We start from the raw sequence: 72,089 nt of genomic DNA, 5'->3' as shown, positions 1-72,089 counted from the left end.
ACAATGACGGGGGATCCGAGACGGCCAATGTTTAACCAGCGAGCGGCCCACTCACACCCCTGCCTGGCCTCATAGCCCCCTGTGCCTTTGTGGGCTCAGGGTTAATCTTTTAAAGGCCGGAGCTGGGGCTCACCCCCTCCTGCCCACTGTCCCTCAAATATACTGCCACACAGTCACTAGAGCTGTACTTTTATGGGACCTTTTGTTTAAGTGCTACGTACTCTGCCTTTAAATCTACAGTGCTTCATTACTCTCTGATCCTTAAATCTTTTTAGGAATCATGAATAACAGATGACTTAGAAAATGAAGCAGATCAAAAACTTACAAGGATGCTTTGTAGTCTTTGGTGCCAGCGCTTGGTAAACATAAATAAAATCATTAATTAATGGCTGCTGAAAATTAAACATGTACAATATAATAGATTATCAAACTTTGCATAATTTAAAGGAAAAATATGTTGTTTATTTGCTGTAAATCATAAAATGACCATGATATGTCATCAGAGATTAAGAAAACAACACTAAAGCCACAATATTTGAAATTTTCATTCCAGGCCTGAACAAGTGGTTTTGTTTGCCTTTTATTAAACATTTATTAGAGGTAAAATTAATGCCGAACAATCACTGAACGAGTAAGTGTCTGTTTATGAGTTGTAAGAAATCATCAATAATCTTTTGGATGGAGTAGATGTTTATAACAGTTAAATTGAGCAATGTGTTAATGGAGTTTGGCAGGCAATAAAGCAAGCAGTCACTGAACTCAAACTCCAGAGTGCATGTTTTCTGAGTAGGGCTTAACTTTACATTGACTGACAATTGACAATTATAAACACCTGATCAACTTTCAATATGGGACTTATTGTTGCTTGTCAGTGATCAAAATATATTATTGCGCTCGTCTTGTGCTCCTTGTCAGTGTCTGTGCAACCTGCAGTCAACCTGACTGAGCTCTGAGTCTGGAGGTGTGGGGGGGGGGGGGGGACTAGCTTCGATCATAGATTATATATTAAATAGAATTTCCACAAATTTAATAAACCCTGTATGACTCCAACTAACTATTTGCACTGCTGTTGTCACTCCTTGAAGTTGTATAAGGACAGAATAACAGCAGCTTCAACAGGTGAAGTGTTATCCGATACCCTTTAGGGCTCTTTTTATGTTCCTTCGCATTTATGTCTCTTTTCCATCCCTTCCCCACTTTCCATTTTCAAGCACATGGGAGAAATGCATCGCTTGCTTCTCCCTTTCATTGCCTCTTCTCTAGATCAAGTATTTACGGGCCCTTGTAAACATGTATTGATATTTAATGCTGCACTCAGCAGGGCAGGGTCTGCTGGGCCAAACTTAGAGGCCTGTGCCTTACTGAGACAGGAGAAGTGAGAGAGAGAATGATATCAATAACAAAGGTGCTGTAAACCTAAACTGGGCTCTCATGCTACTGAGAGGCATTAGGCAGCGGCCCGGTGTGGCATCAGACAAACAGGATTGTATTTCCTTGCTCTGAGGGGAGACATCTGACAGAAATCTCAGGATGTCAGTCTATAATCTATGATAATGTGTCGGTGACGACTGCTGATAAATGATTCTGTGTGTCAGAAAAACTGCTGCTTTACCAATAGTGAGTATAATCCTAACATTTTATTATTTATACATATCCCTTGTAGCATGTGCAACTATTTAGTTGTGGTGCAACTGCATTTATTTTAGTTATGCGTAAATTATAACTTAGTGATAATTTACATGATAATGAGACTAAGTTTGAACTTACACAAAGCTGGGGCAACACGCTGCTGCTTTTTAATTTTTTCTTTGTATTTGTATCGTCCAGTTTCTAAAAAACATCATTTGTGACTGTCTTGGTTATTGTTTTTAAGATGTTTTTCTAATGCACTTAACTTCACCTTATGCAAAGCGGTTTGAACTACCTCTCTGTCTGAAAGGTGCTATACAAATAAATTTGCCTTAAGTTCTAGTCCTTATTTCTGATTGGCTGATGCATTTACTGTATAACACATCTGTGATTGCATACTATTTTATATCAATGCAAAACCTAGACATTACCCTGGTCGGCTTAACAAATACGCACAAATAAAATTAATTAAAAAAGAGTAATGATGACAATTAAACTACTGTATCACTGCATAGCTGTTCTAAAATGAGCCACAAAGTGCTTTACAGAGCACAAGCAAATAAATAAATAACACCCAAACAACAGTGTAATTAAAGTTTGAGCGATTGAACAAATAAAAAATGCTAATAGAATAAGTAGCACAAAAAATACAAAACTCCAAGATGAAATGGCCATTAACAGAACCCCTTTCTAATGTGATTCTAATAGGGGACAGTGGGGACCAAATATACAGTCCTCTTTCTGAGAAAAAATAAATCTCAGAGTTGAGAAAGCTTCACCAGTGGGATCTAATCAGAACAGGTGGACATTTTTCAAATTCATCCGTCTTTCATTTTATTGCTAAGTGCCCCCTGGACAGTGTTTTCATACTGAGTTGCAGTGGAAGGACAGACACACAAAGAGGGAATACTGCACTGAAAACACAACAACTTTTAAAGATACTGATTTGATTAATTTAAAATGCATTATTGTTCAGAATCAGGACTGTGATATTGTCCTCATCAGATCATTTTCTTATGTTTGACAGGGGTCTGCTCATAGAACAATTACAGCAGCCAATAACTCTTTCAATGTACATGTGGGCATGTGAGTATTGTTTTAAGACAGACTTAAATGCACCTCAACCGGTCCTTTAAAGAGGAAGTCCACCAACTTTACATACCTAAATCTGTTTACAGGCCTTACTGCATATGTGAGTTGTATAAGGTTGCATAAAGCCTCCGGCTCCAGAGAGAGAGAGCTCAGTGCCAGTCAGATCTAAAAGTATGAAAGTTAAAAATATCTGGTGGGGTTAAATGGAAATGAGCCAACCAGACTTCTGCAGCCTGCTCCTCATCTCTGCTTGAGGTTAACAGCTGGAAGCTACTTTAGTTGCTACAACAGAGGTGTAATCTGTCACTCAATACAATACAGTAAGTTCTTTATTTAATTTATTGAGCACATTGTGAATCAACCTGTTGTAAATGTGTGGTATAATTCATTTCATTTATTCATGACTGATTAAAACTTAAATATTCACTGAATATTTTAGTTTCCTCTGGACTTGCACTTTTTATTGTTTAATGAAGCAGTGTTCCTTTTTCATGACAGACATTTTGGCAAGAAATTCCAGGTGTAAAGAATAACAGCAATAATTTGGGTTCAAGGCTCTGATATTGTGCATGGTAAGTCAGTCACATGAAGGGATATACTGCCATAAATGTCATGTGAGTGATTATTGGTGTGATTAATTACAGCTGCTTTGCCTGTCAAGTGAAAATGTCTTCCATGAAAAAGGTCTACAGACTCATTGAAAGTGACTCTTAGCTTATTTAAAATCCCTGTTGAACAAAGCCCGGCATGTCTTATATCTTATATCGAGGACGCTGTCCCCCTTCTTCACCCCTCTAGTTAAACAACAGGAGGTCCATAAACTACAGGGTCACGGCCTGGTTTTTGTGAGCAGAGCAGAGCAGAACAACACGGCCACTCTAACTGTGAGCTTCATATTGTGTGTTTGAGAGTCACTCTGTGTGCATGTGTGTGTTTTTCCTCCATCCGTCACTCCTACGGGACACAGTTACAGATCTGCTGTAGGCCCCGCGCCTATGTTTCAGTCACGTTGGACACTGGATGATAATGTGCCACAGGAGCAGATCTCCTCATCAGTATTCAGATCCAGCCATATGTGAATTAAGGTTTAATGTGCGTCCATAATCGTCCACCTGAGCCCTCTGGGTGACTCGTGGAGTGAATGCGTGCATCTGCGTGAGTGTGTGTGTGTGCGTGTGCATCTGTGTGTGTGTGACATGGATGAAAAGAAAGGGATAGGGGGCAAAAGACAGCAAAAGAGCAAGGCAGAAACAGTAAGATCAAAAGATGAAAATGACTGACTGAAGGGATGTAGTAGCATTTTAAGTGGATGATGATGAGATTCAGTTTTTGTTCTTAAAGGGATAGTTCTGATTATTTCATGTGGGGTTGTATGAGGTACTTATCGATAGGCGGTGATGGAGGTCATCAGAGGGAAGCTACTTTGCTGCCAGACAACTTTTCCCGATGGGAAACCACCGTTATATAAGCCAAACATCTCTCTCTCCAAACCAATCAAATTCCATAGGCAAAATTATTATTTTTCCGTACAGAACGTGAAAATTGCTGTTCTAGTTCTGCCTCTATCTATTAGTTTGTTTGTGTTATTTTGACATTTCAGTGTCTTAAAGAGATAGTTTGAATGCACCAAAGTCACACAATAACACAAACAAACTAACAGATTGGTGCAGCAGTAGCACAACTTCTGCATCCTGCAAGGTAAAATTACTGATTTCACCTATGGAGTTTGGTTGGTTTGGAGAGAGCAATATTTGCCTAATATAACAACACTTTCCTGTCAGAAAAGGTTGCCTGACATTAAGTGTCATATAGTGTACACTCAAATTGCTATTGATTTTTTATGCTGACCTTTTTTAAAATGGATAAAATACCCTTTTTAGCTGGAGGCATCTACTGTAGCTACTACACTGACTAAATAAACTTGATAAAAACCTCACACAGCCCCATATTAAATAATCTGAACTATCCCTTTAAACAGCAGCCTAATGATGTAGGAGAAAGCACCAGATACAAAAATGATAGAAAATGGAGCAGTAAAGCACCATAACCTCTACTTCCACAGCTTATAATGTCCAGACATGACGTGTGCCCATTGAGCTAAATTGCAGTTATTCATTTCACTACATCAAGCTAAGAGCCAAAGAAGTCAATTGTGTGTCACTAACTAGTCTGATGCCTTCAAAAGCCCGTTATTTCAAAAACAGACACGCTTGATTGAATAGGCCAAACACATGTGGGTGCACACACGCTCACACCGACCATTGATCAGCTCGTCAATCACCAGTCAATGAGGATAGCCAGTGGCCACCAACACTCTGGTTATTGTGCGCGGTGACCCCGGGGTCAGCGGTAAGTAGCTGAGGACTGAGCCCCACACAAAAGGACAGCATCATGTACTATCCACATACAGTGGCGTTGCCGCTGGCACCCTTCTGAATAGACACATGGCAGGCCTGTCCACAGATGGGACAGGGACAAGGGAGGGTGTGTGTGTGTGTGTGTGTGCGTGTGTGTGTGTGTGTGTGTTGCCGTGGTGAAGGAGCACATGCGGAGGTAACAGACTGAAACAATGGTGCTGATGAAAGGCCGGAGTCGTGCCTGGGCTTCAGGGAGGCAGATTATTGGGTGAGCAGGTCCCCTGTTTTATCAGACTGGATAACACAGAGACGAGGGGGAGGCAGGAGACGGAGGGGGGGCGCAGAGCGGCAGAAGTCTGCAGACCGCCGACACAAAGACACCCCCACGCACCAGTGAGCGGCCAACTGTTCAAAAGTGTGACCAGCACAATGCTGAACAGATACACTTTGTGTGTGTGTGTTGTGTAAAAGTGTGTGCATCTGTATAGGCTTGAAGGCGCTCGCGTGTGTGTGTGTGTGTGTGTGTGTGTGTGTGTGTGTGTGTGTGTGTGTGTGTGTGTAGGTGTGTGTGTGTGTGTTTTGATTGATTAGGATTTGCAAAGTCACAGTTTTAATCCTTTTCCTAACTACTCGCACTCTTACAGTTGTCCTTATACATGCATAATTAAATCAATACCATCAAACAGGCTGGCATCAATTTAAAGGGTCAGTTCACCCAAAAGACCTAAAAAACAACATATTTTCTTACGTACGTCTTGTGGTATCTATCATGCAGATGGGTTCGGTTTCATTTGCTCAGATATTCACACCAGTATAATAGAGGTCAATGGAATCTGTTCTCTTTGGTCTAGAAAGCTATATTAAAAAAAGTTTAGCAGCCATGAATCTTTTCAGAAACTGTGCCCTTATTAATGTGTATAGTTCACAGACCTATCTTTGAAATGTTTTTATTGTAAATAACACAAATATAATTGAAAATAGTCCCACTGAAAACTGCTGACAGCATGTCCTGAGTAATGCAGAACACTGTACCCTCCTGAACACTATGTTGCAGGGGCACCACTGCTGCATTCACGGTTTTATGCTGTTCATTGATTTAAAGAAATATAAAACAAGCCCAGGTGTTTTTAGCCCATAGCAGAATGATAATGAGTGCAGCAAGACCATTCTCCAATGCTGACACAGCACTGTGGACCAGTGTGGCTATGCAAGACAAAAATTAAGCATCTGAAATCTCACTATTGAAAAAAACTACTAAGTGTCCATTATAAAGGAAGCAGAGAATCTGTGAAAAAGGGAGTGATTTTGGACACAGCACCCAGACATTTCCTTAATTTAGAGCTTGCTCTTCAAGTGAGCCTTATGCTTAAAGGCAAAGTAGGATTTGTCAGGTTTTTTTTTTTAATGCACCAGAAAGATAGCTGATTATGAAGTCTCATTCCTAGGATGTCAAATGCTGATGTTTTGAGCTGGAAAAGCATCCAGAGCACAGCAAAATAATGAAAAAAAAATAAGAAGGTACAGGCAGAGAGCAGGGACATTGCAGCGCACTTCTTAACATTATATTACAGAATAGAAGAAAGGAGAATCAGCAGTCTGACTCAGTAATGACAGTTTTACATCTGGATCAGATTTGCTAGCAATAGCCATCAGAAGCTGCTGGTCATACCAGACCAAGTAAGGATCAGTAAAACTCCTGAGTGCAATGGATTCAGTAGGGTGCATTTTATTGCTTGGAAATTAAACTTTTCATTTCTAAGAATGAATAATGTGTTATTTCTTGTTTGAAAAATCACATAGTGTCCCTTCAAGATGTGAATCTTCCTCATTTAGCAGTGACAGGAGGCTGCCATCATTTGGGTCCTGGCCACCTGAAGGCCAACATCTGGACCCGGACCCTGCGCCTCCTGATGATGGTCTGCTCAGCAATCGGTTCTGCTCTTTCCCCTTTCACTCCCCCCCCCCTCTCACATGTCTTTCCTCCCTCGGCGTCCCCCTGGGGTAATTGTGGGGTAATTTATGAAGTTCTAGCAGCATGGAGCAAGCCAGTGTATGGGGCGGCCTGCTGACCGAGCCCCATTCAGCTCCAGAGGAGAGGGCCTGGACTTCTTTTATCCTCCCCATAATCAGCATCTCTCTCTGGACCCTGGATCCCCCTCCCTGACTGCCCTCGCCCCACAGCCCTCCACAGCATGCGACCCTCCGCGGCCGCTTAAAGATGAAGGGGAAAGTTATTGGACTCTTTAGTGACTCATAAACATCCTAGGGGATTTTCATAGCGCCTTTGTGTCTTTTTGTTGCGGCCGAGATAATGCAATTGTTTCAGGTGGTGTAAATGAATAAATCACCGAGCAGTTTGTCCCAGCAGTGAGAGATAACAAAGGGCAACACTCCGCATTCTCTGAAACACTTGTCGGCCCCGTTCAGACACTTTGTGAAACAATTTTATATCTTTCTCCCCAGACGATGGCACTCAGAGGGAAAACGTTTAGATCTGTAGATGAAGCAAACCAATTCCATGTATCTGCTCCCGCTGATCGCTCTTCCTGCTCTGATCTTGATCTCAGAGCCTTGATATCCAAGCGACATTGAGAAAAATGGTGGTAAACAAAGGCTGCTGCTGTGCATCCTCTATGGGATCTGCTCCCGACCACATGCCCAGATTAAAGCCCAGTATGTGTGTACAGAAGATCTCACCACTGATCCTGTTAAACAATGACCAGCAGAGAGAGAAGGAAGCCTTATGGTACACAGCGCAGGTTTGCTCTTCAGCTTAGCGCTTTATTGAGCTATGATGGGCCCTAATCTAGCCTGATCCTCTGTTGCTACAAGCATATGCCTGTGATAATGCCCTCATTTTCTGGTCACCTGAACACTTTCATAGGAGTGCACCCGGCAAGGCAGCGGAGAGGCGGTCTCTAAAGCCTCAAAAAAGTCTGCCACAGAGCTCTTGAATTGGATGAAGGGTCCTGAAAGGTGGCATCCAGAGAAGAAAGTCAAACACTCTAATGCAGAGTTAAAAATTGAAGGATTATGTGGAAACATGGAGGGTGGCTACGCTTTCATTTGTAAAATACAAAGCCGAGAGATCCCTCTGTCTCTCTGTGTGGCCCGTTGCCTCTGTAAACACATGAATAAGAATAAGAATGAGCAGGAGAATGGGATTTATCTGGCTCATGCATATAATAATGGAGTAAGAGAAGGACTGATTACACTCCCTTCATTCAGCTAGAGTCCCTAACACTGATCCATGTTCTTAGTGATCGTGCTTTTACTAATACACCAGAGGAGCAACATTTTTTTGCATTTCATGCATTTGAGGAGAATTATCGATTATTATTATTTTGTGCCATTAAGCATTTCCTTCCCAACCTCACAACTGATTGGAACCTAAATGGATGGGACAATAAAGAGACGATTCCTTGGTGTAATGACAGATGAAAATGATGTAAAAGACGAAAGAGATGTAACAGGACCAAATATGTAACAAAATGAAAAAGATGAAAAATTACATAAATTTGTAATAAAACCAAAAAAATACAAAAAAGACTCAACAAGACAAAATAGATGTAAAAAGGCCAAATATGAGATAACAAGACAAAGAAGATGTAACAAGTTCAAAAATTCCGTAACAATACAAAAAAATGACATAACAAGACGAAATATGACGTAATAAGATGAAAAAAACAAACAAAATGAAACCTGAAAGAGAGGGAGACTCGACATCAAAGAGAAAGTGAGGTTCAGCTAACTTTGCACAGAAACAGCCAGTACAAATGTCCTATCTGTACTTCTACTTGAATAATGTGGCGTGTACTTTTTGCCACCTCAGCAAGCAGCAGTTATGAAATAACAAGTGCTGCTTGCTGTTTCTTATCCCCATTCAGTCAATATGAGTGTCAGTCTCACTAATCTAACATCATGTACAGTTAATGAGTAGCCTTGGCACATTTTCTCTTCATTTATAGATAATTTATTGAGATCATTAAAGAAACATTATCGATCATTTTCTTCTCTTTGGAGACTGTAGTGCACAGTGAAAGACATGGCACAGAACCAGCTATTAAAAGGTCTGAAAGACTGGAAAAGAATGAAATCCGGATCTTGTGCCCAAAATGGTTAATTAGGACCTGGCCCAATTAGCAGAGGATCGTCCAGCAGCAGCCATGTTGGCTCTGAGCCTAACGATGGGAAAATCCATATGCTCCAAATAAATGGCCCATGTTGGCGCTCAAGGTTCCCCAATTATAATATCACTGAATGTTGGCTGAGCCAAAGCACCCCACGGGGCCCCCTGATGGAGCTGCAGTGGGGGGTCCAGAGGGCCCTCTTGATTCCCAACCCTAACTTTCTGTGGGTCTGTGTAAGTCAGTGTTTGAGAAGGCTTGCTTACTTTGACAACGCACACAAGGCAAAGTGCAGACCACTGTTATTGTGAGTCAATTCAAGTCCATCAAAATTAAAGTCAGGATGAAATGAAATATGTTCTTTTAATCATTTTAGATCACAAGTGATTGATTGGAAAATTTTAAATACAAAATGAGTTTGCTGTCTTATATTTAAAAGTATGTATTATAGTCAGTCATGTTTCTCCTCTGAATCAGTTAAGAGTGGTGACATTTTGGGAATATTTTGTAAGAAGTGGATGTTGATAATGTTGTATGGTTTCTATGGTGACCTTCAGTCACATGGCTCAAGTCAAGTCATCTCTTTTTATATAGTGCCAAATCATAACAGGGCACTTCAACATAAAGCAGGTCTAGACTGAACTCTCTATAATAGCATTTCCAGAGACCAAATAGTTCCTGCCACAAGCAAGCATTTGGTGACAGTAGCAAGGAAAAACTCCACCTCTGATCAATGAATGATACGACCCTGATGAAGGCAAAATGGATAAAAATGTTGAATAAATGAAGATGAAGAAGAAGAAGAGTGACGCGTTTTAATTTTGAGTGATTAAAGCACCAAAATGCAAACACATACTAATGAATTGTAAACTTGAAGTCATCAAGTTTGCTGAAAAGACAATGAGTTTTTAGAACAATCACAAAGCTGCACAAAGACGCCCACGACTGGAGGAGAGCGTCTGCAGCTATTGAGCAAATATGAACCTGCTGTGCACCAGAAGTAAATGGTTTCTTCCACGAGCTGACAGATGATGAAAACACAACACATTTCAGCCATGACGTCTCTAAAATGTTTCTCCGATTTGAACTGAATAAACCCCCGTTTAATCGATGTGCAGTTATTATGCTGCAGGCGAGAATCAATGCTGCATCTGAGCATCACTGTTTTTGCAAATCTCTTTTGCTTCCCCGGATGGTGTAACACATGAGCATGGTATTATTATATTTTCCAGCTACTAGCCCTCCAGCACCGCCTCACTGGAGGCTTTGCTTTGGCAGAAGGCAGCAGGAAATTCCTGAGCCGAGCGGTAAAAAGCAACCACAGAGAGAAATGCTGAAAAGTCAGTGTGATCCAACCACCAGATTAGATCAACAGATACATGCTGGACATTAAGCCCAGCAGAACTGTGTGGAACATTACAGTTTGCATTTCATATCAAGAGGGAAAAAAAAGAGTAAAAAATGCTTTAATAAAGTGTGAAACAAACCTGAGAAAGTGCTAGTAGCTTTACGGTTGAATTAGGGGAAGACAATGCCTTGCCCACTCTTTAGTATCATTTTAACTACCTCCTCCCCGGTTGAAGGACCCCCTTCCAGTGATAGTGATGTGATTTCACAGACTGTTTGGGGAGCTGAGTCAAATTTATCTGACCCCTTTTGTCTCAAGCTCCTGGTTGAATTGTACCTAGTCTGCCATTAACGCCGCTCTTTAACATGTTTAAGCACCTCATATGGTGCTTCATACCTCTCTCCATGGATACCATATGTAAATAAGGCCTTGAAGGCATCATATATCTGGTGTTATGGAGCAGGGCAATAACAATGTGGTCCGTTTCACTCTTGAGCAGATCTGTGCCTCACTCTCACTTTTATTTCACTTTGAATGTCTGTATATGATGAGCAGAGTCCTGTATTAGTGCACCTCGAGGGATCAGACATTTCTAATGATTTCTTATAAGGTTGGTCACATTAAACTTGTCAGCATCATGGTAATCTAAACAAAATACTTCTTTCTTAAAAATACATTTTTACTTTTGATCCCTTTTTATGTTCTTAAATGTGCTGTACAACATTAGCACAGGCATTATACAACATGAGCCCACAATATTAACAACAGAAACACTTTCAAATGTTTTAGTCTCTTAAATATGTCATTTATAACTTATCAAAAGGCATCATAACCTGCAGCTCAGCGTCTTTTCCTCTAAATTTTGTCAGTGGTTAATCTTGAATCTCCTCAGCTATGGCTATAGCTATGGAGATATATGCTATGGATTAAATTTATGTTACTCAGTGTCAACATTCATGCCAATTTATGTAGCCTTGCATATAAATATACAAACGTAGCGATGTTGATTTAAATGATAAATTTAGGAAGCAAAAAAGTGGCACCAGTGTACAGTTAACAAACACATTTGAACCACCACTATGAACCTCTTAGGACTTTTTATATGTTATAGAGGAGATGTTTATCTTTTATCTTAGTTTCCGTTGTAATTTTGTTTATTCTGAAAGGCCTGGACTGAAAAAAGACATTTTTGGTAGGATCAAATTTTCGCTTCCCTTCCCTTCATACAATCCCCTCAAGACTTTATTTCTGTCCTGTAGAACATACCGAGAACACAAGATCTCATGGGTTTGTTTTTGTTGCAGTTGTTGCAGTGAGGTTGACCCACACTGGACTACATGCACCACTATTTTTAATGGGAGGTTGAGCATAGTTAACTCCTGGATCTACAGCTTAACACAACATGTGAACATACCCTTGTTTTGGTTAATGTGGTGGGGGTTCATCAGGGTTGGGGGAGTTAAATGTGGGTGTGGGAAGGTGAAGTGGGGGCTGCAGGAAGGAGGTGTGTGTGTGTGGGGGGGTGAGAGTGTGTCCCTCCTACAATTGGCTGTGGCTCTAAGTGTCTCATTATGCGGCTTATTGTTCCTTTGTTGTGCCGGTCATATAAATACACCCCAGTGGGCCCAGACGGTGACAGTTTGGACAGACTTGCTCCTGAGGACACACTGATCATCAGATTGAGACTGTGTTGACACTGCAGGGAACAACTAGGAAGCCTCTGTAGACTTTAAACTCAAGCTCCTAGCACTTAGAGGAGGTGTTTTTGGAACATTTAAAAAAACCCTTTTACTTCACTTTCTTCTATTTCAACCAAGATGGATTCTGACGCTGGCTCCACCTGCAGCCGCTCCTCATCCCCAGACCTAGTGGTGGACGACTCTGCTGGGAGCTTCTTCTCCAACAAGATGTTCCAGACGTACTGCAGAGACACCGGAGCAGACAGCGAGGCCGGACAGGGTAGGACAGAACGCAGCAGTGGTGGAGGTAAGACCAAGGCCAGGTCTGAGCTCAGCAAGGATGAGATGCAAGACCTAAGACTGAAAGTCAACAGTCGGGAGAGGAAGAGGATGCACGATCTGAACCAGGCGATGGACGGCCTGAGAGAGGTCATGCCCTACGCTCACGGCCCTTCAGTCCGCAAGCTGTCCAAGATCTCCACCCTGCTGTTGGCTCGCAACTACATCCTCATGCTGTCCAGCTCACTGGAAGAGATGAAGAAGCTGGTGGGGGACGTTTATGGAGGCAGCGCTGCCGTCCAGAGCCGCAATGCCGCTCATGCTGCCATCACCCCTGCAACCCCTGCGGCCCACCTCCCTCTGCACCCTCTGGCCCAGTCTCTGCACTCTCTGGTGGGCAGCACACCATCGGCTCTGCAGCATCACTCCACTTCTACAGCTGCAGCCCCGGCTCCATCCCCGCACTCACCTCCGTCTGCCAGCTTTCTGGGTTTCCATCCCTCTGCGGTCCAGGGCCTTCTGAAGGAGCCGCTCCACCTGACCGGCTCCTACAGGCACTTCCCTGGCATGCCCTGCCCCTGCTCACTCTGCCAACCTCTGCCCGCCACCACCTCCACGTTACACAGCCTGTCAATGACCAAGTGAGCTGGACTCTCTTAAAACTGTTTGGATCAATAAACTGAGCAGCTCACAAAAGATTGTTGAATGAACTGCTGAAGTGATGGCTGGTGCCACAACTTGTAGATAATGTATATATTATATTCTCTGCCGTGCAAACTGCTGCTATTTTGTAACATTTGTCTCAACTGCATCGTTTATACAGAAATATTCTAAATGCACTAGGGATTTTATCGGCAAATACTGTAATTTATCTGATATCTGTGCAGATGAAACATTGTCAGAAATGGAACTGTTGTGTTTAATTGTGCAGGATTTCTATTTTCTTAAATTAAAACTTTGCTATAAAATGAACACTTGTTTGCTTTCTTTTTCTCGTGACTGTCATCTTTCAATTCATACTAGTTACCATTATTTTCCTGACTGCAGTTTTGTTTATGTGGTAGTTTTGTCTGATCAAGTCAAGAGTGAAAAAGTTGAGAAAACTCAAAATTTCAAGGCAACTTATTTCAGTAGATTTTTGATTTTTGAGCCCAACTCAGACTCTTAAGTTTTAAAGAAGTTTTCCCGACTAATAAAATCTTGTTGAGATAATTTACTTTTCTTCTTCAGATAAACTTTGATTTTTTTGGATAACCCCCCAATTTGCATTTTAAAAATTGTTAAGTAAAGTTACTGAAGTGAATGTGAATAATGAATAATAATTTAATATTTTTAATTGTATCCATTTACTGTGAAGAATTTATACAAACTTTTTGGGTTTCTAAAACTCAAAAATTCAAGTTTATCTAGAGATGAAAAATTAATGAACTCAACAAAAGATTCATGGGTTGGCAAAACTTTGCTTCTTTCAAAATTTAAAAGTTTGAGTTTGTTTCAAAACTCAAAAATGATGTGAATGCAGTTGCCTTCAAGTTATGATCTCTCTCTCTCTCTGTCTCTCTCTCTCTCTCTTTTTTTACAGTGTACTATATCTTTTACAGTGCAGCTAAAATGTTTTTGAGGTGGGGAGTGGGGGGTTAGACATAGACACAGCAGCTGTATCAAAACAATACAGCAACATCCTCTTTAACTAAACAGAAGGGCTTTTATTGGTGCTCAGAAGGACAAGAGAGTGAGGCAAAAAATGGATATTTAGGAAAGGCTGTCATTGGTTGCTAACCAGACTGACCTCTAAAGAGCTAAAGAGGGACAGAAGGACGAGACAATACGCCAGCACAGAGGCTGAATGTGGTGTTCTTGAGCCAGGGGACCATCCATCTTCACCTCAACAGGGTGTAGGAGATGAAAGGACGACACAGGCGCCAGGAAGGCGCGTCACTTTTGTCTGACGCAGGCGAGGGACACAACCATGTCCTTAGCTCTAGGCCAGCGATTTGTCTCTGTCTTATAAGAACATGGATATAAGCACACAAAGGGCAAAATTAAAAGTAGAGGACATATAATGCGGTCAGTCTAGAGAGAGTTCCTGCAAACAGGACTTGCTTCTTTAACTTGCAAATGTGTACACTGTATATATATATATTTGTTTTAACATAGAAAACTTAGTGTCCCAGCTGCCTTAAAATTTTAAGTTGGCTGAATTTGAAAAGGCAAGTTGAGGTCATATTGTAATGATTCAAAACAAACATTTCTTCAATAAACTTGATATTTGAGGAAAATATTATTGTGAAAACAAACAACAGTGACATATTTTAAATATATTAGAAACACACAGTAAGTTTGTGTTAAAAATCATGTGTTAGCTGGTTCATAACAATGATGAATCCACTGAAGCACAAACATAACTATTATAAACACTGATTGCCATGAACATGATTTAGTCAAACAACCTGACAATGGGCAGCCTTCACTTAGCAACAAATCAAGCGTGTAAAATACATGCTTATCCTCCCACGGCTGACAGATGAGTTGGCGATCAGGGGAGAAATGAAGAGATGTAACTCATTCTCACCCACCTCCCTCCTACCACACCTCCTCCTCCTCCTGAGAGCCCTGAAAAGGTTGGAACAATAGCCATGCGTGGGACACAAAGGCCGGGGGAGTCCAAGCTCTCGTGCCTGGGACACAGACCCCCTCCATTCAATCTACATTTCATCATGGTAACAAGCGCTGTCGGGCCAAAAGGCCTGACACCCTCTCTCGCCACAAAGGCGGTTAGCTCTAATATATGAGGCTATTGACAGTGAAAAGAGCCCCTGTCAGTACTGGGGGACTGTCAGCTGTGGGATGTCTCAGTGGGGGGAGGCAGCTGCCAGCCAAACCAAGCGCCGCAGCTTCTGTCGTGGGGACGGCCGCTGCTAGCGTCACCTGGTCCCTGGTCCCTTGACACAGAGGTCCTCCCACAAGGTCTCCCCCTTTATTTGGGCACAGGTGGGAATGGGAAGCAGAACACATTGTGGAGATTAGAGGGGATCTGCCTCCCTTTGCTTGAGGTAGATGATTAGAGACACTGACTTGTGCAAAGCTGGTGTTTCCTGATCGGCACCAGATGGTGTTAACCCACGGTGTGGCATCAGCAGTCTGGAGTTTGTGTGTGTGTGTGGGTGTGATGTGTAATGGATATGCTTCTTAAATCATACAATATGGGCAGGTCCTCTGTGAGCCATTATGGTCAGCCGCTGCTGTCATCATGGTGCTCTTTAGCATACGCTAACCAGCAGTTGCAGCGCTGGTTTCAGTCATAATGTTGTGCTCGAGTAAATCTGAAAATTAAACATGGTGATACAGAAAATGTTCATTTTAGCAAGGGTGGAGAAAGTATTCAAATCCTTTATTTGAGTAAATGTAGGTATTTCTTAAGGACAAGTAAAAATCCAGCTGCAGAAAAACCACTTAAGCTAAGGTTTACTTTAATTTTCATCTAAGGATGCCTTAGGAAAAGATGAGTTGCATGAAGCTACCAAAAGTATTTTCTTAGGATGTTGTAAGAGAAACACCTTAAATCTCAGGGCTATCCTTAGGCCTAGGCTAAGAGTTAACCCTGGACAAACTTAGCCCCTTTTCACACACACAACCCAGGGTTAAGCAAAGCCCAGAGCTATATGATTCACACTGCCCTTCATCTAGCTCTAGAATAAGGCAGGCCATGTCATTAGATATATGTGAAAAAGTTGAACATTCTTGGTTGAAATATTCTACACAGGCACATTTTTTAATAAGTACAACATTTGCCTCTAAAATGGAGCAAAGTCAAAGTATAAAGAAGGGTAAGACAGGACTAATAACCCAAGTGAACAGACATAGGACATATTTGTAATCTTCAAAAATAACTATATGTCAGATGAAGTGGTCAAAAATCAGAAATTAAAAAGTCCACATTAATTTTTACTTGACTTTTTATCAACTGAAGTAATGTGCCAGAAATGCAAAAATCAAAGACACAAAAATCGTTACCAGTCAGGATGTAGTGACAAAATTACACATTCCTCGTCTGGAAACCAGATGAATCTGCTCAGCTCATGTTTTCATTTGCTAACACATTCCCCTTTTGTGCATTAAGCACCATGCAGACACAACCACACCACGGCCATGTAGACAGATGGATAAGTTAACTGCTTCAGATACTGATCCATAGAGGAGCACTTGTCCCAACTTGGCTCGGCACAACCTGCATTGACAGAGTTAATTAGGGGACTGAAAGACCCAATTAAGGGGATGGAGGGGCTGGACAGGGGAGACATATTGCGGGGACATAAGCACACATTGTGCAGCGTCTGGATAAAGGGGAACTTCAATTAAGGCAGAACACACTTCCAGAGGCTTGTTGCCTGTTCTTTTTCATTTTGCGCTACAGCCCCCTTTCCACCCAGAATAGTGATGAGGGGGAAGCACAGCTGCTGGGGGTCAACACGCATATGCAATATGGTGTGCACATACGCTCACATGCACAGCCACAGATGCACCGAGAGCAGGAGATTGATGAGGGGATTCGGGCTGGAATTGTTAAGCACTGATTAGCTGATATAATGGTTCATGACGGAGACGTTTGTTTGCTTTCATATGCAGCTTATTGGTTAAATGAGTTTCAATTAAAAGAAAACTACTTGAATATGCTTAAATCGTTAGTCTCCCTCATAGAGGCATTGTTCTGCAGTTTGTCCCTCGCTCTAATGCACTTCTGCCAACTTTGTGATGGTAACTTCAAATGAGTTTACATAACTTTTCATAATTTGTGGTTCTTTTCACACAGCTCACTTTTCTTTTTGTGCAGCTACCACACAGAAAGCTCAAGTTCAACACAAGTGCCTACACGAGACTTCAGATTTCAATTGAGAGTCTTCTGTTCAGTATTTTCATCTGCAAGTACTACTATGTCCATATTTAAGTGCAGCCCTGGCTAGTCTGAAACATGCCTCTTTAAAATGCAAACAAGATATTCAGTCTGAGATTTTGCAGGATTTTATGTACAGTTTTTAAGGGTATCAGCTCACGTAGGCGTCTAGGGGAAAAATTCAGTAAACCATCTTGCTAAAAGCGAATCAACTAGAGTTGGCAATATCAGTAAATAAGGCAGACACCAAAGCTTTCACATGGAACCAAATTAAGAAGCAGTGGAAGAGGTTATGGGAAAGCATTTGTATGAGATCCAGCAAGCAGTCAGAGAAAGAAAGTCGTAGGAAAGTAGTAAGAACAGTGCCTGATTAGTAGGATTAGTGTGGGACACACTGAATTAAATTCATCTCTTCACTTTATCAGAAAGCATGCAAGCAGAACATGTGATGTCTGAAATCAAATGGAGACTGCGTCAAAAATATCCCCTCTGTCTCAGATATGCAAATGAAAGACAGTAATTAAAGAACACGGTGGAACAAATGGATATTTAAACAATTTTTGCAAATATGTCTGGAAATTTGGTTGCAAAGCATGTCTTCACCTTTCTATACAACACAGGAATGACAACAAGGATATACTCTGTCTGCTTGCAATTGACCATTAAAAAAGAAGAAGAAGAAGTAGAAGAGGAAGACTTCTCATTCTTATCACACCCCCAAACATTTTTTTATTAACTTAGTTACACTCCATAATTTTGCCCTGGTCATCACCGCCCCACCTGCAGTGGCTCTATGCTGCACCCCACCCCAAAGTCTGAGAACCACTGGTCTACGGGGACATGACTTTGATGCACTCAGCTTACTTTTGTTAATTGTATGAAGATTTTTGGAAACATAAAGCCATACTTTTAATTTGAGATATCCAAAATGAAAAAAAACATTCTGGCAGATATCCCATAATACACGTCTGGATGTCTGCAAATGCATTGTCACTAGTCAGAATTGTAATTGTAGGTATGTGAAATTGCATTTTTACTTATGATACAAACTGTGGCATTTTTACTAGTCATGATGTGATTTGGATATTCAAAAGTAAATTATGTATATCTAGGATTTTTTTTCTTTTGGATAGCAGAAATTAAAATTATGACTAGTAACAACTGGATTCTAGATATCTGAAATCAGAGTTTTTCCCATAGAATTCTATTGCAGATATGTTCAGGTGTCAAAATGCCGTTGTAGAAGTTGTATAGTTGTAGATCCTTAGCTGAGAGTTCACATGCACACTGTATGGACTGGGTGAGTGTTGTGTGTGTATCTACAGTGAAGATTCAGGCGAACAACATGGTGTAAACGACATCTTTCAAGTAAACTTGTCATGTCGGGGCTTTAGGAGACTTGGATTACACAAGATGAGCACAGAGAGGCATTTTATGTTTGTTTGTTTTTTATCTGCATGTTTTAAAACTGGTCACCATTCACTTAAATTGTATGGGAGATTCTGCAATGCTGTTTCCCTGCTACTTTTGTGGACTAAAAAAAATTTGGCATAAGGGTGAGTAGATAATAACTGAATTTTCATTTTTGGGTGAACTATCCCTTTAAGACGATTTGCCAAATTGTGTCATATATTCTCAAAATTCGTTACTAATGCATTATTTTTTCATCCCGTAGGTAGACCTGTAGCCTGCTTCTCAGACTACATTAGCCTTTGCCAATCAGTGTTTGGCGTTGCAGTCTGTTTTGATCCTCCGCAGCCACCATAGATACCGCAGACTGTTAAACATTTGCTGGTGGTTACGCACTACTAAAAATGTGTATTAAAAACAGTCATTTCTCTGTGCACACGTGAATGTGATCATCTGAACGTCACAGAGAGGAAGTCATATTTGTGTCACGTGTGTGTTTTTTTTTCAAAGCCACGCGCCACGCAGCCGTGTCAGAGTTCAGTAAATACTGATGATGTCATCGTCTGAAGATGGCTGAAGGGTGAGAGTGAACTCGCAAATTACTTTTTGTTTTTAAATAATATATAGCAGAGAGCAACGACGCCCTGTAGCCTAGCTGTTATGTTCTTCATGCCATTGTGTGTCTGATAAGCTTTGGTACTGTAACTTTAGGTACACGGTGTACTTTACAGCTCGCGGAGTCAGTTCAGGAAGTGCATTTGTTTACCAAAACACAGCCTGGCTAGCGTTAGCATTAGCCTGGTTAGCTGCTGTGTAGAGCAATTTAAGTCACGCAGTAACAACCAGAGGGCTGTGAATTTGCTTAATTGTGTCATCTAACATATATGTTCAGCCTTAGGTATCCCATTCGTGGCTTGTTTCCACTAGTTAGCGTGCGTAACACTGATAGCTGACGTTAGCTAACTCGTTTAGCTTGCTAGGCTCCCTGTTTGTGTTTGTAAATTAGCTACAACAGCTGTCAGTCAATAAATCTGCAATGTCGCTAAACTGACAAGCCAGTTTGAGTGTGCGGTAAATTTACAACAGTCGTGCAGTCTGTGCAAATCTGTTTGTTGCTTTGGTTTTGAGAAGTAGCTGTTAGCTCATTTCTGACTGTGTGTGTGATTACAGAGAAGGCTGGTGGGGAGGCTGGCTTCAGCAGAGCTTCCAGGCCGTCAAAGAGAAGGTAGAATCCACATAAAGAAGTCATCCACATGTATATGATTGTGTGTACTGTGTTCCTGTGATTATATGTTGTATTTTGTCGTAATAATAATGTAGATTACTTGCTGCGGTCCATTTGTACTGTAGAATGTAACTTACTGTACCGAAAACAACTTCCACCGATCTTTGTTGCGTGGTCAATGAACAGTCTGTCAATCACAAGGAAATAATTACTTCTTAGTGTGTCTTTAGCAGCCGCTTAGCATTCACAATGATTTTGCTGATGTTGCTCTAAGGAATATTTCATTAACTCCAACCATTATTCTCCCTTCAACTTTTAGATTTCATAAAAATAAGTTTCAATAGATGCATCTGCAGAAAGTCAGCAAAGGTTGTGTTTTTTCCATATAATTTGTACTCCTCAAATCCAGAAAAGCTAACCACAGAGTTATGTACCTTTATGTCCAAATCAGTTGTCACCCTTTTGATGGCAATATGATTTGGACACCTTTCCCTCTGTCACTAAATACTGAGAGGAGAGGTTTCTTGCACAGTTTTAGCCACTTCCAAAGTGCATGCAGAACGGCTAAAGAGATAAAACTCCACCAACACTTGTAGCTTATAGAACAAGTTGTTCCATATACTAGAAATGTTGCTGGAATTTTACTTCAATAAAAACTGGTTGCACAGCATTTGAGAAGGTAAAAGGCAAGTTTAAACTGTCCTGGCACCTACCGCCAACCTATATGTTAGCATGAGCAGACAAACAAGAAAGTCAGCTAATCAGCTAAGCATTCGTGGACTTAGACATATGAGAATTTTAGAACATATTCATTCTTAGTGGACTTTTAAATTCTGTAACTCACAGACCAGAGGTGTTAGAAATTTTTACTGCTTTTCTTATGTTCGATATTTGTATAACATCTTCTTTTACGCTTTGTTTGCCTGAACTGTATTTGATTATATTTCTTGTGTCATTTGTATGTTATGTTTTTATGCACATACACGCTTGTCTGCAAGAAGAATTTCCTAATGGATCTGATGAACTCTAGTAATTTGTAATAATTGCAGAGAGTGTCTGTGATCTTAATCCTCTGTGAATCTTCCATGTAGGTAAATTGTTAAGTTAAAATTTCACCTACAATTCTTCACCAAACACAGAGGTCCTGTGGTAACATTATTCCTGTGCAAATCAGTGTTCAGTCATTTAGGGTTGTCATTATTTTAACATCAGCTATCTGTTGACAGGCAACAACAACAAGTGTGAAGTTTGAGCTCAGCTGTTGAACAGCAGTCAAGAGCTGTGCTGTGAGATCAGCCATATTGATGTTTAAAATGAGTGATGAATGAGTGGGATGCGTATCTGCAAATGTGTATGTATGCCTTCAACACAAACAGAAAGTGGGCATAACAACTCTAAACTATATTATTAATGTGGCTGCTGAAGAACAGATGCTCTGTTTCTTAAATGTTGATGTTACACAGAGCCTTGATATCTTATCTAGGGGATAATGTCAGTAAAATACAGGTTTTGCTTATCCTTTGCAAATACGCTGCATGGAACACAGAGGTTGTGGGGTCATTTCTATATCACTTCAAATCCCCTGGTAATACTTGCCCCATGCAAATAAGGCTGAAGTTGAATCTGGATGCTGATTTTGATTATTTGATTCTCTTCTTTGCAGTCATCTGAGGCCCTAGAATTCCTGAAGCGAGACCTGACAGAGTTCTCCAATGTGGTACAACATGACACAACTTGCTCAATTGTGGCTACAGCCACGGCTGTCAGAAACAAACTTGCAGTAAGTTGCAGCCTTAACCTTGTTTATTGTTTGAATAAAGTATCTCCTGACAGTCTGTTCAGCTGGTTCACATCATACATGTCTTCCATATTAATGAGGTATAAGTTGCTAAATCCCAAATGTAACCTCTGTATTCCAGGTGGAAGGTTCCTCTGAGACAACAGAAAAGGTGAAAAAGAGCCTCTCTAGTTTCTTAGGGGTGATATCGGACACACTCGCTCCACCCCCTGATAAAACCATTGACTGTGATGTCATCACTTTGGTGGCAACGCCAGCAGGCACTACAGAGGTCTATGACAGTTCTAAGGTGGGCAGTGGTTCTTGTCGTACTTTTAGCTGAAAATGTACCTAAGAGTCTATTGTTTATACGACAAATTGAATGTATCACAAACAGGACATTTCTCAATGATAAAACAGCTGAGCTAAGCATGATCCTTGTGCAGGGGTTCTTTTGAGTAATCAGTTGAACAAAGTGTTGATTCAGGATGGATTTAGTTTTCTTATATGTTTATTTATAAGATGCTGCAGGACTGTGAAAGTGAGCACATGATGTGCATGTGGCAAAAAAAGACAAGCACAGCTAAGCACTTGTTTTTCCTGCAGGCACGTCTGTACAGTTTGCAAGCTGACCCTGCTACATACTGCAACGAGCCTGATGGTAAGGCAGAACACAGTGGAGTGGTACAAGGCCCCTAACAGAGTGTTAGACTGCGAGTGTTGGGTTGCTGTGTAAAACTTAAATAAAAACAGAATACGATGATTTGCAAATCCCTTTCGACCTATATTCAGTTGAATACAATACAGAGAGATTCTTTGAATCTTGTTATGATATTATTGAATCTAGATGGTGCACTTCTTTTGGTCCTTGCAGTTTTGAAATGAGAAATGTTCTTAAACTGTTGGACTTTTTGCCCACACAGTTTTTCACAAAGTGAAGTGAGTTTTCTTTGGTTGTGGTGGCATCTTGGCATACTAAACTGCCAAGTTTGTCAAATACACTGTGCTCAACTTCACCACCTCAGACTGTTGCTGCTAGCCATATCTGCTGCGCTAGTGAGCCAATGAAGCATTGCATTAAATTGAAGAACATTTGCCATGATTGGCTGCAACACACACACCTGATTCACATGATCAGCTCATCATCAAGCCTCTGCAGAAGCCTTACAACAGCCTGATCATTTGAATCAGGTGTGTTGGAGCAGGGAAACATCTAAAACATGCAGGACAGGGGTCCCTGAGAATTAGGGTTGGGCACCACTGTGATAAAGCATGCTTTTGAATATTTTCTCATTATCATTGGTATCTTCTGAGTGTATTTTAATGAGAAGCTGTTTTTGTCCAGGTCCCCCAGAGCAGTTTGACAACTGGCTGTCCAGCTTCAGTTTGGAAGATAAGAAAGGCGAAATCTCAGAGCTTCTGGTCAACAGTCCTTCTATACGAGCCCTTTACACCAAAATGGTATTTGTTGTTGCTTTTATGAGTCAACACGTATTCTTACAGAGCATGGCCTCCAGTTTTGTTTTGAATTTATGTATTACATTACAATCACTTGACAGACACTTTTGCTTAAAGTGACCCACCATAAGTCCTTTCAGATGTAAAATAACAAGAACTACTTGTCATCAAGAAATGCAAAGTGCTATAAACCAGGTAAGGATGTTATTATTTCATTAATTCACAGGTGCCAGCAGCAGTAGCCCATTCAGAATTCTGGCAGAGGTATTTCTACAAAGTCTTCCAGTTGGACCAGGTAAACACCCTATTTTATATAGTGTACTCCAACCTGCAAACCATCCATAAGATGTCAAGTAGCCTTTCTCATCATCTCAATGTGTTGTCTTGGGTGCCACCTGCTGGCTGATTTTAAAAGCTGCCTTTGATTGGTCATTTCAGTGCACAGTCACTTTTCTTCCTTAGAATGAGGGAAAGGTGGTGGTGTCTCAGCTCTAACCTACTAAGGTTTGATTTGTTTAATTAGGACAAAAAATAAAAATAAACATGCTCAAGGATAGTCTTAAGTCTCTGCCAGTGGCTCCGTCTGCCTACTCTGTGTGTGTTATGTGATCTTGAAAAATGTTTAGGATATGGTTTTAAAACATATTCATGTTTAAACAAAGAGACAAAAAGTATTACAATACATCTTTATAGACCACCTCATTTGTTACACAAATGCCAACGAAAACAGATTGTTGTCAAGTTATATACAAATTTAAAAACGGAAAATAAAAAAGGTGTAAGAGAATACAGTCCAGTACAGCAGCCCTTCAGTCAGTCCCATCTCTGAGAAATGTATGGTAGTGCTGCATAATGAAACTGAGTTTCTAATTTATATCTGGTGTTATATAACATGGTGTTCACAAATAGCACTAATGGTTACCTTCCTGCAGTCGGGCCAATTATCTGTCATCTTGAGGTAACCTGCTGATGCCTGCGCGTATGACGCAAATAAACAACAAATGTCTGCAGACAGCCAGCCTCGTCAGTCAAGTCCTGCACTCCATATCTCATTCATTCTACTGTAAACATTTGTCTATATGTCCTCATTCACCATTGGCTTTCCTAAATATTGACACATTTTATTCTAAATGACAGCAAATCTATTCTAAAACCATTACTGGCTAGTGTTTAATATATATTATGTTATAATGTATAGAAGAATGCAGTTGAATGACATCACTTCTGACATATTGAGCCCCACTTTCTCTTGAAAATTAGTCAAATTGTAAAATCTACAGCACAACCCACTGTGTTTTAATATGTAATTACTTAAAAATTGCACATAAAACAAATTGTCACTGGCCTAATTATTTAGTAATGTAACGCGCACTAAATAATGGAGTTATACGTGTCTTTTTTGTTTTGATGTCAGCATTACATATTGGTTATCAGCCACCCTGCTCTCTAAATATCTGCATCAGCCATTGAAAAAGTCATATTGGTTAACTACTATCTTTCTGTATTCCACAACATAAAGGCTGCACAGAATTTTTTAAGTCAAGGGAAGGCAAGACACATTTATTTATATAGCACTATTCAGACATGAGGCTATTCAAAGTGCTTAACAGGAGAAATACAATAAAATAAAATAAAATCAAAATTGCATTTAAGAGATCATAAAAACAAAAGCTAACCTTTACACTTTTTCTAAGAAAAATGTGTTATGAAAGTCACTTAAAAGTTTTGATGATACACATTAAAATTATTGCACTGTGTATTCTAGGAGGAGGCAAGGAGAGTGGCACTGAAGCAGAGGGCAGAACAGACGACACACACCGAGACGCTGGGCTGGGAGGAGGAGGAGGAGGGTATGCTGTCCTCAGTTTTACATTGTTAATAAACTGATTCACTTTCAGTCCTGTCACTTATACTGGTATCCCTGCTGTCACTGTCAGATGACTTCCTCGGCGCCACGTCATCATCTCATCTCAACTTTACACCCCCGTTGGACAACAGCTCAACCCAGCTGCCCACGACCTCGACAGGAACAGGAACGACCCTGCTGAGTCCCGTGCTGTCTCCCAGTGAGGAGCGCGACGCCACCACCCTCTCTGTGAGCAGCGACAGTGTCAGCCTGCCGACGCAGGTGGAAGTGCGGCCAGAGCCCGTTGCCATGGAGCTGGCCAAGAAACTGACAGAAGCTAGCTTGGAAGATGTTGCAGACAAGACACAAGAAGAGCAGCGGCCTGGGAAGCGTGACTTACCTGTTGAGGCTCCAGTGGAGGCTGTAACCCAACCAGAGGCCACTGCTGATGGAGCGTCAGTGAAGGCTCCGGCCCCCGCCTCTAAACCAGATGCAGCAAAAGAGGAGGGGCCGCAGGACCTGAGAGTCTTCGAGCTCAACTCTGACAGTGGGAAATCTACACCCTCTAACAATGGCAAGAAAGGTACAATGACCTGTTTTCCAGCTGGCAGAGAGATTCTTAGTGTTCCAGTTTGAGAGTATAAATTGAAACAGGATTAAGTTAAGAAATGCGGTTATCCACTAAATAGGCTTAGAAAAAGAAGCAGCAGGAGAGCCAAGGTCACTCAGAGTTTCATATTTGTTCTCTCCCCTCCAGGCTCCAGCACCGACGTGAGTGAGGACTGGGAGAAAGACTTTGACCTGGACATGACAGAAGAAGAAGTTCAGATGGCGCTCTCAAAAATAGAAGCTTCTGGAGAGGTTAGTGTTGAATTAACCATTGTGACATTTACCAGAATCTTAAATTAAAATCTATAAACTGTAGTAGGTTTGGTAAACTTTAGTTGAAGTAGTGTGAATAGGACTGACATGACATCTATTATGGCCTTGATCAAGGAAAATATTCATGATACAATTATAATGGCTTCATGACAGCCAAAGTCAAAACCAACCAGATATGACAGTATAATGTAAAACATGAAGTTAAATAGTTTTATATTTAGGCCTGCTATGGCATGTTTATGACATGTTGTCTCAGTTAATGTAAAGCTGTCATAACAAAGACATCTCAAACAAAGTGCAAACTTTGCATTAAGAATAACATAAAAGACCTTTATCACAGCAGTTATATTGCAGGATATTATGAAATTATATGTTAAACACAGGTGTTATCACTGATACTAATTAAGGTCCTGTTAGTATAGCAGAGTATTATTTTTTATTTGCAGTAGAGATGCATCAATCAATCAGCCGGTGAGCAGAACCGGACAGTTTTCAGCTCGACCACCCATGACTGGTGACCAGCTGGTCAGTGTCAGATAGCTGATTCTGTGCCGGTCAGATTTACACACATGCGCCACTTGATGGTTCACGTCATGCTCACAGTGACACGGACAGTAACATCACAGACACACACAAACTAGTTTGTTGTCTGCGTTTAAAAAGAGGAGTGATACATAAATATGTCTACGAAAGAAAGAGACTTTGGCAGGTCAGCCTGACATGGGTATCGGCCAAGAAAAATGGCAATCTGGACATCTCTACTGAGATGAAGCCTGACTCTGTTTGACCTGAACTGAACAAAACCATATTAGTATAATTGGTAACACCTGTTTACTCCATTATTTCATGGCAAAATGACTGTGGTGAAAAAGATCTATTGACCAAATTACGCTTAATGACATGAGTCAAAAACCTTCATAAAGACTCCAATTTAATGACAGCTTTCCTGTAATGGTTGTGATTGTGTCGTGACAATCTGATGCACACGTCCTCAGATTAAGTGTTTTCGTTCCTTTCTCGCAGATGGACGAAGACTGGGAGAACTGGGACTGAGAGCCACCACGACACGAACTCTGTCCCACCATTAAAGCTAGTTCTCGGCAGACGAACCATGCTTAACGTGTTTTAACTCTTTGTCCACACTGTCACCATGTCATGATTGTCAGTAGGGGATTTTTTCCGCCGGGTTTGGACCATATTGGTAAACCTGTTGAAAAAGAGCAACGGGAAGACCAAGGCAATAAGAATTCGACCGCTCCGTCAGCTGTCACTTTAGTGCAGATAGGCCATTAGCGGGAGTCCGGTCTTGGCTATTTCTTGGAGTAACTTCTGACTTAGAGAGCATCCGACACTAGTAATAGACAGAGGTTTGAGATCATTCTGACCCTTAAAGCCTAAGGAAAGTAAAGTCAGAATGTGGAAGGTGTCACTGCAGCAAGGGAGGAGGAAGGAGCTGTTTTTTCCCTTTTTTTTCTTTATGCCATTAAATACATCATGTATGTTGCGAGTGTATTTCAGGTTGAGCAAAGACTTAACTGCAGGCTGCAAAATAGCCATAAACTCTAATGCTGCTTGTCACCTTTCTAAGATGAAATACTCCGCACGTGATTTTTGAATGGTGATGATCGATTTAATTCTACCTGTGCCCCCTTTCTTTCCTTCTGTCTTTCTTTCTCTTATGCTCTTTCTGTCTCATCTTTATTATGCAAGTGAATCTTCAGAATGAGAAACAAATATTTTGGCCTTCATTCACAGAGCACGTCTCATTTTGGATTCACTCCCAGCTTCTAAATATATGGCCTTGTAAAACACACACTAGTGTGATAATGTTCTCCAAATGTTTTTGTTAAAAGTCATCTGAAACACAACCAGCTAATGTGTCACAATCAGTTCTTTCCCCTCTCTATCATATCATGATTCATTTTAGTATATGAGCAGGCTACATGTCACTTTCTGTCACTTTTTATTGGTTTTCTTTGATTTGTTTATCTGTTTGTTTTACTCGGGTAGAGGGAACTCATTAATTATCAGTCATTAAGAGAGAAGTCAATTTGAATTAATAGAGACTTCAAACTGGTCCTGGTGTCATGATACCGGATTCTTCGGCTTAAAATTGAGGACAGCATCTCTTGTTATTTACTGTACTTGTTATAGGAGAATATGACAAATCTGTGAAGTGTCTCTGCCGGCCCGTGTTTGGAACAGAATAGCTCAGCAGCAGGCAGTGTGCCAAGTAGACCAAGGAGCAACGCGAGCACGCTCCATGCTTCCCTGATTTCCTTTTCCATCATCTGTAATGTAATTGAGAAAAAATAATCCTAGAGATGTAATATTTATACTAAAATAAATGCTTAATTATTGTATTATGTGCTTTGGATTGCATGTCTGTGCAATAACATGCAAAACATTGTGCAGATGGTTACTGTTGAGTTGTATGTTTTGTTTTTTTTTTCTTTTTTTTTTGGTAAAGACATTGGCTGTTCTTGTGTTCTGACAATGTGTTGCATGTCTATACTTCTCGGCTGTGTATTCCCTTCAGATCGACACTTTGAACTAATCAAAGCTTCTCTACACACATCTGTTCTCAAAGCTGTCAAGTTCCTTTTTTTTTTTTAAGTCAAGTATTTCACTCTATTTTTCAAATGATCATTGTCATTAAAGGATTCATGGCTAATGGGCGCAGTGTTGTGCATTACAAAATAGTCCATTATAGCTGTTTTTTTTTACTAAACGAAGACAAAAACAGACAGGTTAAACCAGACTTGGCTACATAAACATTATAATTAGTCATGTGTTCAATTACAGTGCAGCAGTGTCCCGGAAATCACCACTCATACCAAAACCCTTTGCTCATGTCAGCACCTAATGTGTGCTCAGCAACCAAGGTGTTCAGATATTGTGTACAAACAACAGGTCTTAATAATATGAATTTAAAAAGTGAAATCCACATTTTAAAAAAAAAAGTAATTGTTCCAAAGAGTTCCTCAGGTTTATTATTAGTCCAGACTTTAATGAAAAACCACTAAAACGGTACACCTTTTTAAGTACTTCCTCCTAGGAAATGCCATGACAGAAGACTTTTATTTCTATCTGTGCTGTAGGTGGGGACTTTACAGAGGAGCAGTCAGTACTGTGAACAGTGCTTTAGTTTAAATTTGTGGTACTGTATGAGCCCACACGTTGGGGAAACTGTGGGTGGACACTTCCGGTTTGGAATTAAATTTGACATGTTGCCGAAGCACAATTACAAATATAAATATAAATAAAAGATACAGTATCGACACTGACTTCACACAAGCAGCCAATTTATGAAAACAAGAACAGAACCATGATGACGTTTGACTTCTGTTGTTTAAGTGTATATTTATATACAGATGTGCACACCTGTATATAAATATAGTGAGCCATGTAGCAGAATAAATTCTTAGCTGTCAGCACTACAAGCAGTCAGTTACTGTGAATATTATGTACATTAAATAAATTAATGTAATGTAACTAATTATGTAGTTCAAATATTATGTGCATCAAAGTAATATGTAGATTTTTAAATATAATGCTATATGATCAATTATAAACACTATTAGAATACTGATAATATCAGCTCTTCTGAAGTGACTATTAAAACCAAAGAATAAACAATTAAATGGAAATATTATTGGTGACTTGTGCATCCTTTTATGCACATTTCTGCAAAATCCAGCTTGACATAGTTGTTATCATTGGAAACTTTGGGACCTAAAAAAATAAAGTGTTCTGGGTTTAACAATGGCTACACGGGATTTGTTTGTAATAAATATGTTTAAAGTTCACAACACATTTAAATTGTGAACCTGTGCGACGTTTTGGAGAAGTATATTTACAGAATAATATAGAATCTGTAAAGATGCCTGCAGGATAAGAAATCAGTCACCTGATGGCGCTGTTGATCTATTCAGGCTGTGTCTGTCACAAGCAGCCACTCCTTTTCTTTCAGCTGCAGCATCCATCTCACAGACAGGGATTGTCCACATGTTCTCACTTACCATTGTTCATCTTCAGTCACATTAATAATCTCATTTCTGCAGTTTTCCAACTACACTTGTCGTTTTTACACAGAGTTGCTGTGAATCTGCGCTCACTGTATATCTCCCACAGGAGAGGCGGCAGGCAGTGAATGAAATGTGTAAATGGTCTTTGTGGTGGCATCAGCTGGGCTAATGTAGGTCAGCGTGGAGGGACACCTGTACAGTGTGCTGCTGGCTCTGCAACATGGATGCTGCCCGTAAAGATGGCTACTGTCTTTGTCTGGCTCTTACTAGGTATCCACACAACGCTGAATGTGTATGGGTGGGTGTGGTTGTTGGGGGGGAGGGGGGTTGCCGGGTGACTGGATGATGAATCAGACAAGGGGGATGCATGACCATTACAACCATGCACCAATGTCAAGACTAACATAGCATCAGTACAGAGGAAAATTCAAATGAGGCACCAAACTGAATTTGAAATTTCCACAATTTAAAGACAAATAAAAATCTCCTGCAGGTATGTCAATGGAGTAACGGTACACATACTCACTATTAACTGGTTTCTCATTAACATGCATATCTGTAGCATATTAGCTCTTTATAAGCCATTATTGCCTTATTCTGCATGACCATATTTTACAGCTACTGAGACATTAACTACAAGTTTTGGGTTACACCTTGAAATTTGAAAAAAATGTTTTGATTGTGTTGACTGGGAACAGAATGTGCATCTCAACAGACCTCCATTTTTTTCAAAGTGTGACCCATCACTGAAGAGTAGTGTCTGTTAATGGCAGTAGTTGTGTGCTATAATGGATTTACCAAGTGTGAAGAAAGCCAACGTTAAACTGAGGAAGCTGTGTGGGTTATTAAGTGTCAAACTGCTGGTGAATTAGTTATGAGCAAGACTCACTTTAGAATGAGAAACATACTCTGAGTTAGAAAGACTTGATTTGTTAGAGTTATTTGGACACTATTAACACTTGTTTTTTTGTTACATAAGAATAGTATAGATAGAATAGAATAAATATAGAATAAATTGTTAATATTTATTATTGTTGTTGTTAAAGGAGAGTTACTATTTTTGTGGTACTAGCACCTTATAAAGCCCATGCTGAGCAAAGAGAGGCAAAGTTCAAGCTATGCTAGAGTTGGCTTTGAATCAATTATGCATTTTATTGAGAAGACATATCATTAATCAGGGGACTAATTCGTGGCCATAAAAACAGTTAAACTACACCGTTGCCAGTGTACACTATTAAGCACAGCAGTTTTAATTAATGTTAAAAATAAAACTTAAAAGTTCATGACCTCTGTTTGTCTAAATGCTAAAAATGGGGACAGAGCATCAGAATTTCATATGACTTATAGCAGGGACTCGACTTGACTTGCTTGATTTTCACCACAGGAACTTGGGACTTAGATGATACTTGAGGGTTAAGACTTGAAACTTGCTTGTGACTTGTGTGTGTGACTTATTCCCTTCTCTGATGAGCAGTAACTAGGAGGTTATTGAAGGAAAACTCTACATTAATGGACTAGAAGTTGAAGAAAATAGCCATGCAGAATAGCACATTAATAGGTGCTTTATAATAACTAATTAAGGGTCAATATGTTAGTATTATACATGCTAATAAGCAACTATAAACTGTGTGTTACCTGATGTTAATATATTCAAAAAAGAATATACACTACGGCCATAAAGACTTTGTCTCTTGAGATGTTTTTCCTGTCTTAAGTAACAGTTGGATGAAATTGTCTTGTTTACCTGCCCATTTGTTGAATGACTGCTCTTTTCTTCTGAAACCAGCTCCCTCACACACCCATGCGGTAATGGCTTGTGCACATGCTGCCCTAACCAGACCCCAAATAACACAGACACCATATACATTACATTCTTTCTAACCCTGTTCTCACTCGGAGGCCTTAGTCAGCAGAAAGGCTGTAAAGGAATTTCCTGTTGAAGCCCACCGCTCCCTCAGCCTGTCTCCGTGTGAGTGTGCGTGTGCTTTACATTACCACCGGCTCTCACCGATGTCATGTACAGGATCATTTCACTGTGGACAGACAATGAGGGGGGTGGACGCCAATCAGACAGGGGAGAGAAATATGTCCCTCCCGAGGATCTTTTCAACGTCCGTCCCCCCTTCCCCCTCATAATCCATCCTTGACCTAACACTTCCTGCTTCTCTTTCTGCCTCTGACTTTCTCTCTGCCCCATCCCCATCCTGCTCCATGCATATAGAAGCTACTGTCACAAACATACTCACCTCTGATTTCTCCCAAATTCATACACATATACAAATGCATACACACACAGAGAGTCAGGATGAGGTCACTGTCTTGAGAGTGAGTATTATTCTCGGCACCCTAAAGGGAGAAACCCTGTAACCCCTCTGCCTTTCAATAAGCACAAAAGACTCCCTTTGAGGGAGGAGGCAGACTCCTATGGAATGTGTTACCAGGGTTTTCTATAACGACTGGCCTCTGAATTCACACCCATTTCATGTGTGTGTGTGTGTGTGTGTGTGTGTGTGTGTGTGCATCCCTGCCTCTTTGGGCTTTTATGCAGGATGTGTATTTTCTCTTTAAATTATGCTCTGTGTATTTAATTCAGCTTAGCTGCACATAAAATTGTGCATTTGTGTGTGTGGACAGTCAGTACACTGCAAAAACTCATAATTCCATGGCAACTGTCTTTTTATAACACCTAGAGTCTTTGGGTTGAGATAATTTACTGTTCTTAGAAAAACTTGTTGAATGAACTCAGAGTGAAAGTCAATAATAGTTCATAATATTATTTTTGTTTTTAACCACCAAAACAATGACAGAATCAGGGTCACAGTAAACATGTGAACACTTTTGCAATACAGAAGTTTGGGGGTTTCTAAAACTTTAAAGTTTATGCCAAAACTAAAAAGCTTAAGTTTGACATAAAAACTTAAAAAAAAATAATGAAGACAGTTGCCTTGAAATTTTCCCAGTTTCTCAAGTTTGTTGTTTTTGCAGTGTACCTATTTTTCAAAAAAATATGACTTGTTCAGATAAAACTACAAATACAAAACTGCAATCAGGGCAAATAATGGTATACAGTAATAAATGAAAGATGATCATGAAAAGAATAAAGCAGACGAGTTATTATTATAGCAAGATTTTCTCAACTTTTTTTTATAGTGTATACTGTCTATCTGATAGGAACTGACATCCATGTGTGAGCTGCATGTCCAACGTAGTTTTCTCCCTGCCACAAAGAGAGAAAATGCAGCCACCAGGCTAAGTGTTAATCCATCGCTGGACCTTGTGGGGGAAGAAGAGAGAGAGAAAAAAAAACAACTTCTAAAGGACTCTTGAGATGCCTCTGGATTTTTCCATGACAAACCATCGCCTTTCCCAATGTCAAGCGGTGGGAAACAGGCCACTTTGTTTGTACGAAGCGGTGTCTGGGAGGAATGCGGGGTTTAGTCGGGGAGGGAGGAGATGGCAGGCAGGGGGAAAAGTATGATAACTCCCACTCCATTCAGATTTATAGTCAAGACAGAGGGGCTCCTCTGGATGCATGTCAGGGGACTAGTAGAACGCCGCCCCTCTACTCTGGGCCTGCCAAAGCAAATGTTTAGTCGAACAACCCCTCTGCTATTCTTTACATCCTTCTCCGTCTTTCTATTCTGTGTCTCTCTTTCAGTGCCATCATATGGAAAAGAGGGTAGCAGTTCTCCTGTGAGGCTTTACAAAGCTCATTGTGTGTTCATATTTCAGTCTGCTCTTTGTGCGAACAGGAACTACAGAAGTATGTGGTTAAACTAAAGCTGGCCAAGATGACTGTTTGTCAAGACTGTGGAGAATCTGCGCACAGGTCACATTAAAGAGAAGTGTCAGGTCAGTTGTGTGAGAGGATTCAGGTTTGAAAAGTCTTCCCTTTTGGTGATTTACTTTTCTGCTTCCATTAACACTATGACATTTTGTGAAATGGGCTCTTTACCTTTCTTGCTGAGACTCAGATGAGAAGATTGATACCACTCTTGCGCCAGCTGCTGCTTAACTTAGCTTAGCTTAAAAAATGGAAACAAAAACAGCTAGCGTGGCTCTGTCCAAAGGTAAGAAAATCCGCCAATCAGCACCATCCTGAAGTTTCCGCTGGTTACCTGGCAACCTGAATGGTGAAAAGACTTCAGGTCGTAGTCCAGGACATAAACCCCCTTGAACCACAGCTTTTAAACAATCAAGATATAGTGTGACAGCCAGTGCGCTTCAGAGGCACTGGTTGGTGCATTTTGTTACCTTTGGACAGAGACAACGTAGCTGTTCCCTCTGTTTTCACTTTTTATGCTAAGCTAAGCTAACTGCCTGCTGGATATAGCCTTGTATTTACTGGACCGATATAAGAGTGGTACTGATCTTCTCATGTGACTTTCAGCAAGAAGGTGAATACGTGTATTTCCCAAAAAGTCAAACTATTTCTCTAAGGAGACAAAAAACAAATAAAAATCAATCAGGAGGGGCTGTGTTATTCTGACTTTTAACATTTGTATGGGTTAAGCTCAAAAAGACTGGATCCTGCACTCCCCATACTTTCCTTCGATGCAGTGTTTTGTTAAACCCACCCTGGTTAGTATATACCAATGTTTCCCCCACAGATGTCACACAAGTTTTCTTTTATAAATTGGTAGTGTCCAAGTCCAAGCTGAAAGTGGTGTCATCACGGTTACTTTCTCAGAGGTGACAAGTCCCCTCCAGAGATACATGGTTTTTCACAGGCTGAATAATACGACCCATGAGAAATCTGATCTTAATGGGTAAATTGCTGAAGCGTCCTTGTAATTGAACATCTGACCAGACAAATATATCAATTAAATTTGTCACCTTTTATATAATCAAGCATGATCAAGTGTGAACCAACCATGACATCACCTTGATTTTGGCATTACGGGGGTCACCCATTGGTTTTGGTCCGTTTCTAATATTTAGCTAAACACTACACTAAAATATGTTTTTAAAGCATTTAGGTGAGAAATATGTAATGCAGTGACAATATCTTGATCCATAATTGATCATCACTGTCTAGTTTAACTGTTTGATCTCAGTTTCATGAACCCTCTGCGTTCCGTAGGAAGGACTTGCGGAGAATGACTTGTCAATCACAAGGTAGACCCGCCCTAAACACACCCTGCATTATCATCTGTTTCACTCTAAATGGGACCATAATTTACAAAATGAACATTAGTCTTTGTTGAAGAAGACGTGAAACTAGTCACTGAAACCATAAACTCATTAAGAAAGTCTTTACTGGGGTAATAAATCAGGTGATGTGAGGGGTCATTTTGCTTGTCATTTGAAAGAATACAGGTATGCATTGGCTTCACTTTTCAGAACCGGAACAAGTCATTAAGTCATAGAAATGTGTCCTTCCTATGTCCAAGTTTGTCCCCTGCAGACAACACTTATTCATCATCCACGATGGTTATAATAAAGCTTTTGGTTGTTTAGCAGATTCCAAGGCTTAATGTGTTAAGTGTGAGGCATTTCACAATGAGGTTGGACTTTAAAACTCCTCTAAAAGTTTTCAAAATTCTTCAAAACCCATCTGTTCCCCGGATGAACCCAACAGACACAAAGCAGCCCTTAGCTGCGTTCATTTTACCCTCTTTTCCAATTCTTTCAACAGCCAGACCAACCACTCTGAATGTCCTGTTCCCTTCCGTCCCTTCTCCCCTCCACCTCCTCCTCTTTTCATTACTGTCCCATTCATTCATTCATTCATTCATTTATTCTCACTCTTCTCCAGGACACCAGTGGGCCCATTCATCTCTCTCTCTCCCTCTCTGCTCTAATCAGGGGACCACACACTCCCTCATCTCATCTGATGTCTGGTAATTGAAGGTGAGATTGTTTTGGTGGTGGAGGAGAGGAGAGGCGAGGACGAGGCGAGTTTGACTGTCTGCAGCCATGCAAATTAGACTGTCAAAACTTCACTGTAGTCTCCATTATTCTATGAATAAAAGCCAGCACTAGCTAGCCTGTTACATAAATCTGCCTTGTAAATTGCAGCATCCAAGAGGCAAACCGCTGCAGAATGCTCCCCGGAGACGAGGCGAACGAAGGGTCTGGTAAGGACTACTGTTGGATGAAGTTTAGTAGTTTAAAATAGACCAATCTGTCATACTACTGCCAGTGATGTAATTTTTCTGCCCATTTTTCAGTGTTTTTAATGTTTCTCTAGGCATACTGTTCTCCTTCATTCATCATTTCCTAATGTGATTTTTAACTTTTTGTACCTTTTACTTTAGAACCAGTTAGTTCCTATAGTCCCTGCTGGTTGCTGCACAACGGGTCCCAACCAATAAATAATCTGGCACATAACCCGCCCCCTCAAGACAGTGATTTGTCATTTTAACACTTCAGTTTTTGGCTGAATTAAATAAACTGACAGAACAGGTACTGTTAGGTGCAGTTTGTTACCTTTGCACAGAGCCAGGTCTTTGTGCTAAGGTATGTTAGCTGACTGCTGGAAGTAGTAGACAAAACTGGACGGGCTGTCAATATTTTTACGTAATTCTCAGCTGGAAAATGTCCAGAAATGCGAGACGTATGTTATATATTTTGTTTAGTTGTGTGCTTACTTCAAATCAAATGTTTCCAACAGTGTTGAAACCCAGAGAAATCCTTAATTTACTCGAGGTAACAATGTGTTTCCTGCTAGCTGTTGCTAGATTGCTAGTTGCTATTTAGCTTCTGGGAAAACACGGAAGATATGTATGTACTTAAATATAAGATAAGTATCATCTTGTTCATGAACATGATTTCAGCCTGAGTCATGTCAGGTAGATTTGCATCAACTCTGGTGGTTGTTTAAAGTGACGATTACAACTCCCATGATCCCACTCCACTTTGTGACGACATCAAATAGCATCTTTTGTTATTGTTATGATTTGAGAGAGACCTTTAGTGGCAAAACCTGCATACCGAACATTTAACTATTAGCAGAATTACCATGAAATTTGGTTCAGACAGTCATTGACCGGTCGGGATTAATTGTGATCACTCTGATGTTGGCATTTAGTAAAATTTCATGCATCCAGCATCTACAAAACTGATGACATTTTCATCGGCCTAAGCCTAAGCCAGCCTAATGAGCTTTGTGTTCCATGCAAGTTAACAAATGTTAGAGATGCTGAACATATTCAAAAGTGCCTGCTAACCAGCATGGTGGTATTGATTATGATCATGTTAGCATGTTTACATTAGCATTTAGTTAAGTACAGCTTCACAGGGCTGCATGCAAATGTCCTCTGGATGTGTACATTTTCATCTCTTACCTTTCCATCTCTTACATCTCTTGTTGACATTTGCTATACGCAAATATGTACATAACTCCTTTGTCATAACAAGGACTGCTTAGTTGTCACAAGATGGTGGCACGTGGCCATCAGGACTACATGTTCTCTTCTGTCTCGAGTTGAAACTTCATCTTTCCTCAGGCAAGCGGCAATCGGCCCAGGTAAAGGTGTGTAAAAGTGGGAGGGAAAATCTCTGAGTTGTGTGTGTGTTTGTCTAAGAAGGAATAAGACAGGCCTGTTACATATGATCCTGGGATAATCCTCATCCAGCCTTCAATTGTGTCTGATGTCAACCCCTGTGCTGAAAGTCATTTCTAGGTCCTGGCTTAGCCTGGAAAAAAAAGGTGAAAGGACTGTCTGCTTCCACATTGCTGATGCTGCTGCTGGTCAGCCAAACCTGCTGATCCTGGCACGGCGGCTGGCGGCCCCCGAAGAACTCTCCTCCTCCACCGTCCCAATCCAGGGGATCCGATTGACACTGCGAGTGTGCCATCTGCCCCTCGACAAGATTACACAGTGCACTGGGCCAAGAAATCCTCAGCACAGCAGATTAAATATGAAATATAGGGCAGGAATAGTTGTGCCACAGCATGTCTAGATTTAGTTGTCCCATGTCGCGCCTCCATATTTGTGCCACTGAAAGCTTTTTTTCCCAGGTGGTTGTCTGGAGTTTTCTGTATTTGTCTGAGCCAGTCATTCTGTTTTTCTGTGTGCATGACTTGATTCTGTGTGTGTATTTGTGTGAATCCTTTACACTTAGAAATAAGGGTTACAGGGGGTTCTTCCTGAAGGACTGACGTTCTACCCAGAGTCATTTACTTCTGAAAACCATTATAACATAAGGGTTCTCTGTAGAGCCTCTCAGATAGGCCTTTTCCACCAACATGGAACCGACCCCATTTCAGATCAAGCACTTAATTTGAAGATTTCTGAACATTTTCACCAAAAATATATTGGTTTAGAATGTGAAAAGTTAGCTCCTAGCTAGTTTTCCTTGGGAACCAAAGTGGGTGCGTCATACTCTACAGGTTGTTGTGGATTCTGCGATGCAGATGACATCTTCAATTCCACTGGTTCCATTCAAAACTGGTTTAAATGTTAGCTGGTTCATTTCATAGCACCAAGGTCCCAAGGTTGAATGGAACTGGTTCAAGAACCAGAGCTGATTTGGTGGAAAAGGGGCCACAGGTGGTTTTAGGTGGTAGAACTCTCTGAAAGGGTTCCAAGTGGAACCTTTATAAAAGGTTCAAACAGGAACCAAAAGGTATCTCATATGAGGACAAGCTGAAGAACCTGAAGCTGAAGAAAGAAGCAGAGTTGGTACAGTGTGTGGTACAACACACCTGATCCTCCTCTCGCCTTTTCTCTTTAAATTTTAATGAATGCAGTCCAATTCCCTCCTCTGCGCTGCTTCTTTACTAATCTTGTTGGTGGTTGATTTACCCCAAAAAGGGAAATTGTGAGAGAAAAAGAGAGCAAATCAACAGAAAACTGAGAGCGAGCGAAGACAACCACTTAGTCTGAAAATGGTTACTATGGAAACTGTGCCTTTCTTTCCTCTCCTCTGGTCCATTTGGAGTCACACATTTTTGTCTAACAGTGGGTACAAATTAACACCACCCACCCCCCTCTATTCCTCCTTACTGCCCTGGAGCGATCACTCGGAAATTGAACTCTTGTCAGTGTTGCCTTTAATGTTACTGTGAGTTCATTCAATGTCAGGCCTCCCTCTCCTCACATATCTCTGTCTCCAATTTGTGAATCAGTAGTATTAAACCAGTCGAGGCCCATTTCAAGTAGGCCAAGAGTCATCAACATCGAGTATTTGCATGGGATTCCACAGCCCATTTTTGTATTTCCTCTCTCTGTATGAATGAGAGTCCTCGTCAGACTCTCGATGTGCCTGGAGAACAACCATGAAGGGTGTGTGTGTGTCATCTCTTGGCTGCCTCAGAAAGGACTTTCTTCACTTAGCCTGAAACAATCCAGACCCACACAGCCGTAACCCGCACAGTCAGATCTTTACAGCTCCACACACGGCTGCAGTCGAGGCGGTTTGTGTGTGTGTGTGTGTGCATGCTTTTCGTCGGTTATCATCTCATGCCTGGTGAGTGAGTGTCTCTCATCTGGACAGATTTCCAATGCCGATCTGTTGCGTCACGCCCATCGAACAAAACCAAAGTTTCATCATGCAAGTTTTTTTTTTTACTGAGTTCTTTGTCTGGTTTTATATGCTGACCATCGATGCAGTTCTCTCCACAGGCCGCATTGATGTGAATCATCTGTTTTTCTCCCCTTCACATTCTTTTCTTCACTTTCAGCTAGAAAAGAAAAGAGTTGGGTTTTCAAGTCACTTAAATCACCAAGTCAGTCACCCGGAGCGTGGTAATCCCCCACCAACCACAACGCCCACAGAGCAGCATGAGAGGCCTCTGCTGACTGAGTGGGCGAACTTCCAGTTTAGCCCTCAGCTAATAATTTTATTCATACAGCTTTTCAAAATGATACCAAACCCACCAAGGGGGTTCTACACAGAACCTCTTATATTGTTTGGGTTTCATCCCAAACCCACCAGGGTGTTCTACCAAGAACCCTTTTATATTCCAAGGGTTTCATCTAGAACCCGCCAAAGGGTTTTCTAAAAATAGTCGTCTTTAATGGTTTATGCTATAATCATAAAATAAAGGGATTCCAGATATATTTAAAAATACCAGTAGAAACATGGGTAAACGTTTGGATATTTGAGGGTGAGGATCTTTTAACACCCATGACTTCAACAATCCTTGAAGAACTCTTTCTTCCACAAAGGATTCTTTAGATTAAAAGCATTCTTAATGGAACCCTTAGTTTTATAAAGAACCCTTCTTCAGAAGCGAAAGGTTGTGGGTAGAACCTCAGCCCTTCACCCCTCCTCCAGCCCCTCTTTTGCCCCCTCTCTGTCCTCTCCACACATCTCCCCTCCTCCCCAGCTCCTCCGGCTCATTAGACCTGGATGCCAAGCTGTTTTTCGCTGAGTGCCCATTTGTGGATTACTCACCAAGAAATCATGTGGCACAATTGAATTACCAGTGGTTACAGAGGCCTCGCTTACTGCTGAGGCATCTGGAAGATGCTCTTTTTAACCCGCCAATTGCAGCCAAAGCGTCCACGATCCCAGCACACAAAGAGAGCCTTTTCTGTTAGCCTTGTTGCCCCTGAGGCCCTGCTGCTAACGCTGGCTTTTTGTCTGTTCCTGGTGATGTTCTTCCCAGACAGCAGAATCTGATACATGCATGAGAGAACTCTGCAGAAAGCCCAAGAAAGTCTATTATGGCTACTATTATTTTTTATGGTAATACAGTTCAGTTTTACACATTCAGTGATGATTCTCAGGTGTGTTTTATGAATTTTCTCTGTTTTCTTTGTATTTTCCTGCTTTCTTCTTTATGGACTTTATGGATACAGTGATTGATAACTGGCCTCTGTCCACAGCTGGGCAGATGTTCAGTCTAAAGGAATTCAACATAAAGATTTCACATGCAGCTTTAGGTACTGTATATGTAGCTAACAACTCATGACTGCATTGGTTCTCACATGACAAGTCTGTCAACCTTTTTGTATCCAGGTGGCTGCATGTGATTCAGAAGAATTGTTGTACTCATCACCATTAGATTACTCAGATAACATTAAACAAGCCGCGGCCTGCAAACGAACTGTTAAGGGGGTTGTTATCTTATTTAGGACAGCAGACTGTTGAGCTCTCAGTTGAGAGTGTTTAGAACCTAAACACTTAAAATGGCAAGTGAAGACCCGGTCGCTAACAGAATGGACATAAACTAGCATCTGTTACCTTTTCTTTTGTGGGGACAGAGACTTATTAACGACCAAGACTATTGTGATTGGTTTACGCCTTCATGGCCGACAGACATGGCCGGAGGTGTAATGTTTTTTGGTTTGTCTGTCTGTGTCATTCTTGTGAACGTGATATCTAAAGAATGCCTTGACAACTTTTTTTTTTTTCAAACTCGGCACTAATGAATGATTGACTGAATGTTTTTAAAGGTCAAGGTCATTGTGACCTCACGTCCAGCCCCACTCTGATGAATGTGATATCTCGGGAACTTCTGGACAGAATTTCTTCAAATGGCCATTTAGATTCAAATGTTGAACTGATAAGAAGTTTGAGGTCAAAGGTCAAGGTCACTTTGACCTAAAAAAAAATATGTTTTTGTCCTTGACTAAAGACTCAGACTTCATACAATGATTATGAAAAATTTCACACAAATATCTAATGGGCTAAAATTATGAAGTGATGATTTTTATTAAGGTCAAAGGTCAACTTCACTGTGACATCATAATGTTCAGCTCTCTATCAGTCCTCTGTAAAACTAGTGTCTAACTGAAGACAGCATGTTTTTCACTGGAAATTATTCACTGGAATCATATATTTATAGTGATAACTTCCATTTTCCCAAAAAAAGCACTTAATATTATTAAATTCTTTCAAAATCTTCACTATACATATTATATGAGTCTGGACAGACATGGATGTAAACTGCAACTTGACTGGTTGATGGAGACACACAACTGTGAGGCAGTGATTCTAGTTTCCCCCAGTGACAGAATGATCACTGTGGCCTGCCAGACCTTTCTCCTGGAGACCATGTTTATCCTAATATTTGTTAACTGGCGCTAAGGAAAAAGTGCAGCCAAGACAGATGGACATATCATTAGTTTTGCAGATATTTAGTCATAAACCAAAGTATTGGATTAATTAAAACTTTGAGCAGATGATGGTGCTGGATGGAGTCAGAGGATCATTAAAGTTATTAGAATTCATCCTGATGAGGACATGAAAGTCCTTCCCAAATTTCATGCCGATGCATCCAATAGTTGTTGACATATTTCAGTCTGGGCTAAAGTGGTGGATCGACCAACTGTTCAATGGACTGACAGCCCATCCCTAGAGCCAAACAGCAAGCGTGGCTAAGAAGTGGCAGACAGACACAACAGAGACAGCAGGGACAGACAGAGAGATTGAGACAGAGAGAGACCTTAGCAGAGTTCTCAGACGTTTTATTACCTGGTCATTTCCCTTTTCAAAATGACAAATTTATATTCATAGTGCTGCTACTAAAATAAATACCAAGTCCTTTAAAGGTTAATGAAATAGCTCTGGCGCTCTCATGCTACCATCACCAGCACCCAGCCTACCGCTGGCTGCCATGGCAACGCACCCACCGTTGATTTATGCTGCAGATAATTAGGAGCAAAGATGACAGAGCCCACAGGTGTGAACACAAACACACAAACACGTACATTCACAAACGCACACACACATTCAGACATGCCCTCACACACACACATTCAGCGCACACGCACACGCTGTCACACACAGCGCCACAAAAACTCATTATCAAGTGGTTTTGCTTCCTAGATTTAATATCCCCTCCAATTTGGCAAGTCCAATCATCGTCCTTCATTTTCATTCAGACTGGCAACTTGGCTGGCTCTCAGTGCAGCTACACTTTCTCTTGTTAACACACACACAAACACAGCCACACACACACACACGTCTGTCGCCTGCCAAGCGTGGAGCCCCGCCTCCGTTAGTCTGCAGAAACAAGCAGCGTCCCTTTGTTGTGGAGAGAGGCGGAGCCAATACGCAGAGGTTCTTCTTCCTCTTCATCACCCTGCTGTCTGCAGCCCACCGTGACTCGCTAATCCTGATGGGAGGCTCCTGTCACCTCGGGGTCCCATTGAGAGTGTGAAACTAATCCAGCCAAATGGCTTTCATCAAGTGAAATGGAAAGGTAATGATACCTCTAGCACTTCGGGCCCCTAAATGTCTCCTCCACTCTTTTTCTTCTTTTCCGCCCCTTTCCTCCTGCCATGTTCGGAGAGGTTTCAGGTTCCCGCTGAACAAGGGTGGGGTTTCTCTTTGATAAGTGCTTCGTTCTACGATACTAATGGCATGCACGTACGAGCGTGCACACGCTCACATAAATGGGTTGGGGGCTGAGGAGAGCTGAGAACCATCATCCTTCCACCTGACAACCCATATCTACCCTGCTCTCTTCCCAAAGGCCTTACTGCAGGGTCACTTAATAGACTGAAATTCCACACACCAATAGACATATGCAGGCACACACCAACACACACACACTTGCAGGTGACATCACCAGATGGATGATGGGGGCCACTGCAAGGCCGAGGGCTCCTCTTTCATCAGACCAGTTTATCTTAAAAGTGCACACTCCCCCAGCAAACACGGTGACACACACACACTCCCCTGGCACCTCTCCCGCCCCTTTACCACCCACTCCACGCTGCTAAAACGTGCAAAACCCAAAGTCTGCAACCCCAACTGTAAAAATGATGGATAGCGGCATGAAATGCGACCTTTCGTTTTGCATTTTCCTGTCACTCTTTCCCCTCCCCCCCTGCAGCCCTCCTGCATGTCTGATTTGATTTCACCGGGTGGAAATGTTCCACCAAGAAACGAAAAAAGAGCACTGCAAGAAAGTGAATATCTGTTAGGAGTGGATTCCAGCATGCATCTTTTGTTTGCATGTATGTATATATGTATAGGGTGGTGATGACAGAAGGATAAGGACGATTTTGAAATCAGGTGGGTGGTGGATCATCCTATAAATCTGTTACTCTGACCCTTTTTTGATTGATTTACCTCCACAGCCCTGTAATCCGTCATGTTACCATTGTGTTCATTCAAATTAATTTTAGGATATTATTTTACTAACATACTAATGTAATTAGGAAAGTTTGTCATGCAGTTGAACTGTCAGTGTTTAGATCAGTTTGGTTTACATTTGTAGGCTACTAGCCTGCTACCACTTGAAATGGCAGAAGCTAGACATTTCAAGCATTTATCCACTGTTTCAACCATTTAGGCTGTTTCAGCAATTTATCAGTTTGTTTTGGCTATTTCACACCAGGCCAAAAAAAGGACTCAGATGCTGGACTAATGAAAAAATGAGAGCAGGCAAAACAGGAACAAAAAACAAGAACAGGTCCAAAAGTAGGATATCTCTAGAAAAACTGTTAGCTAGAGCTAGAACACACTCTCAAACAAAGAGACGAACTGACACAGACAAAGGCTGGCACAAGGACTAAATACACAAGGGAGGAGGGGTAATGAGGGACAGGTGAAACCAATCAGGGTGGGGCAGACAATCACACAGGAGGGAAACACACAGGGGCAGGAAGTGAAGTGCCTGAAACGAGAGACAAGGGTGAGTACCAAAATAAAACAGGAAAAACTGACAAAAACAGAAAACAAGGAAAACATAACCTTCAGGATGTGACAATTTCAAGTGTTCATTCATCTGTTTTAGCTAATAACATTAGCCAAGTGTTCAACCATTCATCCATAACTTTAGGAAACTATTTAAACCTTTTCCATTACTTTTTACCATTACCATTCATCTGACTTTTATGTATTTAAACCACATCTGTTACCTTTCTATTTTAACACATTAACCATCACTTTTGGCCATCGTTTTTTAAAGGACCAGTGTGCAGTGTGTGGCATCTGGTGATGAGTTTTTAGATTGCACTGTGTTATCACCCTTACAAGAACCTACTGCGAAACCTGCGCAAAATGCAAAGGCTGTAGAGCCAGTGTTTGTTTTCTCTGTTCTGGGCTACTATATAATAGGGTTACCACCTGTCCTGTACAATACGGGACTGTCCTGTATTCAGACATAAAATGCACTGTCCCTTGAATCAACACAGGATGTAATTTGTCCCTTATTCTCATTCAAACGATACTCTAATGCACAACACTACCTTTTCACCTACTTGGAACAGCTTCATGACACGTAGCGGGGAAGTATTAAAACAGAATAACAGACAAGTTGTCTGTCACTCAGACGCACTTTTTTTATTTCTTTGTTTTCATGCTGACAAATACCTTTAGCTCAAGTCCACCTGAAAAAATAGAGAAGCTGTCCAAATACAGATCTAACTGGCAGACAGACCACAAGTAGATCAGTCCTGTCAGTGAGACTGAGTACAAGGCAAACCCTGCAGTTTGCCAACGAGTATTTTCTGTTGCCTATATGATAGACTGTCCAACCTCCAGTTACTTTAACAGACCAAACATGTTGCCTAGTGTTTATGATCTGATGTTTGACTCTGTAATATAACTGATGAAACTGTGCTTTGCTCTTATTGACTCTGTATCTCCATTCATGTTCTGAGTAGGAGAGTGCTTTGAATTTGATGCATGAAAAGCACTAAGTGGTGCATAAAAATTCACCAGAATGCAGGTAATAAAATGTCTGACACTCAAAATCTCATCGGGAAGCCCCAAGACACCCTGCTTGACTTGTGTCCCGGTGCCTGGGGTCACAAGGTGTCCCTTATTTTTCCACATTGAAGGTGGCAGCCCTACAGTAGAAACATGGCAGTGTAAGATGGCAGCCTCCATGGAAGAAGCCCCACTTCTTCTGTGGACATAAATAGTGCATTCTTAGGTAACAATAATTATAGAACAGTAATTCGTATTTTCAGTTGATTATACATAAATAAAAACATGTTTGAATATTATAATCAATTTCTGCCATTTTCTGTCAATAAATCCCCATAAATCTTATACACAGGACCTTTAATATTTTATCTACCACTTACCTATTTCAGCTATTTATTCACTAGGCTACTGTTAGCTATTTCAGCAATATATCATTTAGCTCTTTTGGCATTTCTGCCTGGTTGATAACATGCAGAGCAAGGTATTAATGTGTTACTGATAACTTACTATGAATGACCATGTTTAGATGTTTTTAATCATCATTTCTATTTTTTCAGGTTAGTTGAGCCACTCCACAATCTTTCCATAAACCTGGCAACTGCAGAAGTACTCCTGGGGAACCTGTACACCTGGTTGGGAATCACTACTGTAAGTGAAACCACATTATACTCCAGATGTACAGTCATATGATAAGCGTCGCTCTTTTCCTGCATGAGAGGGTTAGGTGCGGGTGTGTTGAATGCACTCATGTGTTCCAGGTGTACACATGGGCTGTAATGTTTTTGGATTGTATTTCACAGATGAGGCAGGAATTTCTCCATGTTCCCCTCAAAGTGGTGAGATTTCATGGAGGCAGATAAAGCTGGGGAAAAACGAAGAGTGATGGGGGCCAGGGGCGTGTGAACTTTCCTCCCTACAAAAACCTTGCATACCAAACCACCGTACACACACACACACACACACACACACACACACACACACACACACATGACAAACATATTATCAGTGCTGTCACTTGGGCACTCACACATGTTCACACAGACAAACAGACCAAGCAATCAATCACTCAAAATATTTCGGCTTTCTGATTTTCCACTCCTTTTCTCAAACTGAATCCTCTTTCTTTCTGCCATGTGGATTCATGAGCCTCCCATTTATCAGTTTAATAAATGACGAACAAATTGAATTGTAATCATAATCACACCAATCAAACACACTCAATACTGAAGCCAGTTGAAGTGCTTTAAGGTGCAGTTCCTCCAACCACTGCTGACTCCAAAAATACTACATCAATGACAAAACAGCCACTTCCTGATTTTTTTTTATTTAATTAAGAAGACAGTAACTTTGAAACTGACATATATTTAGGCGTCTGTTTGCTTGTTTGATCGATATCAAAGCCTCTCAAAACCCTTCACACCACCAGTTCCACAAAGACTCTCATTCTCTTTTGCTCAGATTATCATTTATTCACTTTTATTTGTGTAATTATTCTTTTTGCTCTGTGCTCCAAGAACAGTTGAGCAAGCTTGGTACCCAGAGGAACTTTTTTATGCACTATATGCTGTTCTGTATGTTATATTTTAGGCTTGTCTATATTATAAAGAAAACCATCTTTTGAAGATGGTTAAAAGATGTTGCTGGGGTACCTGCAAAAGCAAAATATAGGCTTATAGTCACAACTTAAGTTGGCCAATGTAAGCAAACACTAGCTAACTAGCTAGCTAATGGTTGATAGCTAGCCAGTGTTAGCTAGCATTTTGCTAACATTTTCAATCAGATGTAACTAGCCAGCTAATAACTAATGTGGATAAACTAGCCAGTCAGCTATTGTTTTGCAAACATTAGTTTTCAGTTGTTGATATTTATATTGGACATTACATTACATTAGCTAACTAAGGTTAAATGTGTAACATTTACAGGGGTGTATTGCCAGAATATGGCAGAAATAGGATAATATTCTGAATTATGTTTTAATGACTTAAAAATAAGAATTGTTGTGTTTTCGTTATCTTAGAATGAGTCGTTTATGGCGAGTGTGCATGCAGGCCCTGGAGGTTTTGCACCGAGAGTGGCATGAGGTGTTTGCACAGAGTATAGCACAGAGTATATCTAAGTACAGGAAACAGGAAAGGAGAAAGTTGAACAAGGCGCCGCCGGGTGCCAGGCTCGCTCAACTGTTTAGAGCACAGGGCAAAAAGGAGTTGGACATCTGGAGCTGAACAGGAACACACAACCAGGTTCATTTGAGTTTCAGCTGGTGAAACAGTCTGTCGCTGTAATACAGCAAAATTCACTGTTTGTTCTCACTGACATAATTCTTCTGTTCCTGTTGTCAGACTGAACAATCATATCACAGTAGCTTGATTGTGTGTCATAAATGCCACCTCTTATTCTGGAGCACAGTCATGCTGCTGTGCTGATGTTGATCAAATTACTAAATTATGATTGTTCATACAAGAAGAAATACAGGTTAGCTTTATTAAGTGATCAGCTGTAGTGACATTTACTGTAAAATTAGTCATAATAAAGAAGGTTAGAGGCAACATTCATCCACTCTGGAGACCTTTTTTTTTCAAAAACCTCTACTTTTGTGGTGAGAAAGAAGCCACCTTATCATAGACCTAAGGCCAAAACAAAGACATTATGATGGCTTTTCACATTTAGCTGGCTTATTATGAATGTAATCTTAATAGACCCTGAATTTCCCCGTCTCCATCCACTCTAAGCCACCGCCTACACCTGCTCGTACCCTCATGAACAGCTGTCACCAGATCAAACTGCGTCCTTCTTCCTTCCCCCCACAGCTTCATGTCCACTGAAATTGACTTGACAAAACATCAAAGCAACTCTGCCCACTATCACGTCACGTTTCTCATTTTATACCACAGCACTCCCAGCCTCAGAAATCAAAGTATTCTTTTGTGAAACCCTTGTAGCCCTTTAATCGCCAGGGCCTCACATCCCTGACTGCCCGACACTCCAGAGCAAAGAGGGAGCGCTGGAGCTCCAGAGAATCACAATAAACTTCCCCACCCCAAATTCTGGTCCCAGGCCAAGCCTCAGACTTTTGTCGACAATACAATTTTCATTCCAGCACTTCCCCCCCTTTCCTGCGCCCCTCTATCTCCTCACTTACAAACCATCCATCCCCACGTGTACAGTACTGCATGCAAAATGAAGACTTGGATTATGAATCATCACAGATGTTTTGTTGGACGTCCACACTTTGGAGAGTTGTGGTCCACTCCTTAACATGCCCTTCGCACATATGGAAGTTTTTACATCCAGCGAGAAAAGTTTTAGGGTCTGAGCCACTCGAGGCCACAGGATCCACTGTGGGATTGTTTGAAAAAGCTGCATGTTTTTCACACTCGCACCAAAAAATTATGGAACGATGTCCTCGTAAAGACCACATCCCTCCACTTCCATGTGTTCCACATTACAACCCCCCTTAATTTCTGTCCTCCCCTGTTTTCACTTTCTCTGCTCGCCACCTGGTATGTGCTCATCCATGACCAATGTGATGACAAACCTGAGAAATGTGTCTGTATTTGCCTTTTCCATCAACTTTTTTCATCCCTTTCCTCATCCTTCGACTCTCCATCAGTCACCCCTCGCATAGCTTGTACAAATGGACAACGAAAAGTGGACTCTTATCTCCTGTCCTGCCCTGTCTCTGAATGAAAAGACCTGTCCTCATGGTGTTTTATGTTGTGCGGGGAGTGACCCAGAACTCATCTCTGCTATCTGAATCCCCCCCCTGCAGGGGAGAAGTCCTCTAGCTGCTTGAAAAGCAAAGTCCAGGCTCGCAGTCAGTCACATCAGCTGCAGTTACATTAGCCAGCTGTCCACATGTTTCTAGTTGAACCTGTGTTTGGAACACATTTCAGTCACAGTGGCCTTGACTGAGCATGGCTTTCTTCAGCGGGAATCTCCATGATCTCATTACTGAACTGAGGTGATGCAACTGATAGGCTCCGATGACCTTAAATTTGTTTTCCTGGAGAGACTATGAGTGATGTCCTCACTGTAAAAAACATAAATGAAAAAACATATTAATTTAGTGAAATCCACAAATAAGTTCAAGTTAATAAAACTTCCCCTTTATTTTTATTCGTATTATTGTAATAACTAATAAACAAACAATGAAACCATTTAAGTTCTTCTAACTTGATCTCTTTTAACCTGAAATGAAGAGTTGAATGAATGTACTGTACTGAGTGAAATCAACTCATCAAATTAAGTTTCTAAAGAAACATGATTAACATATTAACAGACTTCCCAGCATGCATTGTTTGAGGGTTTAAACTGTCCTGAGACTCTTTTGGTTTTATAGTTTGAACAAAACATATGAACAATACACTCCAAGTGCACATAATTGTATCGTTTATCTGTATAGAAACATTTATTTAATTTTTAATCATTACAAAATTACCTCAACTTGTCTTTTCAAATTCAGTCAATGTAAACTTTTAAGGCAGCCCAGACAAGCTATTTGAATTAAAAACAAATTGTTCATTTTTACAGTACTGTAGTTGTATTCAAGGCTCTGAAGCACCCTGGATACAACAACTCTGATACAAATCAGTATGATCAGTGTGACCTCGTGCATCCACCCACATCACACAAAGTAAGTTTATTTAACGTGATTTTACTCAAAGCTGTTTTGATGAAACAGAAAGAATAATAATGTGTCAGGGAGACTCGAGCCAAACTGTCTCATATTGTTAGTATTACTGTATTCTCAAAAGGCTTACCACACCCCGGCCCTTTCTTGGCTTGTGGTGCCGCAGCTGGGATGAGCAGGCGGGACTGTCCACAGAGAGCGCAGACTGGCTTGGATGGCTTTATCGAATGTGAGTAATGAGTCGTCTCCAATGTGCACAGGAAGACTCCCTCGCAACAGATCAACCCCACCTTCAATCCCTCCATCCTCCACTCCCAAGTCCCTTAGTCCCTGATCTCTAAACACTGCCCCCTCACCAACTGTTCCCCTAAACCTCATCTTACATCTGAAAGCACCAATATCACACCCTCTATCTATCTATCTATCTATCTATCTATCTATCTATCTATCTATCTATCTAATACATCTCCTCCCAGCCACAGCTGTCTTGGCCCCAGCTCTCTTTGGGGAAGAGGGCCATAATTACACGATGCAATGAAAAACAAATAACACTGGTTATGGCTGTCCACCGGGTTGGGTTGCGCTGATTGGCTGGTGGTCGTGCTCTGGGCCAACATTTTGAGAATTTGTTATTAAATTGTTGGCCCGTTCTGTCAGCCAGAGGAGAAGAAATACCATCTGCACCTTCCGCAGAGCTCCCTCTGTGATCTGGCTCTGATGTAGGCCAAAAAGCTGCAAATTGTCGTCAGGGGAGCAGGATACGATGGAATCACACCAGCCAGGGTATGTTTTTAAAGCCCCCAAAAATCTGCAAGGTGTTTCCCTTTTTACTGCCATCAAATTACACAATCTGGAGCTGTTTGGGCTTGGCTGCATTGCACAAATCTGCTGTTTTTTAAACATCATGACAGAAATACTCATACTATGCTGAGGCAGTCCAGCATGTCCAAAACTTTTGTTCATATTGGATGAACCTTTGCCTTACAATTAACCATCTGCAGCAATGTTTAATATCTGTGCATTGTAATGGATAAGAAAGAAGGAGCTTTTCCATTGTCTCTTTTGGCCAAATGTTGATTTGCATTTCCATTACCTGTTTACGAGTGTTGAACTGCACCAAGCCTCGCCTGAGATAGACCATCTCCAGGAGTTGGATAGTGCATACCTGACATCCAAGCTGCAGCGTGGCCCATTTGAGGATTGTGGTAACATCAGATCAGGGGGTGTAGATGACTGTCTACAGAAATATAGAGTAAAACAAAGTTAAATGAATTTGATTTATGGAGGAAGCAAATAAAGAAAATACATGAGCTGATACTATCATGCTAATCTTTATTTCACTAGAATTCAGTTTGAATCCTTTCTAATCTGTTGTTTCCCCAAGGTTTGGGAACCATTGCATTAGTGGATGGGCGTGTAGCACGTCAGAATTTCAAAACTTATGCACGTTGATACTGGAAGATATGCAAGACCCTGAATTATGTTCAAATGTTTTTCCATCCAGCACAAATATTTTCACATTTTTCATAACATTCTCTCCTTTAGCAGTATGGTATCTATAGTATAGATATGGTTAGGAAAAGATAAAGTATGACAAATAAATTCTAGCTGAGGAACTGTAAGGCTTAATACAATCTTGATTGCAACCTGTTTTAGAGCAACTATAGTCTTGTTGGGAGAATTTGGTCCTAAATGTCCGACAATTCCAGAAAGTTGCTGTAAGCTGTCTTTGGTTGCCAAAGCTCCAACTAGACCATCAGTGAACATGTCTCACAGTGTGATCAAGGTGACGAGACGTGCACCTTTTCATCAACCTTAATCATGATCTTTCCCTAACTTCAACCAGACCATAGTTGCCATTCACAGCAAGACTTTTGAAAAGTTTGCCGAATTTGGTAATCTCTAACACCTACACGTTACACGTAACATTTACATAAAAATTACATCATCAGATGTTTGTTCATGTACATATGTTCCGCAGGTAAATACTGCAGAGAACACATGTACTGAACATGTTGTTATTAACACCTCAAGAAGACAGACATCAGACAAACTGGAGCCCTCTACGTCATAACTTTATGCAAATCATAATATTGCCTCTAAGGCCTCTAAGAATGATTGATCTTTGTGTCTACAGCCAGACTGCTTATTGGTTCCTCCTGTCCACGCTTCCTTCTTTGTTTACAGACACCTCTGGTTTCACTTTCAGTGTGTACACTGCCTGAGGATAAAGTTGTTCAGATGACGGAGGTCACGTTACCTCCAGGGTGCACTAACAGGTTTTTGTCCTGCGTCCTCCAGGAGCTGTCAGACACGCAGGTCCCACTTGTTTTGCATGTCAACGCTTGGGGGATACTTTTCTTTCTTTCAACAACATCAAAAACACTGATGATCATCAATCAGGCCGACATGACAGAAACTGTAACCTCTTTAGTTGTTTGCTATTTGGAGCTAATTGTATTTTATGCTAAACAGGAGCCAAACAAATGTCCAAGCATAAAAATATTATGCTGCTGCAGTTCTTTCCTATGGCAAAATCTCACATGCAAATTGGAACATTTTCTGACCAACTATTTTGCACTGTGACCTGTTGTGCCTAGAGTGCCATTTGTACACTCAGGTGTAAACTCTACAAAAATATCAATGCAATGCTTTTATGACTTCTTTCTCTCAAATTTTGTCCACAAATTTGTTGAAATCTGCAAAAGCTGCAAAAACCATTTTTCCCCTGGAGGACCAATTCATGAACCACCCTATTAACCCAAGCCCTAACCAATCACTCCTCATGCCTCAACTTAACCAGCCCAACCTATGAAGATGCCAGCCAATCAGAGGCAAAACAAGGTGGATTATGACTTTGCCCACCTGGGTAAGAAATGGGGTACCTATCTGATGCCACAGTTCACTGCTTAGTATATGTCTTTTTCCAAGATAAAACTTCACATTTTAGAGTGGTCTATTATTGTGACCAATCCAAGCCACACCTGTGCAATAATCCTGTTGTTTAATCAGCATCTCTATATGCCACATTTAGCAGGTGGATGGCTTATCTTGGCATAGGAGAAGTGCTCACTAGCACAGATTTTAACATATTTGTGAACAAACTTTGAGAAACCTGTTGTGTGCATAGAAGAAGTCTTAGTTTTGTTTTTTGTTTTTTTTAACTTCAGCTCATGAAAAATGGGAGCAAAACAAAAGTGTTGCATTTATATTTTTGTTGAGTGTATATTTTTAGAAGATACACGGTATTTAAAATGTCCATGTGCATGCAGTGGAGACAGCTGCATGCGCTGGGAAACTGTAAGAAAGCAACACATTTTTCACCAGCTTTAGTGTGATAGAGGCCGGACCGATTTAATCCTTCAGTGCGTAGAATTAATTTGGTGTTCCTTGACTCCCTGGCTCAGAGCAAAGGGCCATATGGCACGGCTGGCCTGCTGCAGGCCCTGGAAGATACAGCTTCTAGCCAGAGGTGAAGCAAAGCAGTGCTGGGCAAGTTACTCATAACGTGAAATAAATACTTTTACTTACTACTTCTGTAAAAAGCAATAATATTCTTTACTTATTGTTTAGTATCAAATGTAATTACTTACATCACTTGCTATATTACTATATTACTTTTGTACCTTGTTGGCTGACTTGTTTGTATCCTAAAGTTGAACTGCTGAAGCAGTGAACTGTTAACACCCAGTAAGCTTTCACTGTTAGCTGTGCAGATGTCAGCTGTGGTGAACAAAGTCTACCTATCTGAGTGTGGCCTTCAAGTTAGATTTCATCACAGCTTATTCTCCCTCAAGGTAAGGTAGCAAACATCTTTCTCTGTGGCAGCCTGACATTACTCTTTGTGTTTATTTTCTCTATAATGCATCAAAATGAGGGCAATTCAACAGTGGAAATAGGTAACATCTCCACTACGATATATCCAGCAACAAGTTTCTTCTGATCTTAACGTTTCTCCACCACTGTATCCTGGAATGTATGCATCACTGGAAGAAGAGGCATCCCTGTCTGTGCCAATGTTTGTTTGTTTGTTTTCCTGATATTTCATGGTATTCTAGCAGAGCAAAAAGGGGCGGGAATTAGGATGGTCATTTACTGTTTTCGATGGTGCAACCCCTTGCACTACTTGTAATATTACAGGAACAAGTTACTGAATAATGCATTACTGAAGCCGAGCGGAGATCAGATCATTTTAGCAGCCCTGCAACAATATGAATGACTGGAGTGATTCTCTGCATGTCCCTGAGGAGCGTCCCGGCCACTTCTCCTGCCACTCCTTGACACTTATGATTGACACTTATCAATGCTGCCACTTTGCTTGTGTCTAACTTATTGTAGTTGTCACCGTTCTCTGCAGAATCACTGGCTTTCCAGAGATTCGAGGCAGTTGTTTGTGTGGGCGCCCTGCTATGACAAGTCCTGCCCCTGTTTAACACACTGTGACTCACACATAGTGAATAGACATCTGACACCTGACCCCAGGGCTGGAGGGAAATGCTAGTGACATGCTGGTGTCTCTGCTGCTCCACTGTGGGCATTACACTGCAGGCCTTTTCCTGGCACTGCAGAAAACCCAGCTGTCAAAGCATCTCGACTGGCACTATTGGACTTAGCAGCAATGAGTGTAAAAAGGTTGTTTTTGGATTCTATCAGCCCACTGTTTTTTTTACTGTGAAGACTCACTAAGTGGGTTGTTGATTTTATCATCAGCCTCTAACGCAGCCGAGCCGACTGAACTGAAGGGTCCTCATGGCGGAGTGAGCGTTATAAATATAGACACGTTTCATTCTGGGATAACAAGTTGAGGTATTACAGAGACACGTCAGAGCGTCACTACCGTCCTCCTGCGGTTGCTCCTAGCAACATCATTTTCCTGAATGTCAAGGAGAGTGAGAGACGGTGCTGCCGGGTGTCTGATCATGACGGAGCGAGCAGACTACATGCGTAGAAACAATGCAATTATCTCCTGCGTCATCTCACCTGCAGAGAAGGCGTGAGGACGGGGAAGCGGAGTGTGTTAGTCGTATGTCATGTGTCGCACATCAATCAGTTTGATAATGGCGGCCTTTTTCAAGAGGCTGTCAGGTTTGCACATGAATGGAAAGTTGAAATACGATACATCATTGTGTTTATCAATCTTTGGCTTTCTTTTTCTCCTCATAAATCTCTCTTGGGCCATTTAATAATTTGTTGCATTTTCCCTCCCTGACTTGACAATCAATGAAATCCTTTTTGTTCTTCTGCATGTCATCAATCATCTCATTAAGACATCTTTTGTTGTAAATGGCATCTCCTCCCTATATCGGTACCTCATTCTCTCAATTTCTTTCTCCTTATCCTATTCTCTGCCTGCAAGCAATCTAAAGCACTCCTCTGGGACACTGGCTTTGCTGTAATTCAGGAGTAGATTAAGAGGAGATATGGTATCTGAAGGCAGCAGGCCTGAGAAAGACAGCACTTGAGAGACAAAGAGGAAAGAAAGAAAGAAAGACAAAGACAGAAACAGAGACAGGCAGAGATGGATGGCTGCAGAACTCCTGCTACAGTGAGCAAAAGTGAATCAGATAAAGACAAAAGAGGGACACAAAGAGAAAAAGACGGACATAAACGTCGATAGATTTAGACAGACAGGCTTTGTTATTGGTCCCCAGAGACAAAGTTAGACCAGAGCCACTCAGTTCTTCTGAGACTTAAATACTCTGTGTTAATCAGACATCATAGTTTCTCCTGGAGGGAATTCCAGACACTTGGCCCTGAGCGTGCACATCACAAGCTCCACATTGTCTCACAGGATGTAAGGATTATGACCATAAAAAGCACCAGCCATCACATGATAATAACGGATATTGCAGATGAGACAAATATCTACAGTGTATTGGCTGCACTGAAAATGTCCTGAAATTAAATGGTTTCAGCTTAGTTCAAGGAAGTGAGATGTGGCGAGGATCAAGCAGCCGCACTGAGCAGGAAAGAAGTTCAGTCCACACCAGGTCAGAGGCTACAAAAAGAAAGATTTAATAAAGGGGTCAGTTACCTTGATCTGTTTTTCGGGAATCCTGTTGGACATGGGATTCTAAGTATCACTATTCATCATGGGACTGGGATGGAACTGGAAAAAACTTAACAGGAGCAAGAATCATAATAACAATAGGTCCATTATTTATATATGAAAACATTTGTAACGGTGTTTGTGAACGATTGATTGACAGGAACAGGATGGGATGGGAATCAGGACAGGGACAGGGACAGGAATTTTTTTTACCCTGTCATGAATTCAGATGGGATAGAGTGTTTTTGTGGGAGTGGGATCAGTGAAAATCCACTTTACTGTAATACAGCCTCTAAAACCAGAGAAAGACGACACTTGTGCCATCTCACAATATAACAATATCCAAAATTTAAGATGACGTCTCACAGCATGATATTAATATAATAGTATTAATCCAAACATCTGTTTTCACCTCCTTAATACGCTCAATACACAGCACAAGATATGACTCAGCTGTCAGATCAGTCTTCAGAAATAAAACCTCAAATGAAATCAGCATATTTCTTGAACTTTCTGCTGATTGGTTATGATGACATGTTGTCAGACTGAATAATGAAGTGAAACAAATGGAAATTCGGTCTAATTATCAGGCTATGGATATGAATGACATTATAGTTAAATCAGCATGGTGCACTCATTGGTTTTGTTCAGGTGCATTAGTTTTGCCAGCAGGCTCCCTCTCATAGACAACCACAATCCTTCAACCTGCACAGCTTGCAGCGCCTTGCTCTGGTTCTCCTCCCGCTGGCCCGTGAAGCACGGCGTCCTGCTGAGCGAGCCCGTCACTCTGTCGTGGCTCTGTGTGTCTCTGACAGCTGGGACACAGGAACAGTTGGAGAACGGGTCTTGCGGCCACGTCCCATCGCACAGCAGCACAGCGTGGATCCGAGATCATCGTCATCTCCAGGCGAGGACAAGAAGCTGACGGATTGTGGAGCAGCAGAAACACCAGTGTGTTGTCTGATGAGGTCATGGTGACATCAGACATTACACGTGTGATGCTGTGGTACATACATGCAAAGAAACTAACATTACTGCAGGTGTGCATTAGACTGCCATAACCATGTCATGACATCTGACATTAACATGAATTCTGAATGTTTATAACTGCTGTCATTAAGTGTCATTCAGTCAGTTATCATTTTAATCCAAAGCTGATTTTGTTTGAGATGTCTTTGCTATGACAAGGATGACGTTAACAAGGACAAAAATAGCTCTATTGACATTATCAGACCTCAGCCTTATGTTTTGACATTACATTAAACTGTCATATATGGTTGATGTTGACATGGGCCATCATGAGACTGTTATTAAGTGTGTCATGAAAATTTTCCTTGACTTGAAGTAAATTGGTACATTTTGGATTATTATCATAAGGGCGGCATTGAGTTTTACTACATGGTCAAATGCTTTTGTAACAGTGTCATGAATAATTTACTGCATCTCAAGTAAAGTGGTATCATTTGGACTTGCCATTAAGATGTCATTAAATGTTATAGGGCCTGTTTGACAACAGGGTGCAGTACCAATGTGATTTAGCTTACAAAGTTACCTGATGAACAGATAGTTTACTTGTTGCTAAAGTAGGCTAACTGCTGTCTGCTGTTACCTGCAGCTGGCATTAGCTAGTTAGCTCAATTAGCCATGGAGCTAGCCGCCTAACTAGCTGACTCAGCCCCGCTGCAAACCAAACCCATACTGTACTTGTATTCCAGGTCATCAAACTGACTCAAGCTGTCATAACAAAGACATCTAAAACATTTGAAAATTACATAACTGACCAAATGCTAACACTCATAAACCTTTAGATAGACTCCTTCGTATTCATGATAGATGTCATGACAGGGTTATGACAGTCTAATGCACTCCCCTTTAAATGAAGTGTTACTTTGAATCTTTATACAGTCAGCTTTGATACAATGCAGTAAATTGGTCTTGTGTTGATATGCACAACACATCTGTCAGTATCTGAGCTGGATCAATAGTGCATGCTGGGTAACACAAAACAAAGAAAAAAAAAATCTTCAATTGAAAATTTTCTCTGATATCACAAACAGAAAGATGCACTTTCACCGTGAAATAGTCAGTGTTCATGATGAAGAGCAGTAATGTGATATGCCTCTGTGTGACACCATGCTGCCCAAACATCACCACAGCATGATAACACAGTCTGCACCGTCTCTCCTCCGCCCTGTTTTTCATGGAGGGGGGGCTCCCACACCCCAGTAACAGGTTTGATTGGAAAGCATCTAGCCCCCGGCAACCAATCCCCCAGCAGTACCACACACACACACACACACACACACACACACACACACACACACGCAAACACTTACACAGGGTTTCCGTGGCAACTGTGGTGCAGGGGGCCAGACAGAATGATTTGGTCTGCGGAGCGAGCCAGACTATGGTGATGAGGGGACGAGGCCTTCACCAGAGAGTGAGAGGGTGGGAGCGTGGAGGGGGGGCAGCACCAGTGGTCCATGGTAGAGAGAAAACAGACAGGAAGACAGAGGAGAAGTGTGGTGTAATATAATTTATTTTGATCATTTCAATGTATATTTTCCAGTTCTAAAGGAGCAGGAAGAAGAAAAATCGGCTCCACTTTATTTTACAGTACACTTATAAGACGAAATAAGCCGTACTTTGAATCAAACAAAAAATAAAAATAATATGTTTATTACCCTTTATTAGACCCTTATTAGACTTTATTAGAGGGTAATTAAGGACACATCACAAGTTAGTTTTCCTGCTCACAGAGCCGTGCAGCAGCGCCTACATGGACGAGGATGCTTGTGACTCCCACACCCATGCTGCTGTGTTATCGCCACTCTATGTTATGGCCAAAGCATCATGTTAGGCGATGCAACGACTCATCTAGCACGCCCCCTGGCTACACAGTGGCAAAGACTAGAAATCCAAGATGAAATAGCCTGCAGTCCTTCTTAACACATCACTACGACATCACTGGATGCAGGAAGAACAACAGATTTTGTATCAGAAGAACTCTTCTGGATCAATATAGCACACACTGAGAAATTTAATGCTTCAACTGACTACATTTACCATCAACACTGACTGGATATCCACGTGAACAGTGACAAATTTTCCCTTTAAGTTTGGCCATTTCACATATTATATTATCTGTAACCATCTTTAAATGAAATCCAGAAGTCAGGCTCAATAAGGGAATGATTTGTGAATCACAACACCGACTGAATTCAGCTTTGGCTCACAGGGTCCAAAATATGGACTCAATCTAAACTGAGTGTTTTAATAATGATTAAAGGAAAAGTGAGTAAACACACCCACACATAATGTGTGTTTTTAACTATTTCCAGCGTCTCCTCTCCCTTTTGATACAGGATTCTGTTTCTCCTTATTTCTTTGTTGCTGTTTGTTTCGTTCTCAATTTGAACGGGCGGTTTTAAAAACAGGGCTGTAATGGCCGACGATCTGGCTGTCTGGCTTGTTCTACTTGGAGCCGGATGTCACACAGCTTCCAAAAACTGGGCTTTTTGGAGATTACCGACTCTGAACCAGTTCTCTCTGGTTACTGGAATGGGATTAACTGCTGCTGCTGTGTGCGTGTGTGTGAGTGTGTGCGCCTTTGGTGTGCATGTTTTTGTATCCCTGCACATATGTGCATGTGTGAAAAAGCAGGAGAGATAAATATGTGTGAAATAATGTGTGTTTGTGCTTTCCCAGTATCCTTTGTTAAATGTGGCTTAGCCCAGAATCGTCTGTTTAATCTTGCCGCCATTTTGTTGTCTGGTGTCTATGGCTCTTCTCTATCTCTCTCATGGCAGTCAGAGAGGCTTAACTTCCCAGAATGGTTACCATGGCAACACTGACAGAGGTTTACCAGTGGCCATGGTGACGGCTGATGCACGGAGATGTGGCTGGCCGTGTTTTTTGGGATGCAGGGGGAGTCGGGAGGCTGGCAGGGAGGGAGGACGGGTGATATCAGCCACACCTTGATGAGGACGGTGGTCGAATGGAAGATCCAAGTTTTTACATTTCAAACTTTTTTTATTCGTTTATGTCTAATTCAGCAGCATGTCTGTCTGTGTCTGGGTCTGCTTGTGGTTTATACCCACACAGCAGTGGGGACATGCATGCATGAGCGGAGGTGAATTTTTGTCTTTCTTTGGCTGTGTCACACACTCATTTCTGTGTGTGTGTGTGTGTGTGTGTGTGTGTGTGTGTGTGTGTGTGTGTGGTGTGCTAGACAGCAGCTCGACTGTGCACCAATCAGCTCTGTCTGGTCTTAAGAGACTCAAACCTTGCCTCTCCACTGAGGTGAGAATTCTCAAATCAATTTCTCTGCCATTTTCCCTCCACCTCGAATGGATTGGATTTTTTTTTCCTCCTCCTCTACTGCAGCTGAATTGTAATTTAAAAAGCATTTGGTGTAAATACTGCTATTGTTGGAGGCGTAATCAAACATTCATGAGGGAGAGGGATCTAGGGAGAAGCACAGAATCTAGGTCACGGATGCGCTGGCAAGTCTGAGACTGCTGCTTCGCTGAGTACGCCGCTCTGCTCTCTCTTTCTAAACCTCCTCTTTGTCTTCTCAGCTATCTCTCCTTTCCCCTCTCCTCTTTCTCTCATCTCGTTCTCGTCGTCTCCCTCGTCTCCTCTTCACCCCCCTGCCCCCCTTCCTCTCCTCTCATTTGTATTCCTCTACTCCCACTCTCCTCTCATCTTCTGCCCTCTCATCTCTCTCATAGCTCCACCCTCTTCTATACCTGCTTTTCATTCCTATAAGCATTTTTGCCTTTTTGGTGCAACTTCAGTGGAAAAAAAAACAATTTTTGAATCATTACCACCATCAGTTTCAAGAAATCCAAAAACACGTCTGCATCCAGGTCTAAGAACAGTTCAGCGGCTGCAGACAGCTGAGACAGTGGCTCATAGTAACGGCCCTCTTGACCATCATCAGTCAAGGAGAAGGTCATGTTGTCAAAGCTTTTACAACTATCTCCAGGCCAACTGTGGTGTGCTGAGCAACACATGAGCTTTGGCTGACCTTGTGAGTGTGTCCACAGAGTCAGCGAGGACGAGACAGACAGCACTACAGAAACACCAGGAAGAGAGATGTGCTCCTAAAGGAGGAAGTCCGATTTTTTTTCTGTTCGCCTAAAAGGATAAATGCAGGTTGTTACAAGTATAACATCATATTTTTGCCACCTTTGCCAGACACTAAGATAACATACTCACCAAAGTAACTGCAGAGATCTGGGAAGTCCAAATAACTAAAAAACAGATTTGGTACATCGCTTTGCTCAACAGTTCATTAAAGGTGTCTAGACAGGGATGATATATATATTTTAAATGTAATGTTGTAGTTTATTTTATATTTCTATTTTTAATGAACACTACCACTTAAGCTTTAGAGCAGCATCTTGTCTTGACAGAAAGAGGAAAGTCTTTGGGTGAGTTGAGATGCCGCAGACATGACTGTGGGGCATGCAGGGTGAAACACCGGACATATTTATGAGACAGCACAGATTACAACATCCTGGTGTAGTCTGGATATAATACACAAGGAAATAAACAAGTTACAAGAAGACAATTTATCTGCTGCTAATTTTTCATGGGAACTGTAGATTTTAGAGAATATATCTGTAGAATATGGAAAACTATGAAAGGATGTTTCTTTGTTTTGCATTACTAAGAAAAGTATGAGGCAATAGTTTGAAATTTTGAGATATGCTCATTTGCCTTCTTCAATGAGAAGATCAACATGACTCACTGCAAGGTAAGCAACTTTTCATTTCCAGGATGGTGAAGTCATGACCTGCCCTACTGTGACTCTGAATGGCTAGTACTCATTACCCTGGTTGGTTTGGGTTGACTGGACTGGATAGGTTTAGGCATAAGAAGTGAGATCGGGTAGTGTGAAAATATCAGGGACAGCCAATTAGAGGCTGAAGAGTATGTTGGTCATGCCTTCGCCATCATGGAAAAAAAAATATCCTGTATGGTAAGTGTGAAGCTATAGCTAGTATCTGATTAGCTCAGCTCAGCTCAGCTTAGCTTAGCTTAGTTTATCATAAACAGGCCAAGAAAGCTTCCCCAGCTCTGTAACAAGTCTTGTCAATATTTTAAGGTTGCCAGATAACCAGCAGAGACATTGACAAGTTACTGCTCTATAGGCCCAGGAATAGTTAAGCACATAACCTCCATCTAACGCCTTAACCTGTCATTTATACACTTTTTTGTACATGTTTTCTGTGCAGATTACATAAACCAGATGTAATATTTTAATTAGTGAGCTTTAGAGGTGTTAGTTGGCAGATTTTGTTACCTTTGGACAGAGCCAGACAAGCCGTTTCCCTGTGTTTCCAGTCTTTATGCTAAGTTAAGCTAACTAGCTGCTGGTTGTAGCCTTATATTTAAAGGCACAATATGTAAAGTCGTATGTAAAGTCATATGTAAAGCCACTAGGGGTCTCTCTCGTATTAAAACAATAACAAAAGATGTAGTTTGATGAAGTGGTGAAGTAGCTTGGGATCATGGGAGTTCTTGTCTTCATTGTTAAACAACCACATCTAATGAAAGCTGACGATGACTCAGGCAGAAATCATGTTCAGGGACAAGGTAATATTTTAATGTTTCATGCACATTATGTTTAGTCTCATTTGACTTCCCTCCTCACTCTCTGATGTATGTGATGTATCCCATATTTTCCTGGAAGCTATAGCAACTAGCAGTTAGTAGGAAACACTGTTAACTTGAAGAAATTATGGATGTTTCTGGGTTCAACCAGTGTTGGAAACATTTTGGGATAATATCAGTACAACTCAATATATACAACATAGGTCTAGTGTTTCAATGCAGAAATGTTACATATAAGATTAATTCTTTTTGATTCAATTCAGTTCTATTCTATTACTCTTCTAACACTTGAAAAGATATTGAACTAGTCCTTTAATGAGACAGCTGGTGGAACAGCAGCTAGACAGGTAGTGGCACCAGGACTCCATTGGGTAAACCACATAAGTGGTAAAGTGGTAGACAGTTTACAAAAGATCATCTGAACCACTTCATTTGGAGATAAAACCCAAAGTGAGCCCCTTGTAATGCTGGTGATATCTCATTGCCCAGGACAACTGTGTGTGCGCTACACCTACAAGAACCACAGCAAGTACAGTCGGTTAACATTGACTCAAGGAGTCGGTCTGTGGACAAAACATTTACTGAATACATTTGTTTTCTTTTGCATATAAGTAGCTAACCTGGAAGTTTGTTTAAAACCTGTCTGATTAGCCTGACTGCGATCTGCAGGCTGTGCCATGTTCTTGCACCCACAGCAATTACTTTCTAAGTGCACTGTTATTATTACAAGAATTATGGCCTACATTATAGCTGTTATAAGTCACAGGTTTTCTTCTTTTATGTGTATGAGAGTTTGCATGATTGCCAGTAGACCAGTAGTTTGTATGTGTGCGCATCTTTTCCCCTCTCTGTCCCTGTGTGTTTGCATGTTTTCCTCTGTGTGCTTGTTGATTTTAATACTGGTCTCGCAAGACCCTAAATCCCTGGATCTGTCCATCATCCTCCCCTCCCCTCCCTCCCTTCATCTCCCCTCCCTCTCTCCCCCCGCTGAGGTATTAGAGGGTCCGAATCCACCGGCCACTCCAAACCCAAAAGACCCACTGGCATTGAACTCTCTCCAGCTAATCCATTTGTATGTTTTCAATTACATACGGGGACCAAGTGGACAGTAAGCTCTTCGGCCTCTGCCTGGAAAACGCTGTCCCCTCGTGACCTAAATATCAAGCTAAAGAAGGGAGGGGGAGAGGGAGAGAGGGGATGTATGTGGGGGGTGAAACAAATCAAAACAAAACAAAAAAAAAAATAGGTCACATATTTCCCAATTCCACACCACAGAATTGGATTGTGCAGAGGAGAAATAATCATGGTCATGTTTAAATGTGACAGGCAGATTGCCGGACGGCCATTCTTCTTGGTCATCCAGGACGAGCCAACTGGCTGATGGGATGACTCAGTTCTCTGTGGTGAGGAGTCACACACTCCAGCTTGGCTTGAACATAACCCCAGACAGCAGAAAATCAGAGGGATGCAGCCTCAACTGGAGCTTGTGGAGATGCTTATAAATGAGTTTGTGCGTAAAAATAAACGTCATGTAGGGAGAAAAATCCATAACATATTACATGGTTGAGATGCTCCGGGCATGAAAATCGGCTGAGCCACATTAAAGAATACGACCAGTAGCTGCCACATCAGTTTTTTATCTCCGTCATTTCCAAATCCCTCAACACGATTATTATTTTCTCATTTTAATCTCTCTCCTCCTCTCGTCTGGCTTCCACTCCTCCGTCCTCTTTCCCTCCTCTTCTTTTCTGTCTCTGCTCATTATTCACCGCTGTTGGGGGAAAGCGCTTTTAGGCTCGGCAGACCTCGAGCCGAACCCGTCCTCTCACCTCATCCCTCCCTCTTCCATTCTTTTTCTCCCCTTGATCCCTCCCCCCTCTTGCTTCCCACAACCTGATGAAGAGTGGCCTTGACAGGCTCATCAATAACGCAAGGAGGCTTAAACACACCTCCAGCTTCAGCCCTGAGCTTTTTATATTTTAGAATTAGATGCTGATGTCTTTTTCCCCCTTATTCCACATTATTTCAGTCTCATTAGCTTAAAGGATAGGTTGGATTATTTGAAATGGGGTTGTATGAGGTACTTATCAATAGTTGGTGTATTAACTACAGTAGATGACGGTTGGAACATCCCTACTTTAGAGAAGCAGAGAAGAAGTAGGCGATTTAGGGGGGGAGGCCATCCTCGTTGTTAGCAAAATGACCAAAATGCATCCTCCCTTATTAACTTGGGATTGTTTCATTGAAGATGTTAGTCTGCCTGACTCATTGATCCTTTATCTGACTGACATTTGTGCATCTACTGCAGGTAATACACTGCCTAATACTACCCTACATTAAATGATTTGGACTATTAATTTAAGGAAAAACAGTAATTTTAGAAGACAGTATTTGCTTTTTGCTGCCTCAATCTGTTGGCTTTGCTGACTTTGAAGAATCTGAACTAATCTCTTAAAATTCCAAAGTCACACAAACAACTCCACTGTTCTGTGAGGTAAAATGACTATTTTTCTTTAAGGAGTCTGGCTGCTATCTGGTTGCAATCCCCAAAAATCCCTTTAAAGCCACCACTACACACTCTTTTTCATCATATCTGACACCAGAGGTGCTCCTTTTTTCTTCCTCACTCTTCTGGAAACATAAGAAAGGACTGGTTTTGTGACCACTTTCCTTCTTCCCTCCTTCCCTCCTCCCCCTCCTCCTCTTCCTCCCCGTGCTTCATCTTACCATCTTTTCCTTCCATCAACAAGTCCTGAAGGCTGGACTTAAATAAATGTCACATCACATCAAGCAGAGCAGCATCTGTGGAGCAGACAGACGAGAAAGGAAAGGGAGAGTGTCCCCTGCCTCTCTTAGCTTCAATATAAAGCAACATGAGAGGGCTGGAGAGCAGCGGAGAGCAGGATGACAGTGCAATTAAAGTTGTCTTCCTCTTCGGCTTTTCCCATGTTTACCTCGTTGGGTCTGCATTCATCCCTGTGGAGCGCAGGTGACCTTTTAACCCCTGTGTCTAATTCGAAAGTACTCCATTCATGTGTAAAACAGAAACAATCTGACATCTTTCTTCGTGTCCTGGGCAGAGTCTCCCTCCTGTGTTTTTCTTCTCATCAGAAGACGCGAGTGATGATGCAAAGCAAAGGACTGTGGAGGAGGTGAGACCTTGAATGTTCCCATGAAGTCGGAGAGTGAAATGTTTTTTTCTTCCCGAGGACGTGATTGTAAGAGGGTGATGAATGGCAGCGGAAGAGTGAATGAGTAAAAAAGAGACAATCTATGCATGTCTGTCACACTTTATTTTACAGTACACTAATAAGTACGCAAATGAGACAAAAACTAGAAATAATATGTTCTTAATTAGGCAGTCAAAAAACACAACTATACCTAATGTAGGCACCTTACACCTAACAGTAGACTAATTAACAATCTTAACAAGCTGTACTGTGTCAGATTAAACAAAAGCTAAAAAAAGTGTTCTTTATTTGACAGTATTTGACCTGTATTAGACTTTATTAGAGGGTAATACACATTAGAACAGAACTGTGCTGTGAAATCAAGTGTATTATTTACCACTGCAGATATGTGATTTCACTTTAGTTTCCAGTTCAATTCTGTTGTAAATTCTGTTCTGTTCTAGTTTTAGACTAATTTGATGCAAAGTATGTCTTGTTACATCTTAGTAGTGCTCTGTACTCTAAAGTGCAGCCAGCATGTCTTCAGGGAGTACATGTTTATGTACATTAAAGTCACACATGAATGCTTCATATGCATCAGCATAATAAGTGTGTTTTCATGTTTGCATTCCTTTCATCACAGGAATGTATGTTTGACTGCTAGCGTTTAGGCGCATGCTGCAGCGTTTACACAAAGCTGACTCAGTGCCAGAGCCAGCCCCTACTTCCTGCATCCCGTCCAGCCAACCCAAAAAACAGAGACAAGTTTACCCCACATGCATCAGTGGCTCTGTATCGAGTGCGCTCCAGTGAGCAGGGGAAAGTTTCTCATGTTTGGCATTATTTCAAAGTGCTCCTTTAGAAATGACTCATGCATCAGTAATTGGCAGTCCTCGGAGTGCGGCTCTACGGCAGGAGCTAGCTTGACCGTCCGTGCCCCATATAATGTAGTGTCTGCCGTCAGGGAATCAAAGCTAGTCGCGGATCAGGCTTTTAAAAAACAATGCTGTGATGCAAAATAGAGTCGGGTCGGCTGCCTCGCTGGTGTGTCTGACTGAAGAGCATCATGGTCAGAGTTTTTGTCTTGCAGCATCCCAGCAAACTCTGCTACCCTGCTCTTGACCCCACATGAAAGTTTTTATGACGACATTTAAGTTTTACACCCAAGTCTGCATGAAAATTACAAGTACCTCTTTAAAAAGAGGCATGCTTAATGAGATGTAACTAATGGCTTTATTATTGGTTAAATGATCATTTATAATTCTTTATAGATCAGTGATTGCACATTCATGTTTGGTTGGTTGAATGTGGGCTGCTACTTTGTGAAAACTCCCTCTGCCTGATTTTTACTTTCTTTGATTCATCATGCAGGGACATTTACAACTACAGCTTTTTGGGGGGTTTTCCCTTCAGAGTACAACTTAAATGTCACTTTAATAAATTCATAATACAATCTCACCACCACCAGCAGCAAGTTTGCCTTATTGTCATCAAATTGTAAATATTCAAATCCCCCTTTTTTGGATTATTTTAAGGATGCGTGGTCTATCATGGCATAAATGAAATAAAATTAACTTACAATCTTAATCAAGAAATCTGTAATATATTAACTGTAACAAACCATAAAATGGCCATGATATGTCATCAGAGATTAAGTTGAAATACTCTCCGGTGCTGCAGCTGCAATGTCCTTGTTTGAAGTTTCTATTCTCAACTGTAACCTCTGCCATTGTTTGCATGTGTCATGTTTATTACAGTTAAGTTAATGCTGAATATTCACAGAATGAGTAAGTGTCTGTTTATGAGTCATTAGAAATCATCAGTAATCTCTTAGAAGGAATAGATGTTTATAACAATGAATTGTGCAAAGTGTTAATGGAGTCTGGCAGGCAGTAAGGCAGAGAGTCACTGAACTCAGACTCTAGAGGATAACAGGTTTGACTTTATTGATTATTGCAGTGTAAGTATCTATTATTATTGATTTAATATCATTTAAAGGAACAGATCTAGTGGCATCTAGTAGTGAGCTTACAGATTGCAAACACATTGTCTCACTCTCTCATTCCAAGCGTTAAAGAGGACCTACGGTGGCCGCAAAACTTGGGCGATATGTGAAAGGCCATATAGAGACAGTGTTTGGTTCATCTGTTCTGTGCCACTGTAGAAACATGACATGACGACATGAAGATCGGCACTCTCTGTAGATATAAACAGCTCATTTTAAGGTAATGAAAACAATGATTTTTATTTTCACCTGACTATTAATTCATGAAAACATATTTTAATATTATTTTCCATGTCTGCCATATTCTTCCATCTTCCCCACTGGACCTTAAACTTTAGGTCTGTAGGCTTATGAAGTAGTAAAAGTAATGACTTTGAGAGGTTCAACTATTTACTGTTTTGATTTTTTGACTTTCTGACTTTTGATCAATTAATTGTTTGGTCTGTGAAAAGTCAAAAACAGTCCAAAAGCCAATATATTCAGCTTACAATTGTCATGGTTTGGGATTCTGTTTGTTATTTCCTGTTTTATTTTGGTAGTTTCTGGTCCTCCCTCGTGTGTTCTGTTTTTTCTTCCTGTCTTTGTCTGTTTTCCCGCCCTTTGTGATCACTAATTATTTTCACCTGTCTCTGACTGCCCTCACCTGTGTCTTGTTTTCCTCCCCCTTCCTAGTGTATTTAATCCTGTGTCTTGTCCTCCTTAGTTTGTTGGTTCGTTCTCTCGTCTCGTCTCCGTGCTGGTCAGTGTTTCCTTGTGTTTTTGATTCATGGATTTTTGTTTTTTTCTCCCTGCCTGTTTTTAGATTCTCCCTCGTCACTTGTGTAAGTTTTGTTTTTGGTCTGCAGTTAATTAAATATCTTTTTGAAATCTCCCCTCTGCCTCCTGTTTTCTGCATTTGGGTCCACCTCCAAGTTAAACCACAACAACAATAATAGAAAACGGAGAAAAGCGAAAAATCCTTACAGTGAGAAACCAGAACCAATTTATTATTGGTGTAAGACTGAAACAATTTATGATTATCAGAACTGCTGCAGATTCATTAGATTCATTTTCTGTCCATTGTCCAGTTGCTTAAGTGTCTCAGCTCAATATCTTTTAATGATAACCTACTTAATAATAATCTGCAATATTAAATTAAGAGTGACAGCTTTCCTACTTCCTGATATGTTATGATGATTAATGACACCAAAAGAGCATGTTACGTAACTGTCATACCAAAAGTTGTTTTTGTTAATTATTTATTACTCATCTATAAAGCATTAAAATCATTTATGATCACTAATAAATTCATCAGATATAACTAATAAAGCATTTATAAGGCATGATTTCAACCATGTTGAATATCAATAAGGCGTGTGAGTGTGACAGACAGAAGATCCTTGTAAGAGCTGTTAATGCTCTATGAGGCGTCCGCAGGGAACAGGTGGGTCTGAGCTCTGCCTCTCAGGTGGTGTCAGAGGGGTCAGCCGCTGGACGGCTGCTTCTAATTAGGCTGTCTCAGTGACAAGTGTATCCAGCAGGCTTCCCAGGCCACGCCACGCGGCGCCGGGCTTAACTGAGCGAATAATGGGCGCCCAGAGAGAGCAGCGTGACCTCACAGCCCCTCCCCTCCGGCTACGCGGCCAATTAGATGAACACTGGGTAATGACAGCGGTGGTTTTGTTTATCTCGGTGTGTAATAGATAAGAGTGTGTACATTCATATGTATGTCTGCATGTGTGTGTTTTGTGTGTGTGTGTGTGTGTTTATGTTCACCCTGATGGAGGCCAAGCCCTCGCCACCTGCTCAGGAAACATTTTTAGGGCAGCATGTGTCAAATGATGACATTAGCACTTCTAATAGAGCACTGGCACTCTATGGCTGATAACACAGGCACAGCCTCAGGTCTACTGAGTGTGTGAGCAGCTTTGTCAGCTAAATCAAATTTGTCACGCTCCATGGATCCTCTATTAGAACAGACTATTTCAATAAAACACCATCACCTCCCACTTTGACCGTTTTGCTTTTTTAATGCTTAAGTTTATTTCAAATAAGTCACATATACCCCTGGGCCCGCTCATGGGTGGGACACCAGTGTAACATATACACATTCACACACACACACACATGCACGCACAAAAGCACCCCTCGGCAGCTAAGTAGCTAAGCAGGGTGCTTAGCAGAACCAACAGCAGGGGAAGGGAAAACAAACACAGGGGCCACCAGTAAATCACCTCCATCCGCAGCAGCTCACCGGGGATTGGATGGCACCGGGAGGCCCTGTGAGAAACTGCAACCAGGGAGGAGGACTCAAAGGACCTGGGAGGCCATAGTCCTGGCCATCAATCTGAGGAAAACCTAATACAACGTTTCCACCTAATGTACCTGCAACATTTTGTCCCAGGAACTACTTTTCAAGTAACTAAAAGGTTTCTTCAGCTTATTGTTGTCGGCATATCAATGGTGCTACAATGATACATGAAGATTATACAAATTTATTCTGTTGATGTATGAAAGCAATGGCTGTTCTTGTCATTTCTGTGCACAACTATAGAAGAATGATCATTAGTCATTCGTTGGTCCATCCATTGTATGTTTTCTTATGTAACTCCATAGCTGTACCTGGAACTTCTGTCTGCATTGCGTCTAATGACCCATGAAGATTAGGCGAAAGTCAGCTAATGTATGAAAAAGCCATGACTCTTTTTACATGTAATTTTTGTGCACGACTATAAAGGTAACATTATATGAAGCCATGGACAGACATCAATTCCCACTGGATTCTGACCTCAGCATAAATGCTTAATAAGGCTTGGACATCATCATCAGTCCATCTGTCATATTCTTTCCTCTGTAATTCCCTGTTGATGTGTCGAGGCAGAAGCAGATTTTTAAAAAAAATGATTGCTGAAATATAATGTTGTGATTGCTTGACCAATCTGAAATGTTCAGCATGGGAAGAGCTAAGAGCTAAGTTGGTGGATCATGCAACTCATGTACTGAGGCAAAGAAATGGTCAGTGCTGAAAGCCCCATGCCCAAAATTCAGGTACTTTTGGAAAATACCACCTCTGGAGCAAGGACTTTTTGGATAAAATAATGGTTTCTGCAGTGGAAATGCACTGTGTTCTATTAAAGAGTGAAAATACAGCCTATGTTGATGTATTAAACCCCAATGAACAAAAAATAAACTGCTTTGTGGCTGCAGATTTTTAGAAATGGTGTCTGAAATAAAATGCTGCCAGTGATCGACCAATCATAGCATTACATACTGAGCAAAGACTTGGGAGGGGAAAAAATGTCCCCAGAACTTAATTTAGACCCAGATCACTGCGGTTCCTCCAAAGGTTCCTGGGGAAAGTTCCTGAGGTAGGAATGCAGCTCCAGAAAATGACTGATACTGAAGTTCCTGTGGTGGAAACATAATTCTAGAAAGTAATTGATATTGTTAGGAGGCATCACTAACTCAACCCTTCAGCCCGGCTCAAGGAAGAACGCAGAGGGCAGGATGGGTGGAGAAGAGTGAAAGACAGGGACACGGTCACAGCTGCACCGAATATCTAAACAACGTCCCTCCCTCTCACCCCACTCTCCTTCCCCTTCACGCTCCTCCAATCCCATCATCCCGAATGGCAGGAAGTGGAGCGTTTGCCCTTTGACCTGTCAGGAATGTTTTCCTCCTCAGTCCCAGCAGCAGAGGCAGAGCGCCCGTCACACACTGATAGAGTGGAGCCTGTGAAACAACACTGTGACCTCCTGCACTGCCCATCCATCCACTTGTGCAGCGTACATATAGAAAATCACATTTTTCTCTCCACTGTTCTAAATTTACGATATGATCACACAACTCACAGTCTAGTATGAATGAGTGTCAGAGAAGACGTCGCCTCTGATGTGATGTGACAGGTAGCCCGGCAGGCCACAATAGGAGCCTATCTGTCCCCGTGGCACACTGCCAGCCACTGAGTGAGGTATTGCACCACGGCCCTGTGTGAGCTGCCTTTGGTAATGACTGTGAATGGGCTGTATCTATGGGCCATTACT

General features: G+C 41.3%; 2 protein-coding genes across 2 annotated transcripts; both read left to right on the top strand.

Moving 5' to 3' along the window:
* The first annotated feature begins 12,189 nt into the window (after positions 1-12,189).
* On the top strand, positions 12,190-13,483 carry olig4 (oligodendrocyte transcription factor 4). The gene has a single exon (XM_084742495.1). The coding sequence runs from the start codon at positions 12,371-12,373 to the stop codon at positions 13,154-13,156; it is 786 nt and encodes a 261-aa protein (XP_084598621.1). The 5' UTR covers positions 12,190-12,370; the 3' UTR covers positions 13,157-13,483.
* A 5,815-nt stretch (positions 13,484-19,298) lies between these two features.
* On the top strand, positions 19,299-28,674 carry bsdc1 (BSD domain containing 1). Its single transcript, XM_084742706.1, has 11 exons — positions 19,299-19,392; positions 19,983-20,037; positions 21,701-21,817; positions 21,957-22,124; positions 22,421-22,475; positions 23,160-23,275; positions 23,499-23,567; positions 25,038-25,122; positions 25,210-25,701; positions 25,876-25,979; positions 27,024-28,674. The coding sequence occupies exons 1-11, from the start codon at positions 19,382-19,384 to the stop codon at positions 27,051-27,053; spliced, it is 1,302 nt and encodes a 433-aa protein (XP_084598832.1). The 5' UTR covers positions 19,299-19,381; the 3' UTR covers positions 27,054-28,674.
* The last annotated feature ends 43,415 nt before the right edge of the window (positions 28,675-72,089 follow it).

The sequence above is a fragment of the Lutjanus erythropterus genome, chromosome 18 (genome assembly GCF_056507025.1).
Source record: "Lutjanus erythropterus isolate fLutEry1 chromosome 18, fLutEry1.hap2, whole genome shotgun sequence".
Lineage (NCBI taxonomy): Eukaryota > Metazoa > Chordata > Actinopteri > Lutjaniformes > Lutjanidae > Lutjanus > Lutjanus erythropterus.
Note: the sequence above shows the minus strand (reverse complement) of the source record. Positions and strands in the feature narration are given on the sequence as shown.

Excerpts from the sequence above, each read along its gene's own strand:
- bsdc1 (XM_084742706.1), top strand. Across the intron at positions 22,125-22,420 it reads AGGTCTATGACAGTTCTAAG|GCACGTCTGTACAGTTTGCA; the intron begins GTGGGCAGTGGT and ends TTTTTCCTGCAG. Across the intron at positions 25,123-25,209 it reads CTGGGAGGAGGAGGAGGAGG|ATGACTTCCTCGGCGCCACG; the intron begins GTATGCTGTCCT and ends TGTCACTGTCAG.
- olig4 (XM_084742495.1), top strand. The coding sequence starts at position 12,371 with ATGGATTCTGACGCTGGCTCCACCTGCAGCCGCTCCTCATCCCCAGAC.